We start from the raw sequence: 72,089 nt of genomic DNA, 5'->3' as shown, positions 1-72,089 counted from the left end.
AGGTTTAAGTCTTTAGAACAGGTAATTCTGGTACTGTTCATTTTGTGGATATGCAGGAGGTCCATTAGGGCTGGGTCTGACAATGCTTTTTATGCCAGGCATAGGTCTCCCCTCATTGACCTGTAGGAGACAAAATACAAGGATAAGGCCTTGAGGTAGTCTGCATAGGGCATGTTACTTATGCACAGTATTATTTTAGTGAGGTACCTTTATACACATTCCACTGACTGGATGTGCCTGGTTAGGTGCATACTAAAAAGGCATTGTACTCAATGCATAGGTCTGGTGAATGATAGAAGTAATGGAACAATGACTTCCTTGGACCTTGATACCATACGTGTGTTTATAAGTTGCACAACATAGAATGATTTCCTCAATAATGTATACATGTGATGGTCAAAGGCTAAATTCCTGTGTGTCCCAAGTTCCAGACTACTGTGTCAACTCTTAGGGTATGTTGTCAATATGATAGTTGCCAGGGGTGGATGATTTCCCAAAGGAAACTATTATGCACTTCTTGGCATTTAGTTTTAGACCTTGACTCTGACACCAGTTATTTGCCTGGGTCAGACCTTTCTGGAGGACATTTTTGTCAGTGGGAGATTCTAAGATTACTCCTAATTTGTAAATATGTGTAAATTTAGTCAGCCAGAGGCCACAGACAATGGCCTTGACTTCAGAGAAGTAAGTGCCAAACAAAAGCTATCTCAGGACTGATCCCTGAGGGACTCAGCTTGCGACTGGCCTCTAAGTATAGGTGGACTCCCCAGTTCTAACTTTCATGGTCCTGTCTGTTAGCCAGCTGGCTATCCATTGGGTGACATAAGTGTTTAAACCTAACCTCTTGAGTCTGTCAACAATGCTCATGTGAGGTATTGTGTCAAATACCTTGGTGAGGACAAGGTAGGCAGTGTGAACAGTTTTGCCCTCATCCATTGCTTTGATAACCTTCTCACATAAGTCCACCAGGTTGAATAGGCATGGCCTGCCCTTGACAAAAACAAATTGCATTGGGCCAGTGTCTGGGGTTTTTCTTTGGCATTATTAACCATTTCCATGATAATTTTTTCCATGGTTTTCCATATGAGATGAGTGAGATTTATGGGTCTCTAGTTTCCAGGGTCTATAGATGGCCCAACTTTGTGCACAGGGATAATGGTTGCTGTTCTCAATTTTTGAGGCATGAAGCTTGTTTGGAGGTTGCAGTTAAATAGCAGTCATGTTTCATAGTATTTAGAAAGCATTCTGGGATATTGTCTGAGCCCACTGATGCAGTGTTCTTGGCCTTAGAGATAACATTAAGGACCTGCTCCCTAATGATAGTAGGGGAAATTTTATTTGTTGCTATTTCCTGAGGAAAGGCTGAGGAGGATACAGGGGTAAAGTTGGAGCTGAATTTGTCGGCCAGTAAATTTGCTATATCTTATATCTCACTATAGGTGGCTCCACTTACAATGAGTTCTGCACAAATTGTGCATTGCCTTCTAATGTATGCCTTGTGATTATCCTTGGCCTGTGAGCCCAAATCTACTTCAAATTTAGTATTGGTAGACTTTATTTGTTCTCAGGGCTGTTTGTTTATTTTGATGAGCGTGTTTTTATCTGCTGGGTGCTACATCTCCTAAGTTTCACCATAATTTTCATCCATCTGTAATGCAGTCTATTGATGAGATTGCATCATGGTTGCTATTTGAGTTAGCTCTATTCTTCTTCTTCCTGGTGGGTACAGATGCCTCTATGTAGCTATTAATATGCTTGCATAAGGTTTCTATGAACAGTTCCTTGTAGGCAACAGTATTATCAGGGTTTATGGGGGCTTGACATTTTTCCTGGTTAGCCTCAGAGTAGTTCTTGAATATCCCAGGGTTAGCTGTGGTTCTAGTTTTCATTTTTGCTTCAAAGAAGACCATTTTGTGGCCTGCCCTTACCAGAGTAGACATTAGACTAGTGGGAATGCAGCACTCTCCCATACTGGTGAGGATCAGATCCAGTATGTTTAAACTACTGGTCAGTGTGTTGACAATCTGGTCTAGGGAGTTTGTGTTTACAAAATGCAGAAATCTCTACCTGTACATTTGGTATTATACATCATTCACAGTTAATATTGGGGTAATTAAAGTCACCATGAGCCAAGTATTTCCAGATATGGCAGAGGTAGCCAGCACCATGATACAAGTCATCAACGAAGGCACTCTATACTACCTAAGAGTAAAACAGTTTATCCAATGTGAGTCCTGTTGTGTTATTTTGACCCTGTGGCAATGATGACCTCTCTACTTACCACTGCCTACTATATCTGTAAGGGGTTTCTCAAATTTTTGATGCCACAGGCTGTTTTTGATCATTTATCACACTTATCTGAATTAAATGACTGCCTTCCAATTGTTTTATGTTGGTTATATTTGTCATTATTATATGTTAGGATATTGATAACCACAATTATTTATGTAGCAATCTCCCTGCTTCTATGTTTGCATCACTTGATATTCGATATATGGCAAACATTTCTCATGCTCATCAGCATGTTACCTTATTCTTTTATTGATTGATGCATTACGTGTTTCATTGTTGTCTGCCATACCTACATGCACATGTATGCCTCTGTATGCATACCATTGTTTCATGTAGCATTTTTAATAAGGTAATGCACTTGCCTCCCCCTTAGCACTACTTGCACTTGTGTTTGCATATTTCCCTTTGTTATCCCCTTGCTGACATGCACTTCCCATGTATGTCTTCCCATATCTACCCACTTACACACATATATACACCTATGGTGCTGTATTTGAACAATGATACATGTTCCATAGCTGATGTGTACTGCCTGTCATAGATGCTCTGCATGATTGAACATATTCTTACAAATAAATGACTCATGTTGCAGCAATTACCTGTGCATTCTAGTGTTGCCTTATGTGTGACATTTCATGTCAGGCACGTAACTTGGAAATTGTTTGTGACATAGGTATATTTCATTTGGCTGGTCATTCACGTGTCAATATTTATGCATAAGCTAAGGCTCTAGTGGATAACTACAATCACCTGCAGCTTTGTATCCTGAATTATGGGTTGTATGGTATTGTTACAAATCACTAAACTATGTATGATGCATCAGAGTTATTGTATCACCCCTGCAATTAAGTTATGTTTCTGCTGACACATTACCGTACACTGCATGGACCTAGATTTATTGTGGTACTGGCTGTTGTATTCTTGACTTCACATGCTACTTTTCCTTAAGATGACATCCTACTCAGACAACACCTTTTGTTGTGTGCACATCATGTGTGCCACACATATGCCAATGTGGTCTTCTCTGGTGCTGTACCTTACAGAGAGTATTACTGTGGTGATTTTCCTTTGCAGATATCCAGTTATGTTCCTTGTTCTGTCATGTATATGTGTATATGGTATTATTTGCTTATGTTTTGACACCCCTGTACTGGCCCAGTAATCAAGGAGCCTCAATTCTTACCAGTCACAACAGTGGGGAACATACACACTGGGAGGATGACAAGTGCATGCCCAGTAAAGTGCAATTTCCCTTTAGAGCATGCAGAGATCCCAGTCAGTCTGGAGCTGGTTTCTCCCTCTTTCTCCAGAACCTCAATATGACTCCCAACTGCCACAGTTATAGGGTTGAGATCTCAGCTCAGTGGCCAAATCAAAATCCCCAGTACCCTCTCTGTCCAACCAGTGCTTCGTGTTCCTGCCCATGTAGCTGATACACACACTCTTTGAGATTAGTTTTATATACAAACACACACACACACACACACACACACACACACACACACACACACACACACACCTGGAAAAGGCTGGCACAGGTTTAATGAATATGCCCTCTTCTGCCCAGACTATAAGGTAGTTTTCACAGCCACCAGCCAACTCTTATCAGCTACTTTAAGGCCCTTAACAAAGGGTGTCCAATCTTACTGTGTATTGTTACTATTAATCCAAATGGTAGTTTGACCAAGAACAAGTCTATATAGGAATGGCATGCACAGTGTCACCAAATAGATATGCAAGTACTTTAAGAGCTTAAATATCTCTAAACAGACCAGTCACAATTAAAAGGTTTAAATATATTTAATAATAAATAATAAGAGAACAAGACAAGAACAAGACAATACTCAGTACATAGTCAGTAACTTCAGAGTTCAAAATCACAGGACATATTTAAAACAACTTACAGGGCAGTCAAAAATAAATAAATAAACATTAAAGCTATACTTTACTATATTCCTATCTAAATCTAAAAAAGTTGCTATGCCCTAAAAACTTACTTACAGCAAGGCAAGTGCAGATGTGGTGATGAGTGGATGTTTCCAGATCAAAGACAAAATACAAAATGCAGTCTTTCTCTGAGAGAGTTCTTAAATTAATATCAACTATTACTGTTGGGTTAGCTTGGATGGCATCACTTTTTGTCACCTGACTTTCAGTTCCCAAGCTAAACAGAATTTAGCATCTCTCTTTGAACAAAATACATATATTTCAATATTTACAGATCCTGAAAGTCATAAAACAGTAAAACACTTCCACATCTCAAACCTAGTAATTACTTCTCTTTCAAGAAAAAAAAAAAAAAATCCCTGCTCTAGATATTATGTCTCATGTTGCACTGAAACTAACTTTTATAACACAATCATAAAACAATTTAATTTCAACTAGTTTCTTGAAGCTTTGCAAGTTAGCTCTGCATTAGTTTCTATTGTTAAAACATACATTTCCACAGATACTGTATATAGTTTATATACATTTCTGTTCTAAGCAAGGAGGGTACACTGTGGACTCATCATTGAAGCTCAGTACTGTACAAACCCTGTTCAACACACACTGATGTACCAATAGTTTAATATACAGATAACATAAAGTTCTAGTACATTTGTAAGACAAACATATGAATCATGTTGATATTCCCAAATGACATGATTATTTACAAAATTCCAGATAGCTGGGCTGGCAGTGTGACACCCCCCCCCCATGAAAACTCAAGCTGGATTTTCAAGTAACCCTTGAGAAATGTTGGTTGAGAAGGTTGGACCAATCTGGGAATACCTTACACCACTCCCCTTCTTGAGAGTCCAGCTGCCTTTGCATTGCTGACCCCAGTACAGTACTGCAATGTCCTGTCATATTCTTGCAATCTTAGGCTCCACCATAGTAATTTGGGATTTGGCTGACTGGCTCCCTGTAGCCAAAGATCTCCCTTAGATTCCTTCTGCCTCCTATTGCCAGTATTTAGAACAAGGGACTCCCTGTCATGGCAAGGTTTCATCACGTTAATATTTGTGCCCCTGCCCACTGCCTAGAAGTTCTACCATGTAGTTAACATCACTGACCTTCTTTTCCACCTTGTAAGGACCCTCCCAAGCTGCGTGCAACGTCTTGTGTCTTACAAGAATAAGAACCATTACATGCTGCTCCACAGCATACTCTCTAGTTTGAGCATTCCTGTCATACAAGACTTTTTTCTGCTGTTGGGCTTCTGCCAGATTCTCCTAGGCCAAGCCCATGAGTTCCCTGAGCCTTGTCCTGAGGTTAAGGACATATGCCACAACAGATTCCTTGTAGGATTCACACTCAACCTCCCCCTCATCTCGAATCAAATGTAGAGGTCCCCTCACCCTATGCCCATACTGCAAATCAAAGAGTGAAAAAGCTGTGGATTCCTGGGGAAACTCTCTGTAAGCAAACAGATGATGCAAATATTTGTCCCACTCCCTCTTAAACTGGTCTGCAAATGCCCATACCATCATCTTTGGTGTAGCATCTAACCTCTCAATAAGAACATTAGACTGGGGATGGTAGGGGGTGGTTATTAGGTGTTTCACCCCATAGTGCTTCCACAGGCAAGCCAGCAGGTCTGACATTAAAGTGGCACCTCTTTCAGTCAGGATTTACTTTGGGAAATCTACCCTGCTGAAAATCTCTAACAAGGCATTTGTCCCCTTTTCTGCCTCATTGGAGGACAGAGCCACTGCCTCATAGTATCTGGAAGCATAATCTGCTACAACTAAGATATACTTTTTTTCCCTGTGGAACTTGGGGTACACAAAGGCTCCACAATATCCATAGCTACCCTCTGAAATGGCTCCTCAATCACAGGCAAAGCCTTCAACGGAGATTTCATTTTTCCACCTTTTGGCATTACTCACAGGTCCTGAAGTACCCTGTTACATCTCTGGAGATCCCAGGCTAATAAAAGTTCTGCATAATAGTATGCTTGATGCCCATAATCCTGCAAAGGAAATATCATGGGCTATGGCTAGAAGTGCCAGATGGTAGGTTCTGGGCACTACCAACTGCTGTATTCTCTGACCCTCTAGCCCTCCCTCAGTGGTCCACTCTCTCTACAGTAACTCTTTGTCTCAGTATACAGATTCTGACTTCCCTTTAAAATCAGGTGTCTCACTAGCTACCTCTCTCAGGCCTTGTAAAGTAGGGTCTGAGAGATGAGCCTATCTAAACACTCTCACTTGGTAACCCATCCCAGATCCCCTTCCACAGGAAGTCTAGTATTCTCTGATAGCAGTGCCTCACTGTCAGCCTGGATACTACTACTCACCTCTGCCCTTGCAGTCACTCTGTCTAAGGGAACATCAGTACCCACAAGCAGCTGTAGCTCAAGTTCAGTCTCACTGCTACAGGGTAGCTCCCTCCCTGAACTAACCACCTCACCAGTCCTGGCTGAAAGTGTGTGGTCTGTCTGGGTCTGCCCTAGGCTACCAGACCCACATGCTTGTCTCCAGGCCTGAGTGTGTGCAACTGCATACACACAAGGTACTGCATTATCAACATCATTTCCTATCAGGAAATCTGCAGGGATATCCTCAAACACACCTACTTGCTGACTTCCTTTTCCACCCTCCCAGTCAAGGTGAACCCTAGCCAAAGGTATTTGGAATGGGGTCTCTCCTAAAGCTCTGACTGGACTAGACTGCCCAAGCATGTACTGCTCATCTTTAACCATTGCAGGCTTCACACTGGTTAGATTAGAAGCTGTGTCTCTCTTAGTAGTGGCCTCTTTCCCATCCACTAAGATAGGATATAACTGCCTGTGGTAGTTTGGTACCATTGTTGTCTTAAGACAACTTACTCCTGGCATTTTGTAATTCCCACTTACACCCTCTCCTACCTTTTGTTCCTCACCTTGCCTCCATGGACATCTATATGCTACATGGCCCACTGACTGCATTTAAAAAATCTAACACTCGGTCTTGGATGCGTGCCTGGAGTAGTGGCTTCCCTTGCTACTGGTGACTCTGTTGCGGCAGTCTGGACTGCCCATCATGGGTTCCCTTACACCCATGGGCAGCACTGGGTGTCCCTTTCCTGTGAAGTGATGCCCTGCTTGCTAGGTATAGGTTCCCATCTCCCCAAATCATCTGCAGTATTACATTGTCTATCAGCTAACCAGATTCTCATCCTCAGGCAAAGTGTCAAGGAGTTGTTCCCTCATCAAAAGGTCTGACAGTCCTTCAAAAGTGGTGACCTGACATCCACTCACCCACCTATGAAAATAAGTGCTTATTTCAGAAAGTTATTCGCACACACTTTCATCTGCCTTGCATCTGTGTTCATGAAACTTTTTCCTATAAGCTTCAGATGTTAATTTAAAGCATCCTAAAAGACATTTTTTACAGTATTATAATTTAAGCAATAAGTATCAAACAATCTAGAAATAGCAGTTGCAACTTTACCATGGAGTAAGGGGGTCAGGAACCATACCCAGAGCACTTGGTCAGCATTATACTGTTTACATATGCTTTCATACATATGAATGAAACTATCAAAATTATCCCTCCCTGTAAATTGTGGAAGAACTTTAAAGATCTTTGGTGCTTCTGGGGTTTGGTTACTCCTATCCCCATTACCTCCATCACCCTGGTGAAGCGTCAGCATCTCCTTTTCATGTTGCTTCTGCCTCTCATTCTCCTCAGCATTCAAAAAAATCATAGTTTCTGTGCTGCTTCTATTTCCAAATTCCTGGCCTCCAGTTCAAGTCTCTTTAACTTCAGATAGATTTTTCAGTCTTCTTTGGAAAGGTTGAACTGTCCATTTCCTGAGAGTGGTACATCTCCAAGGCCAGCCTGGATGTCGTCCTGATTGCTAGTCTGTGATGCAGCTGTGCCCAAGGTTGTAATCATTTCTGCTTTAGTCAGGTTAGCATGCACCAGTCCTTTAGCCTGGCACATCTCAGCCAACTGGCTTCTTGTCAGCTTGCCATAATCCTCTGCTGACATGCTTGCCTGCTTTTGACTAACTAAGCTAACAAAAAAAATCCCATCAAACAATTGTGATATGAATCTCTGAATGTTCAATATGTGGCTGAATGAGAGTACAAACACCATACTTAGTGACCACTGTTTACAGGCTACAGGAATTCAGTATCCACATCACTGAATCCTAATATGTAGATCGCCACTACAAGCCAATTAATATGTGATGTGGAAATGCCACCACTGCCAACCAATTAATATGTGACACCCCTGCACTGGTCCAGTAATCAAGGAGCCTCAATTCTCACCACTGGCAACAGTGTGGGGTGTACACAATAGGAGGATGAAAAATACACACACAGTAAAGTGCACTATCACTTAGGAGCACACATAGATCACAGTCAGTCTGGGGCTGGTTTTTCCCTCTCTCTCCAGATCCCCAATAAGACTCCCCACTGGCCAGCTATAGGGTTGAGATCTCAACTGAGTAGCCAGAGCAAGATCCCCAGTACCCTCTCTGGCCAACCAGTACTTCATGTCCCTGCCCAAATAGCTGAGACACATGCTCTTTGACATTAGTTTTATACACAAACACAGGCACACATCTTGGAAAGGCTGGCACAGGTTTACTGGCTTTGCCCCCTTCTGCATAGACTATAAGGCAGTTTTCACTATAACCAGCCAGCTCTTATCAGCTCCTTTAAGGCTCTTAGCAAAGGCTGTCCAATCTTACTGTGTAATCTTAGCATTAATCAAAATTGTAGTCTGACCAAGAGCAAGGCTATTTAGGAGTGGCTTGTACAGTGTCACAAAATAGATATGTAAGCTAAGAGCTTAAATAATTCTAAACAGTCCAGCCACAATTAAAAGGTTTAAATATATTTAATAATAAATAAAAAAAAGAACAAGACAATACTGTATAAGTAATCAGTTACATCAGAGTTCAAAATCACAGGAAATATTTAAAATAACATTGTAGGGCAGTCTCAGATAAATAAAGAAAGCATCTAAGTTATACTTCACTAACTTTACTATATTCCTGTCTGAATCTAAAAGAGTTACTATGCCCTAAACACGTACTTACAGCAAGGTAAGTGCAGATGTGGTGATGAGTGGATGTTTCCAGGTAAAAGACAAAATACAAAATGTACAGTCTTTCTCTGAGAGAGTTCTTAATTAAATATCAAATATTACTGCTGGGTTAGCTTGGATGACATCACTTTTTGTCACCTGTCTTTTAGTTCCCAAGCTAAACCCGCATTGTCAGAAACTAAAAAAATTTAGCATCTCTCTGTGAAAAAATAAATATCTCTCAGATGTTTTCAGATCCTGAAAGTCATAAAACAATAAAACACATCTCAAACCTAGTAATTGCTTCTCTTTCAAGAAAATACAAAAAAACTTCCAGCTCTAAACATTATGTCTCCTGTTGCACTGAAACTAACTTTTATAGCACAATCATAAAACAATTTAATTTCAGTTATTCTTTTGAAACTTTGCAAGTTAGCTCTGTATTAGTTTCTTGTTACAACATATACATTTGCACAGGTATATAGTTTATATACATTTTTATTCTAAGCCAGCAGGGTACACTGTGGACACATCCTTGAAGATCAGCACTATACAAACCCTGTTCAACACACACTTCTGTGCCACTAGTTTAATATATAGACAACATATAGTTCCAATACATTTGTAACACAAGCATATGAATCATGTTGATATTCTCAAATGACATATGATTATTTACAAAATTCCAGATAGCTGTGCTGGCAGTGTGACATTTCATCCCCTCCCCCCGAAAACTCAAGATAGGTTTTCAAGTGATGCTTGAGAAACATTGCTTGAGAGGGTTGGGCCTATCTGGGAATACCTTACCCAATTTCCTGTCGTGAGATTCCAGCTGCTTTGGCACTGCTGTCCCCAGTACAGTGATGTACTGTCCTATCATATGACTGCAACCTTAGGCTCCACCATAGTAATTTGGTATTTGGCTGGCTGGGTCCCTGTAACCAAACATCTCCCTCAGACTACTCCTCCTGTCTCCTATTGCCAATACTTAGCACAAGGCCTCCCTGTTATAGGAAGATTTCATCATGTTAACATGGTACACTTTGCACCCCTGCCTGCTGCCTAACAGTTCTACCATGTAGTTAACATCACTGACCTTTTTTACCACCTTGTAAGGTCTCTACTAAGCTGCCTGCATTTGTTGTGTTTAACAGGAATGAGAACCATTACCTGCTGCTCCACAGCATTCTCTGTAGCTTGAGCATTCCTGTCATACCATACCTTTTTCTGCTGTTGGACTACTGCCAGGTTCTCCTGCGCCAAGCCCATGATTTCCCTGAGCCTTGTCCTGAGGTTTGGACATATGCCACAACAGACTCCTTGTGGGATTCACACTCCCCCTTCCCTCATCACGAACCAAATGTAGAGGTCCCCTCACCATATGCTCATACAGCAACCCAAAGGGTGAAAAACCAGTGGATTCCTGGGGAACCTCTCTGTAAGCAAACAACAGATGGGGCAAATATTTGTCCTACTCCCTCTTGAACTGGTCTGCAAATGCCTGTAACATCATCTTGAGTGTAGAGTTTAACTGCTCAACAAGACCATTATTCGGGGGATGCTAGGGGGTTGTCATTAGGAGCTTCACTCCATAGTGCTTCCACAGACAAACCAGCAGGTCTGACACAAAACTGGCACCTTTGTCAGTCAATATTTATTTTGGAAAATCTACCCTGCTGAAAATCTTTAACAGGGCATTTGCCACCTTTTCTGCCTTGATGGAGGACAGAGACACACTTCAGAGTATCTGGTAGTATAATCTACTACCACTAGGATATACATTTTCCCAGTGGAAGTCGGGGTACTCAGAGGCCCCACAATATCCATAGCTACCCTCTGAATTGGCTCCTCAATCACAGGCAAAGGCATTAAAGGAGATTTCCCCATGTCTACCTTTTGGCACTGCTCACAGGTCCTGCAGTGCCCTGTTATATCCCTGGAGATCCAAAGCCAATAAAAGTTCTGCATAATATGTCTCTTGTATGCTTTATGCCCATATGTCCTGCAAAGAATATCAAAGGCTATGGCTAGAAGTGCCAGATGTTAGGCTCTGGGCACTACCAACTGCTGTATTATCTGACCCTTTAGCCATCCTTCAGAGGTCCACTCTGTATACAGAAACCCTTTGTCCCAGTATACAGATTTCCCCCTCCCTTTAAAATCAGGTGCCTCATTAGCTACCTCTCTCAGGCCTTGTAATGTAGGGTCTGAGAGCTCAGCCTGTCTCACGTCCCTCTTGGTAACCCTTCCCAGCTCCCTTTCCACAGAAAGTCTGGTATTGTCTGACAGTAGTGCCTCACTGTCAGCCTGCCCTTGCAGTCACTCTTTCCAAGGGAACATCTGTACCCAAAAGCAGCTGTGACTCACCTTCAGTCTCACTGTTACAGGGTATCTCCCTCCCTGAACTAACCACCTCACCAGTCCTGGATGAAAGTCTGTGGTCTGTCTGGATCTCCCCCAGGCTACCAGACCCACGTGCTTGTCTCCAAGCCTGACTGCATGTAACTGCATACACATAAGGTAGTGCATTATCAACATCATTCCTTATTGGGACATATACAGGGATATCCTCAAACACACCTACTTGCTGGCTTCCTTTTCAACCTTCACAGTCAAGGTGAACCATAGCTAAAGGTATTTGGAATGAGGTCCCCCTAATACTCTGACTGGAGTAGACTGCCTAAGCAAGTATTGTTCCTCATTGACCATGGCAGGCTTCACAATGATTAGGTCAGAGGCTATGTCTCTCTTAGCAGTGGCCTCTTTCCCATTCGCTAAGATAGGATATAACCTCTTGTGGTAGTTTGGTACAATTGTTGTCTTAAGACAACTTACTCCTGGCATTTTGTAATTCATACTTAAACCCTCTCCTACCTTCTGTACCCCATCTTGCCTCTGTGGGCATCTATATGGTACATGGCCGCACTAGTTGCATTTAAAACTTTTAACCCTTGATCCTGAATGTGTATCTGGAATAGTGGCTTCCCCTGCTACTGGTGGACTCTGATGGGCAGTCTGAGCTGCCCACCATGGGTTCCCTTAGACCCATGAGCAGCATGGGTGTCCCTTTCCTGTGCAGTGATGCTCTGCTTGCTAGTCTATCAGGTAACCAGATTCTCATGTCCTCAGGCAAAGTGCTAAAGGGTTATTCCCTCACCAAAAGGTCTGCCAGCCCTTCAAAAGTGGTGACCTGACATCCACTCCCCCACCTATGAAAATAAGTGCTTAGTTCAGCAAGATATTCACACACACTTTCATCTGCCTTGTGTCTGTGCTCATGAAAGTTTTTCCCTATAAGCTTCAGATGTTAACGTAAAACATTCTAAAAGACAGTTATTTACAGTATTATAATTTAAGCAATCAGTATCAGTCAATTTAAAAATAACAGTTACAGCTTTACCATGGAGTAAGAGGGACAGGACCTGTACCTAGAGCCCTTGGTCAACATTATACTGTTTACATACCCTTTCATACATATGAATGAAACTATCAAAATGACCCCCCTCTTTAAATTGTGGAAGAAGTTTACTGACCTTTGTTGCTTCTCGGGTTCAGTTACTCCCATCCCCATTACCTCCATCACCCTGGTGAAGAGTCAGCATCTCCTTTTCATGTTGCCTCTGCCTCTCATTCTCCTCAGCTTCTGGACATCATAGTTTCTCTGCTGCTTCTATTTCTATGTGTCTGGCCTCCAGTTCAAGTCTATTTAACCCTTTATGGATTTTAAGTCCTCTGTGGAAAGGTTGAACTTTCCATTTTCTGAGAGTGGTTAATTTCCTAGGCAAGCCTAGTTGTCCTCCTGATTGTTAGTCTGTGATGTAGCTATACCCAAGGCTGCAATCATTTCTGCTTTAGTCAGGTTAGCATGCACCAGTCCTTTAGCCTGGCAAATCTCAGCCAACTGGCTCCTTGTCAGCTTGGCATACTCCTCTGCTAACATGCTTGCCTGCTCTCCTAACTAAGTTAAAAAAAAATTAAAATAGTTGTGATATGAAACTCTGAATGTCCATTGTGTGGCTGATTGAGAGTGCAAACACTTTACTTAGTGACCACTATTTGCTGGGTATAGGAATTTGATATCCACACCACTGAATCCTAATATGTAGATCACCACTACAAGCCAATTAATATGTGATGCAGAAATGCCACCACTGCCAACCAATTAATATGTGACACCCCTGAACTGCCCAGGAATCAAGGATCCTCAGTCCTCATCACTGGAAACAGAGGTGTACGTACATAATTGGAGGATGACAAGTACACACAGTAAAGTGCAATTTCCCTCAAGAGCACACAGAGATCATAGTCAGTCTGGGGCTGGATTCTCCATCTTTATGCAGATCCCAATAAGACTCCCCACTGGTGCAGCTGTAGGTTGAGATCTTAGCTGAGTGGCCAAACCAAGAACCCCGGTACCCTCTCTGTTCATCCAGTGCTTCATGTCCTTGCCCAAGTAGCTGAGACACATACCCTTTGAGATTAGTTTTATATACAAATACACATACACACACACACACACACACACACACACACACACACACACACACACACACACACACCTGGGAAAGGCTGGCACAAGTTTACTGGCTATGCCCCCTTCTTCCCATACTATAAGGTAGTTTTCACTGCCAGTAGCCAACTCTTATCAGCTACTTTGTGGCCCTTAGCAAAGGCTGTCCGATCTTACTGTCTAATCTTACTATTAATCCAAATGGTAGTCTGACCAAGATCAGTGGTATTTAGGAGTGGCCTGTACAGTGTCACCAAATAGATATGCAAGTACTCTAAGAGCTTAAGAATCTCTAGACAGACCAGCCACAATTAAAAGATTTAACTATATTCAATAACATTAAAAGAAGAAGGCAATACTCAGAAAGTAATCAGTTACATCAGCAATCAAAATCACAGGAAATATTTAAAATAACATTGCAGGACAGTCTCAAATAAATAAAGAAAACTTCTAACCTATACTTTAGTATATTTATATCTGAATCTAAAGGAGTTACTCTGCCCTAAAAACTTACATACAGCAAGGCAAGTGCAGATGTGATGATGAGTTTCAAGTTCAAAGACAAAATACAAAATGCACAGTCTGTTTGTCTCTGTGAGAGAGAGTTCTTAAATTAATATCAACTATTACTGATGGGTTAGCTTGGATGACATCACTTTTTGTCACCTGACTTTCAGTTCCCAAGCTAAACCTCCATTGTCAGAAACTAACAGAATTTAGCATTTATCTGTGAAAAATACATATCTCTCAGGTGTTTGCAGATCCTGTAAATCATAAAACAATAAAACACTTCTACATCTCAAACCTAATAATTACTTCTCTTTTAAGACAACACAAAAAGACTTCCAGCTCTAGACATTATATCTCATGTTGCACTGAAACTAACTATGATAGCACAATCATAAAACAATTTAATTTCAACTATTTTCTTGAAGTTTTGCAAGTTAACTCTGTGTGTTCTAGTTTCTACTGTTAAAACATATACATTGCACAGGTATATAGCTTATATACATTTTTGTTCTAAGCCAGCAGGGAACACTGTGGACACATCATTGAAGGTCAGTACTGTACAAACCATGTTCAACACACACTTCTGTACCAGTAGTTTAAAATACACATAACATGTAATTCTAATACATCTGTAAGACAAGTATATGAATCATTTTGATATTCAGAAATGACATATGATTATTTGCAAAATTCCAGAAAACTGCTGACAGTATCTCTTTTTGTCACACTTCTATATAAGTCATATTAATATTCACAAATGACATATAATTATTTACAAAATTACAGTAGCTGGGCTGGCAGTGTGACAATGTTATGTAAGATTTTCAATGGGGACAGCCAATGGTCTGTTTCCATTAGCAGATGCTGTCGGGATGCCACACTGTGTGAACAAACTGTTTTGTCTGTGCACTTCTGTATGTGTATCTTGATATGTCTCAAAGGTGTGAGTCAGATGCTGCCATGTTACCTGAGCTAGAACATATAGCCACAGCCTACACTGCCTGTGCATATTTCTTCTCACCCCTTTGTCATCTAAATTATAATTATACTGTGACAGCTATGATAGCTCCATATTTGACATCTGTTGTTCTTGGGGTCCTTTTCCCACATTTCTGTGATTTGGTGTTATCATGTTGTGCAGCATGGCATACACAGTGACCATCTGTGATGCATTTTCTGGTGTGTGTTGCAGAGTGCCACTTAATATGTTCAGAGATCTGAATCTTGCTTTCAGCATGCCAAACCCATGCTCAGTGGTGTGCCATGTCACAGTGTGTGCTCAGCTGTATGCCTCCTCAGGAGGTGTTGATGAGGCTCTGTATGGCATCATAAACCAAGGCTCCAGTGTATAACCACAGTCACCTGTTTTTAGGGGAATGAAAATACTTATTCATCATGCTTACTATTCACATGTGTGGCTACTGCTTACAGTATAGTAGTGTTCATCTGTTTTCATGTAGGAGCTCCTCCAGTATTTCACCATGTTGGAAAGCAGCACTCAGATTACTTTCCCTCTAAATATGATTTACACTGCCAAGGTGGGATGCCATGATATTTTTAGTGAGATCATCTGCAGAGCACAACACCCAACAAATGATCGATGGCCACCCCTTTCTATTGATATATTGTTTGGCATGGACTACTGCTGGGAGGTTTATTGGGACCTGAGTGCAGTCAGTTGCACCAAGGACTCTTGGGAAGTTGGCAATGGCATATAACTGTTGCCTGACAGTACTGCACTCCATGTTGTTGGGGGTATGAATGTATATATGCACGTTCAATCACATTACTGCTAGGATGTGTGCAGGATGCAACTGTTGATTGTCTGGGACACTCCTACAGCATTACCCATATGCTGCTAAAATATCCTATAGGCTAGTATACCCCAAGTCAGACATGCTTGTTTCTACCAGAACTGGGTTACCCACAAACTGCAAGTGTACATGTGGGGGTGCACATATCCTGCATTCTGATTGCACCAGCTGTCTACTTAATCTGTATCTATCTTTTCCTGTTCAGAGAGCTGGCTTAACTGTAGCCTGGCTTGGAAACTTAATGAGTGTCTTCTAGGGCATATTTGCAGACCATCCTCTGTTATGGCTTTTAGTACCCCAGCCATCTTTAGTCCATTAAATTCAGCTTGTTTTTTTTTTTTTTTTTTTTTTTTTTTTGAGTTATATTTTGCTGAATCCACAGGATTGCATAGGAATTTGTAGACAATGACAGTGCTAAGGGTAAGCACAAATGGCATCTGCCAAGTGCTTTTACGAAATTGTTGGTGCACTAATATGTTACATTTTTTTTGCATTGGATGCATCCATCGTCTTTTGGAATCCAGTGGGAGTGTGTGTGGAGTCTGCAATTATCCTATACTGAATAAATTATTACTTGGTCCTGTTTTACCATCCATTATGGAATCATGTCCACTGCTAATGTGCTATGTATTTCATATGTTGCCGTGCTGTCTGTAAATTTATTTTCTTTTGGAACATAGCCCATTATATTTAATTTATCCACCTGACCTGGGACTGTTATCCCTCCAAAACTTTATTTTCATGAGTGAAGAGTGTGAATATGTTGTGGCTGTTTTCTTTTGTCTGCCCTGTTTAGGTCACCATGGGACTGTAAACTGCAGAGCTCATCAATACTCTGCAAGCTGCAGATAAGCAAGACAGCATGTGTTCAACGTGCAATAAAGAAGAGACTGGGCTTGGAAAAAGTGTGACTTTCAAAGTATGCAAAAAAGCTGAAGTAAAGATTTGTGCATATCATTTGAAGACTAAGTGAAATATGATTTGAATAGACAGGAAACGTAAAGAAATCAGAAGTGCTAAATGTGACAAACTGTGGGAATCTAAATATTGTATGAGAAATGCAATGTTTTATGACATGTTTCAATTGAATTCTGGAAGACTAAGTAAGAGAAAACAAACTGCTTAAATTGACATTTGCTCTATGAGGAAAGGGTGAAGAAAAAACAAGTTTGTATGCAAGACAGTGATTTGAACTGTAAATATAGAAGAACTCCCATCTCACTGCTACAGATGTCTGAAGCCTGTATTGTAACCTAGTTAACTTGTATTTAATTAGCAGCATGGCCTCTGGAGGGGATGGGTCAGGAAGGATGGGAGTGAACAGCTCCTGGCAGTATGCCCATCTTTTGGAGAGGAAAGTAGCTGTGGCTTATTGTTTGTGTGATACCAAGAGAAAAGCACTAGATGCATGAGCTTATAGATGGCATATTGTCAGTTGGTACTTACATAGAGCACCAAGGTGCTGAGTATATGTGGAGCCATGCAGTCTACTCAGAGTTATGCAGCATTTGTGAAGCTCAAAGGAGATGCTACTGGGGGCTAGGAGCTCAAGGACTGGTGACAGGGTCCATATGGTCTACAAGTCCATCCCATTCCCTACAACCTGACTCACTCACCTCTTTGAGGAACAAAGGGGCTGCTGAATTCCTCCACCAAAGATATTAATGGATGTCAGGGCTTTGCTAAAGCTGATACATGGCTGTCTCTTGCTTAGGGAAAGGAACAGGTGGGTAAGTGGGAAGTAGGAAAGTGAGCCACTGGCCAAGGCCAAATGGATGGAGGAGGGGAAAATACAGCCATAAAACAATGTGTTGGGGTTGATATGTGTTGAAAAGATAAAATAAATGTGAATGGGGACTGTATGCGAAGGAAATTTTAAATGCAAATGTGCAAACTGCCTAAAACATTACATATAAAAAGGTGTCTTACAGAGTGAAGTATTGATTGAATATTTGGAAAAGAGGCTAAGATCTGAAAAGTAAATACCAAAAAAGAGAGGTTCCCTCAATTAGTTGGAGTGTCAGTAATGGCTCATTTCATTTCATCTGATGTGAGACCTGCAGCAGGCAATGTATTGGTTTTGTCTTTCAGCTAGTTTTGTATTCATCTTTCCACATATCGATCCATTCTTAAAATATTTACCTTTTTATTGATGCCATCATGAGGAATGGAGTCAAAGACCTTGGTCATTTCAAAATATGGCATGTGCTTTACATGTCCACCATCAGCAGCCTCATTTAAAGACATTTACTACATTATATTGACATAATTTACTATTCATAAAAGCAAACTGTTGTGGCTGAAATCTAATAAGACTTGATATCACACTTATGAGGTCAGTTTTAACACATTCCATAGTAATTAGGATAAGGCTTGTAAAACAGGTTGGTAATCACCCAGGTCTTAGTAAGGCCACCCTTATGGAGGGGCATCACCACTGCCATGCACCATACACCAAGGGCAAAACCAGTTGGTAAATTTAGGATAAACAGTGCTTTACTATGTAATTTTATCCCTGAGTTTTTAATGAACATTCTCACTGTGCATCCAATGGCTATAGTTCTTAATTTTCCCAATGATGCATCTCTTTTAACCTATATACCTGGAAATTGTCAGACATCTGAATTACAAAATTTCAGCTGGTAAAATGAAATTTATTCCTACCTAAAACAAATCAATGACCATCCTACTCAACAAAAAAGGTTAATTTTACCATTTCAACAGAAAATACATCTGCTGTAATATGCTCTTAACATAGTTTTCTCCAACACACCAATGTGAGAATGCATCTTGTGAGAGACCTGGTTTGCTACAGCTGATGTCAGCATACGAGTGCTTGTGTTTTCCATGGATAGGATCAGCATGTTTGTAAACCTACACACACACACACACACACACACACACACACACACACACACACACAAACACACACACACACACAGACACACACACACACACACACACACACACACACACACACACACACACACACACACACACACACACACACACATACACATGCACACACTTGACAAGTCATTATCATTCAGAATTAACATGTAACATGCATCAGAACAGCCAAATCCTCAGAGCTTCTGGAAGTCTTGCAGCCACAATGAACTGTATAAGTCGGTTTTGACACGAGCATATTATTCGCCCGCTGCCCTGCACATCATCTAGTATAAAACCAACTCTGTTCAGAAGTATGAGCAGAAGGTTGCTGTAGCTTGTGTGTGTGTGGCAGTTAATAAACCAAAAAAAAATGTAAAAAAGCGACAAGGCAGGTAGTATATGAACCACAGGAAATTCTTTACTAAAATAACTAAAAATACACTTTAAGCGCTTTTCGTCAAGCAAATGCCCGACTTCTTCAGAAACCAGTCACGTGTTAACAATAAAAACACACATTTATATATACATATAATCATTTGGACGCTGCATCAACTCATTAATAAATTGAGCATTTAAAGTAGCAGTAACAACCACTCCATGTGCTAAACCATTTCATACTGTTTTAAATGGACATAAATATTACAATAGTGGGAAAAGTAGTGGAAAAAAGTATTTGTTGGTATATATAATAGCCACATTACTAATCATCTCCTAAGGCTTTTCAGTTTTAAGAGACTAGAAATTGAACAAACATCATTTATACCAGGGTGACAGTACGCGTGTAATCTAACCTGCCAAGATAACTCAGTTTCCTCTAATTGTAAGGGTCTAGGTCCACCCCTGTGGTTAGTCTCAATGTTGTCAATTGCAACAAATCTAAAACTGTGGTTATGATTAGTTGCAATATGTTTAGCCAGTGCATTTTCCATCTTCAGATTTTTAATAGCATATATGTGCTCATAGATACGGTCTCTTAGCCTTCTTTTGGTTTTCCCGATATAGAAGGCTGGGCACAGTTTACACCTAGCTAAGTAAACCACAAAAGTTGAGTTACAATTGAGTTTAAAACCTATTTTATATGTGTGATTGTTAATGTGGAAGTGTGTGCTTTCCTCAACATATTTGCAATAATTACAGTTCTGACATTTAAACATTCCTACGTTCAGAACTGGAAGTGATGTTCTAGACTCTAAAATACTCTTGATGTTTCTTCCCTTTTTGTAAACCACCTTAGGTTTAAAGTCTAGTTTGTTGTAGATGCTAGGATATAACTTGAACAATTCCCAGTTCTTAAAAATAATATCTATACATATTCCACTATCCATACTAAATGTTGTAATAAATTACACCCTGCTATTGAGCTTTTTGAAAGATGTTGTGAACAAGATGTTAGACACTTGGGTAAGACTAAATCTTATAAGTATGGGGGTTGCAATATTTCCAGGTTGGAAGAAGAGTCTCTCCTATTTCTTAAAACCCAAAACTTACGATTTTGTAAACCCAATAAGGGTGGTGGGTTGGTGGTTTTTACCATCTTGGATTATGAGAATCGTATGCATGCAGTGTTAAACTCTGGTAAATACACGTGTAGTTCAAGATCTGAGGTCAACAGTGCTTATAAGATAATAAGAGACAGCATTGAAGACCTCTTTATTGAGTGTAGAATACATTTGGAAATGCACGCCTATTTGACTATTTCTTTTTCAAAATACGCTTGTGTCTTCGGTATCCCTAAAATCCATAAGAGCATTTACAACCCACCACTTAGATTGTTGGTGGATAGTAGAGGATCTCCTATGTATTCCTGTGCCAAGGTAGTGGATGCTATACTTCAAAAATATGTTCTCATGGAAAACCAGATATGTAAAGACTCATGGTCATTTTTAGATATGATTAAAAATACTGAATTCAACAAAGACAGTAACCCTCTATCAATTGATGTCAAGGACTTATATATCAGTATACCCCAAGACATTGCTCTTGAATGGGTTAGCTACATGATGAGGAAACACAATGCACTGGACAGAGAAATCTACTTGGTGACTTTGTTGGGTGACCTCATATTATCTTACAATTTCTTTATTTTTTCAGAAGAATTTTACTTACAAAAAGTGGGTGTTGCAATGGGATCCCCATGTGGTGGTAGTATAGCCAACTTGGTTATGGCATATTGGGAATCCCATTATGTATTTTCTCAGCAGAACACCCACTATAAACATTTTTTTATTATACACGAGGTTTCTTGACGATATATTCATCCTTTTAAATGTAGATGAGCAAGAAGTTGATAAAATGTTACAGTACTTTAACAACAGTACTGATTTTTTAGAGTTTACACATACATTTTCAACTGAGAACGTTGCTTATTTGGATGTCTGGTTAAGTAAGGACTTGACGCTCAACTGTTATACTGCTAAAATCCACCGAAAGAAGACATACTCTAACACCTTCTTGCATTTCACCAGCTGTCACCCGTTCTCCCAAAAGAAGTCTGTAGTAAAGGGCCAGCTTATTCGTGCTGCAAGAATGGTTACTTTGGATACGGATTTTCATAATGAATGTCTAACACTTAAGAACATGTTCCTGTCACGTGGTTACCCCGAAGAGTTTTTGGACAAACTTATACAAGAAATAACTGACAAAAGGTGTCAGGAATTTTATTCACCTTTGTTACCAGTTATTAAGAATAACTGCACTTTTACACCAACTGATGACTGTGCAAGCATTTTGACATATGAATTGGAAGGTTCTATATCTCACAATGACCATGGTCAACAACGTAGGGGAGGGGGAGACAACCATCAAAGCTCTGAGGGACCAGAAGTTATCAACATAACTAACATGGTTCTCACGAGTGAGACCACAAAACCATAATTTATTACAACATTTAGTATGGATAGTGGAATATGTATAGATATTATTTTTAAGAACTGGGAATTGTTCAAGTTATATCCTAGCATCTACAACAAACTAGACTTTAAACCTAAGGTGGTTTACAAAAAGGGAAGAAACATCAAGAGTATTTTAGAGTCTAGAACATCACTTCCAGTTTTGAACGTAGGAATGTTTAAATGTCAGAACTGTAATTATTGCAAATATGTTGAGGAAAGCACACACTTCCACATTAACTATCACACATATAAAATAGGTTTTAAACTCAATTGTAACTCAACTTTTGTGGTTTACTTAGCTAGGTGTAAACTGTGCCCAGCCTTCTATATCAGGAAAACCGAAAGAAGGCTAAGAGACCGTATCTATGAGCACATATATGCTATTAAAAATCTGAAGATGGAAAATGCACTAGCTAAACATATTGCAACTAATCATAACCACAGTTTTAGATTTGTTGCAACTGACCACATTGAGACTAACCACAGGGGTGGACCTAGACCCTTACAATTAGAGGAAACTGAGTTATCTTGGCAGGTTAGATTACACGCGTACTGTCACCCTGGTATAAATTATGTTTGTTCAATTTCTAGTCTCTTAAAACTGAAAAGCCTTAGGAGATGATTAGTAATGTGGCTATTATGTATACCAACAAATACTTTTTTCCACTACTTTTTCCACTATTGTAATATTTATGTCCATTTAAAACAGTATGAAATGGTTTAACACATGGAGTGGTTGTTACTGCTACTTTAAATGCTCAATTGATTAATGAGTTGATGCAGCGTCCAAATGATTATATGTATATATAAATGTGTGTTTTTATTGTTAACACGTGACTGGTTTCTGAAGAAGTCAGGCATTTGCTTGACGAAAAGCGCTTAAAGTGTATTTTTAGTTATTTTAGTAAAGAATTTCCTGTAGTTCATATGCTACCTGCCTTGTCGCTTTTTTACGTTTTTTTGGTTTATTAGTGGTTTGCCGTTTGTTTTTTGTGTGGCAGTTAAGCTTTATACATGTTCGCATAATGCTGTTACAGCTAGTACTGGATGTACATACAAGTAGTTATTAGAGGGGTAAGGAGGCACACTGTTATGTATGTCTGACAATAGCAGGTTGAAATGTTACTGAATAAGGATGTCCCAATCTGACAGAATGGTATACAGAAGGTGACTGTCTTTTTTGAGTAGAGATGAGGAAGCATCCCGTATATGTTTATCAGCACCTACTTAAAATATAAGATTGTGACCACTTGTGTTTTCATCCCAGTCTAATACCAGATGGATAGAGAGAAGGTGATGTTTTTCCCTTAGTCAATTTTTTTTCAGGGCATTATTCATCAAAAGCATGGAAAATAACTCCAAAATACACCTTGGAACAGCTAGAAAGAAACATGACTTTGTTAATTCATGTATTTCTTCCATCTGCTCCAGTCAAAGAGTGTTGAAAGGATGCAAGAAGAAGCAAAGCTGAACAGTAAGACTGACTTCCTTTCCTTAGTAATGATTTTCTTTCAATACATCACTGAATCAAAAGTGTGGGTGGAGGGCTTCTAAAATGCAACTATGAACATCTAGACTCCCTGTGGTGTCTGAGGATAGTGGCCATCAGAACATGGTTTAATTCAGTTTTTGCCACGGTTATTGCAATTCAGTCTGATTCATTTGGGGCGTTTTGAAAGAATGCAACAAAAACCTGAAGAGCAAGGCAAAATTGTGAAAATGTAGAGAAATGTTAAGTCATATGATGTGGGGAGGCCAAGATGGGGAGTCTGGTGAGACACTGAATGATGGGGGAAGAGGCAGACAGCAAGGATTGGGGTGCCACGGAGCTTTTCATCTATGTTGCCACTTCACCTAAGGCTTCACCTGCCTAGAAACGTATTTGCAGGCAGATGATATCCATGTATGTGTTAGACTTGGTGCTGGAATTTTTTTCTAAGATCTTTAAATTAGTATTAATTAAAAGAAAAGGCCTTATTTATAGAGGTCAGAAGGGATTCCCCTACCCTTGGGTCTAACTGCTTACATTCATTACAAAGTTAGAAACAATGTTTGAATGAGACCTTTGATTGAATTCTTGCTGTTACACATTTTGTGGGATGCTTCCTCCCATTTATATTACTGTACAGGGAATCTGCCTCACTCCAGATTTACTTATGTTTATTCATGTTTAACAAAATTAAAGAACCTATGGCATTACTGAAACACAAGAGGAACCTTTTTCATTGTGTCTTCCTCATCCACTTGCTTCCATTTAACTTTTCTTTTTGATAAACAAAACCTTGGGAAAATATGAAAACCAAAGCCAAAAATTAGTTATTTCTTTTGTTGAATATTTACTGATAAAAAAAAAGTGGTTGTGTTTCTATATAGTTATCTATCTATCCATCTATCTATATATTTTTATACAAACACACGTCTATCTTACTCTCTCGCTATATATATATATATATATATATATATATATATATATATATATAGAAAGATAGATATATATATATATATATATATATATATATATATATACACACACACACACACACACACAGAGACACACACACACACACACACACACACACACACACACACACACACACACACACACACACACACACACACACACACACACACACACACACACACACACACACATGTACAGTTCTCTTTCTATATTTGTGTGTGTGTGTGTGTGTGTGTGTGTATGTGTATGTATATATATATATATATATATATATATATATATATATATCTATGGGTCTACCTCAACCCATCGAAATTATGTTTCTATGAAATGTAATTAGGCGACCCCTTTTTTGCGAAAGTGCATTTTTTTGAAAATGCACTTTCACGAAAATGCAACTAAGCAAACAGCAACGGCACAGTGAGGTAAGGAAATATTCCATTTTCCCCACTGTAGTGGGATCTTGGAGTGAGAATATATAAGGAGCAGTAGTGCAGGGGCCTGCATAAATGTGGTTAGTGTTTTTTTTTTTGTTTGTGTGTTTTTTTGTTTTTGCTCAATTTCTTTTTCATGAAAGTGCATGTTCAGACAAATGCACTTTCATGAAAAAGGGGTGGCAAGATATGTAATTTTGTTCATTGAAATAAGACATATATATATATATATATATATATATATAATGTCTATATGCATAGATAGATAGACACACAAACACACACATTAGACACACAAACACAGACACACACATAACATAATAAACAAATAGTTAAAATGATGATATTTCAGCTGCCATAACTCACCAGGTAAATATTCTGAGACATGTCTTCCACACACATATCCAGGATGGGCAAACAGCTTTGCCAGTGTATTCTTGAGTTTGCTGGAAGTCAAGCCATACCATCAGGTACTCAGTATACTCTATGGAAAATGTTCCATTTATTTGGATTACTTGTAAAATATAGAAATTATACCTTTACATCACTGCCAAATATTTAGCATTAAAGTACAATCTAACTATATAGACTTCTTTGAATTCAAACCACAAATAATTTATCTAAATATTTTACTCAATGAAATTATAACCCATCAGAAATTTTAACCAAGCTTTTCGTGACAGTTTAATTTGTATAAAATATTCTATGTTAAGTAACAAAATAATTGTGAAAGAAATGTAACCCTGTCGCTAACAGTAACACAATTAGGTAAATATGAATTTGTACTGCATATAGGTTCATAGGTTCATAGGTTCATACTAGGCTATCTGTCCTAGGGCATTTATAAGCCTAGCCAGAGTTGTGTGGCTTTCACCACCCCTTAGGTTGAAGAATACTATACCCATTAGTTTGCCGTGCCTCTGTCCAGCAGTGATACAGAGATGAACCCCGGGGTAAACCTACAATCTCCCATCCACTGGTCAAGATTCCTCTTGAACAGAGCCAGTGAGGTGCTCTGTCTCTCATGGACCGGGATTCTGTTCCACCGCATAGGGAGTCTCTGGGTGATGAATCTGTCCCTCCAGCACGTCCTATTTATATCCGTGTTGAGGTTTAAGTCTCTTGCTCTTGTGTCTCTGGTGGATTTGGATTTTTTGAGGTGGAGCATGTCCATTAATTCTGGGTTGGACATGGCCTTGTATGTCAGGCACAGGTCACCTCTGAGCAGATGGTATGCGACTGAATAGAGCTGGAGTTTCTTCAGTCGGGCAGAATATGGCATATTTTTGAGCCCCTTTATCCTTTTGGTGAGGAACTTTTGGGGTCTTTCCAATTTCTGCAGGTGTCGGGTAAGATACATTCCGAATGGGGCATTGTACTCAATCATTGGTCTGATAAGTGAAGAGTACAGGGGAACAATGACCTCCCTTGATCTGGATGTGAATCCCTTCATAATCAGGTGGGCAATGTAGCAGGTCCTCCTAACCACTTTGCAATGTGAGCGTCAAAAGAAAGGTTACTGTCAACTTGGGTCCCCAGGTCCCTGATAACCTCTTCTGTGCTTAATGGATTGCCACCTATGTGGTAACTTGGGGTTACCTTGTTTTTACCAAAGGGTATGACTATACATTTTTTGGCGTTTAGCTTAAGGCCATGGCTCTGGCACCAGTTATCCGTTTCTATGAGACCTCTCTGAAGGATATTTGTGTCTGATGGATTTTCAACTATGGCGCCCAGTTTGCAGTCATCTGCAAACTTTGTCAGCCACAATCCTCCTATGTTTGCCTGCACTTCTGAAAAGTAGATGCCGAACAAGAGGGGGCCCAGGACTGAGCCCTGTGGGACACCGCTTGTGACCGGCTTGGAGTCTGACATGACACCAGCAACTCTAACCGTGTGGGTTCGGTCCTTGAGCCAGTTTGCAACCCATCTTGTGACATATGGGTTTACATTTAAGCTGGTGAGCTTTTCTATGATACCCGAGTGGGGTATTGTGTCGAAAGCTTTTGCAAGGTCAAGGTAGGCTGTGTGAACTGCCTTACCCTCATCAATGGCCTTGGTGAGTGTTTCAAAAAAGTCGACCAAGTTCAAGAGGCATGATATGCCCTTGACAAAGCCGAATTGGGTAGGATCCAATGTCTGTAGGTCCCCTATGTCTTTATTTATGAGTTCCATTATGATCCTCTCCGTAGCTTTGCAGACCAGGCTTGTTAAGCTTATGGGGTGGTAATTACCAGGGTCCGTAGAAGCACTGCCTTTGTGGAGTGGGACCACAGTTGCCGTACGCCACTGTTTGGGTACGTATCCTGTGGTAAGGCTAAGATTAAACAGCAGCCTTATGTGTGGGTTTAGTTCCTCATTGAGTTCGTGTAGCACACAGCCGGGGACACCATCCGGTCCCATTGATGCTGTGTTTTCAGCTTTAGAGAGCAGCTCTCACCTGGGCATTTGAGATGATTGGGAGGCTACACTCTGCTGGGATAGATATTTCTCCTTTTGGGGGGGGGGGGAGAAATTTTCACTGAACCTGTCTGCCAGTATGTTTGCAATGTTTGTGGGTTCAGTGATTTTTGTATCATTTTGGATTAATTCTGAGCATATCTGGGAGTTTCCACCCAGATTTCTAACATAGCTAAAGAAGGCCTTATGATTGTCTTTTGAGTCCTTGGCGATTTTTCTCTCAAAGTTGGCCTTGGATGATTTTATGAGTGATCGTAGTTTTTTACTAGTATTGATCAGAGATGTCTTCCCTTTTAGGGATTTTGCTCTATCTTGTAGTAGCTTTCTCCTCTTGTTGTAAAGTTTGTTTATGGCTGGGGTCCACCAGATCGGGCGCTTGCCTTTGGTGGAAAGGGTCTTGATTTTATTTGGGATTGCTTGATCCATGCAATCCTGGAGGTGCTCGTAGAAAGCATTTGTAAGGGATTCAGCAGCATGGGTTGTGGTTTCCAATGGCTCAGGGGCCTTGAAGGATACCACACCAGTCATAAGAAGTGTGAAGTTGGCTTTTGAGAAGTTTTTCATTGTGGTCTTTTTTGTTGGGGGTGGGGGCGGGATGTGGATCTCCATTGAGATTAGTTTATGGTCTGATCTCACCAATGAGGGATATACTTCCGGTGTGGAGCATTTTGTCCCCATGTTTGTGATGATCAGGTCTACTATATTTTCACCTCTTGTGGGAATGGTGACAAGTTGTTCCATAGCATTTGAGTTTATGAACTCCAGGAACCTTTGGGCTAGGTATTGGGGCTTGAGTAATGTTCCCAGTCTATGTTTGGGTAGTTGAAGTCACCCAATATGATGGTGTTTGGAGAGACATTTATACTCTCCAGTGTCTTCAGGAAGGCTGTGTGGGGTTCCTGAGTTTGAGAGGGTGGCCTGTAACATGCTACAAACTGTAGAGCAGTTTTGCCTATGGTTAATTGCACCTGAATGGTCTCTGATGCTTTGTGAGTTGCCACCAGCCTGGAGGTGTGGGTATCCTTGATGAATATGGATACACCCCCTCCTTTTGTGGTACGGTCTGGGTTTTGGGGCCGGAACGCATGATATGAGGTAAAACCTGATAGTGCCGGGATGCTCTCAGGAGCCTTGAACCAGGTTTCAGTCACAGCACAGACATTGATGTTCTCCATACTGAGGGGGACTTCGAGGGCATGCATCTTGAGATTTAGACTTCTGGCATTGAGCAGCATTACCCTTAGTTTTTTTCCATTATTGTTTTCTAGTGCGGTGGGTTTAGAATTTGAGCCTTGTCTAAAAAAGGCACTATGGGGGTGGCAAGAGCCTTTGCCAATATCCAGAAACCCAGGAGTGACAGGTGCAAGCCGTCCCTTGCGAAGCAGCATGGCTTGTCAAGCATGTCATTCCAGGCAGACAGACATTGGATCCCCTTAGAATGACACCAGAAATTAAGCCAATTATTAAAACTGATCATTTTATCTCTGTACTGTGGCATCATTCTTGGTGAAGGTAGGATACTGCTCAGGGTCAGGGTCATACCAGCCTGGGCTACATAATCTGAGAGCTCCTTTATGTCTCTTTTCATGTAGTCCAGGGAGGTACGTCTCAGGTCATTTGCACCAGCATGGACAATGACTGAGTCATACTTGTACTTGCTGTGGAGTGACCTGAGTGCTTGTGTTATGTGACGGATTCTAGCGCCCGACAGGCAGCTTACTGTGACCCTCTTCTTGTTCAGTCTGGTGAGTGGGACATCAGTGTGTCTGACTATGGAGTCACCTATGACAAGTGTGTCTGGCATTGTGTTTGGCCTTAAGGGCTGTGACTGATTTGCACACTGAATTTGTGATCTATATGTTGCTTGTGTTATGTCATGAGGTGGCAGTTGTTTGGGTGTCTGCTTTGGAGGCCTCTGCTGTTATGGTAGATTTTTGATCAGTGCCTCCGAGTATGTCTTTGTGTATTTATGTGTTTGATTTGTAGTTGTGATAGTTTTATGTGAGACTGGGTTTATGGTGTGTGTGGTTACCTTCTCCTCCTGTCTGGTTTTGCCAGTCCTGAGTTGAGAGAGCTCAGCCTCCAGTTTGGCTATATAGTTGCATCTCTCGCATGTATTTGTGTTTTGTGGGAGGAGGAGAGGGTTGTCTGTGTACATGAGGCAATTGTAACATTGCCTCAATATTCCCAGATTCACCAGCTGAGCAGGAGAGGACACTAGCAACTGACCCTTTGACATGTTAGAAGAAATGAAAAAGTTTGCTGTGTAACTGAGTCAGAAAGGACCTATAGGGAAGTGGGTACTCAAGGGGGTTTTAAGCTAGTGAAGTACTTTGTATAATATAGAAGTGCTTTACCTGACTAAAAAATGCTTTAGGTACAAGTGCTGAGCTTTACAGATAGAGAATAGACTGTTTAGATTACAAGTAGAGCAGTTCTAAGGGAAAAAATGAAGAGCACACTTTACGGAGCCAAAAATAGTTTAACCTTGTTTAACCGGCGCTGCCTGATGGTGCTCTAGTGGCAACTCCGTGCTAAATGCAGAAAAGGCAGTAAGTCAGTAGTACAGGCTAGCACACTTTAGTGGGCAGCCAAACAATTAAATTAAACAGCAAACAAACACTTTTCGACTTGAATTAGACTAATTTCGACTAAAATGTACTTTTAAGTGCAGATAATAAAAAATGCAGTAAATAACTATGAAAACAGTTAAAACTTGCTCTAGGTAAGCAGTAGAAGGTAAAACAAATATAAAAAACAGCAGGATATGTGACCAAATATTGTTGTAACATAAATGTACCAGGTTAATAAAATGTCAAAAAGATTTTTTTTTCTCTTGCCATACTACTGCCAAAGGTAATCAAGAAGATCATGAGGTCCTGAGTCATGGAAATGGAGTACTGAATTTTTTTAACAGTGTATGATAATTTCTTAATAGAACATCTGTAGAATTCTCAGAGATAAATAATTTGTACAGAGTAGTGAAACTCAAATGCTAGGTATATTCTGTTAAAATTAGTTATTTGCCATTATATAATATTTTCCATTTTAAGTAGCTTAACCAAATATGGCAGAAAATTAAGACCTCAGGATCAGCCACTTTGAATGATCCATTTTCCACAGAAGCTAATAATGGTACTCATGAGATCATGCGAACCACAATGCAATTCAATTACATCATCTTCACACCCTAGATATCTTTACACACCAATATAGAATAGGAGGACAAAGTGAGTTCTTAAAAATGAAAATGCAATAGGAATACATTTTAATTAAAAAAGAAAAAAACATCCATTCTCGTTTTAAAATAGAACTGGAGTGTTTACTATGCATTTATGAATTGTTCCATTATCTGATCTACACAAGAACAGTGATCATGTCTTGTATTTTATATAGTGACAGAATAATGCACTCCTAACCATTTAAAAACTGAGCCATCTGCTGCTTTGTCAGTAGCAAAAAGTAATACTGTGGATATTTTTCATTAATCATCTATCTAATAAATGTACATATATTTGTGCCAGTTTAAAAATGGTTTCAAAGAAAATAGCACATGGTCCACAGTGACCACAAATCATCTGCATGAGATAAACCTTTTATACTTAAATTCTTTCTTTTATAGGCAGAGTCTCATGAACCATTCGAATCAATGATAAAGAAGTGTTTATGACAATAATAAAGGAGAAGGGGAGATAGGTCAGCCCTGGTGCACTTATTGCTATTAAACCTAAGTCTGCGAACAAAATCCAGTTAGTGCATAAGTAATACTAAGTATTGAGGAATAACACTCTAATGATACTGAGTGCATTACAATGCCCTTCAAGAAACTGTCAACCCAAGTGCTCCATCGATAAAACACCCATAAGAGTTGACACAGTAGTAAGGGATCTGGGAACATATGCAGATAGCAATCTGACCTTTGACTAACATGTAGCAAAGATAATAAACAAATCATTCTATGTCACCCAACTTATAGGTAAGGGTATGGCATCCAGTTCCAAGGAAGTTATTGCACCACTCTACTTGGCCCTTATCAGACCTATCATTGAATACAATGCCCCCCATAATAGGACACGTGCTGCACTTGAAACAACCACAAAGGTTTCTCACCAGGGGAATTCAGGGAATGAATGCCTTGTACTACACTGAACTCCTAATGGCACTTCCTCTGTATTTAGTTTAATATGGCCTGCTAAAAGGGAATCTTTCCCTGGCTTACAGTGCTTCCTCAGATACAGCCCTGATGGATCTGTTGCACATGTGCAAAACAATCAACATCAGAAACACTAGATCCAGGGATCTGAGCATTGCTTGTGACATAAACAGAACATGCTTTAAGAGACAGATGTGTGTGTCAAAGGATCCCCGCACTATGGAATAAGCTCCCCATCCATGTAAAATAGAAGTCATCCCTGACCCTTTTTAAGCAAAACTTTGACAATTTAATGGGAAATCATAAATTTTCCCAAAGTCTGGCCCCCATGTCCTTTATAGACAGAGGCCATTAATAAGAAAAAACTTATCCTAACACCCATCCCCTACAAATCCTTACCTGTCTGACTACTAACATGCTGCCCCCATATGATACTAAGGACCCAAATGGTTTGGGGTGTGCAGCTAGGCTTGTAAGGCCCTAGCCTAGTAGCAACCTATGAAACTATGAATACTGTTTTAACTAGCACTCTGGGAGTTAGCTCACATAAATAACATAATGAACTGCTAATGAGCTGCTTCTGGTAGCCTGGGATTTGATCTGTCAGTCTCAATTTTCTACTGTGAGCTTCTAAATAAGTCTCATAACCATACAGTGTTCTTAGATTGAGTTTAGAAAAGATCCATGTGGAGCAGTACTTTACCCCCACTCAAGACATATAAATAAATAGCTTTAATGATTCCAATAAGAGAAGTAGAAAAGTAGAAAGGAATTGTGCAAAAGTCTGTATGGACATCTATGGAATAAAATGCAACCCTTTATTTAGTGAGCTACTCAAAATGTGAAACAGTTGAGTTTTTAAGAAAGGATTTGAGGCAAGCATTCTATTACTTTACTAGGTAAAACCCCCAAATGATTATGGTAAAGTGTAATAATGAATAATAATTCAAATATTTAGCAAATATTTTATAATTAGTATTAAATAATGTTATATGATGATAGCTATCAATATGTATCCGATATTTACCTGGTCCTGGAATCAGAGAAAGCTTAGCCGAACAACAGAAAAAGTCCACTGCAAAAAGTTCCGATGTTAATGGTAAAATTCATGAGTATATCTAAAATAGGGAATTTTGAACTGAGGAGAGTAGACATAATCAATTTGAATATATTTATAGTTAAAAAGGGTAAACACAAGTTATGCTGCACATTACCAACTGAGATATAAAGTCTAATTGTTCTTAAACTTATTTAAAGTCTTATTAAAAGGTTGGCTGGAACACTTAAAAAGACTGAATTATCTATCTATCTATCTATCTATCTATCTATCTATCTATCTATCTATCTATCTATCTATCATCTCAATTTTCTTGAGAGGGACAGACCCGCTCATAGCCTCTTTTCATGGAGTACTAATGTGGTATTCAAACTGACTAAGCAAAGTCTGGCCAGTCCACTAATGGATTTTTCCTACTTTTTCATAGATGGTGTCAGAAGTTATAGAGAAAAATATAAAGATAGCACTGGAGGGCTGATATGAGGGTCACAAATTATGGAGTATGAACTGAAGAAGGATAATTGCTTAGTTCTGTTTAAACATGTAATCTTATCCAGTCAGTGAAAATGATGATGAGGTATGCAAGACAAAATTCTTGCACAAATGTTGAATTAGAATGAGCTGAATGATTCGTCATCTGGTTTCCATGGGTCTGACATGGAAAATAATTGAATCCAGCTATGAGTAGTGATACTGCAAGTAATCCAACAAGAGGAGGTAGTAGTGTACCTACAGAGAAAGGTAAAATAGGATGTTATTATTGTATTTGTGAATGATAAAGGCATTATAAATGAAGCCAGGTGACTTACTTCACAAACATTGTAAAGTATACTTGTGGAAGTAATACAATTTGTTGGCTATAAGGCTTTAGAATGAAACTCAAATTGACAATAAAACTTTGAGAGGGTTAAGATAGTTTGTAGACTTGGGAAAGGAGTAAGTTCAGTCTTTGTAATTAGGTGTAAAAATGAAAAAGGAGAACATACTAGATTTTACAACTTTGTTTTCAGAAGGGCTTTGATATGTGATATTGGAGAATCAATGTATTGTAGACTAATAAAGTCTACCAAAGCCAAAACATAGGGAAATTTGACCTCCCAGGACATGACAACCACAACACATTCTTTTGATATGTCCACAACCTCAAAGGCAATACACAAATGAGTGTGGAGCTCATTGTTAATGGTGCAACCTATACTGCTCCAGAAGATTTAGCAAACTGGCTGGCAGATAAATTCAACTTTAACTTTACCCCTGTCTCCCCCTCAACCTCCCCTCGGGAAATACCAACAAATATAACTCCCCTTACTATCAATAGTTAGCAGGTCCTCAATGCTCTCTCAAAGGCCAATAACACTGCATCAATGAGTCCAGACAATGTCCTAGCATGCCTTCTAAATAGTATGAAACATGACCTATTAGGCCCTATGTAATTGTTATTTAGCTGTAATCTTCAAAAAGGCATCATGCCTCATGAATGTAGAACAGCAAATGTCATCCCTATGTACAAAGGTGGGCCATCTACAGACCTTGCAAACTGCAGACCCATAAGTCTCACTAGTCTCATATGTAAAGCCATGGAAAAAATTATAATGGAAATGATCAATAATGATATAGGAAACTTCCAAACACTTGACACAACCTAATTTGGTTTCATCAAGGGCATGTCATGCCCAGTCAACCTGGTGGATGTTTTAGAAGGTTACCAATGCAATAGATGAAGGCAAAATGATTCACCCTACCTACTTTGACCTAGCCAAGGCATTTGACCCAATACCGCACTTGAGCATTGTTGACAAATTAAAGAGGTTAGGTATAAACCCTTCTGTCACCTGGTGGATAGTCAGTTTGCTCACAGACAAAACCTAGATAGCTAAAATTGGGAAGTTCACCTCTACAAAGGTACAAGCCAGAAGAAAAATCACAAATTGGTCCTGGGATTTCTCCTTGTTGGCATTTACATCTCTGAAGTCAAAGCAAATGTCAACGGCCACTGGTTTACTAAATTTGCAGATGATTGCAAATTAGGAGGAATCATATAATCCCCCACCAACACAAATGTTCTCAAGGAAAGGCTGAGACAGACAAATAACTTGTGTCAGAGCCATGGTAACTATCATATTTACAACACACCTTTAAGAGTTGGCCCAGTAGTCAGGGACTTGATGGCACATATGGACAGTAGTCTATTCTGTGACCATCATTTGTCTGCAGTAATTAGGAAATCATTCTATGCTGTTTGTTAAAAACAAACATATGGCATTTAGGTCCAATGAGGTCATTGTTCCAGTGTTTTCATCTGAACTATCATTGAGAAAAATTCCCCCTTTGGTATGTACCTAACCTAGCCCATCCATCAATTGAAAAGTCCATAAATATTTCTCACTAAAAGAATACAAGACAAAAGTAACATGTCCTATGCAGACAATGTTAAGGATCTATCATTGTATTCTGTCTCCTATTCCTTGTATTCTGTCTCCTACAGGCTGTTGAGGGGAGAACTATACATGGTATACAAGGCATTGTCAGGCCACACTTTGGTGGACCTCCTGCATATCTGCTAAACAAATAGCCTCTGAATTACCTGTTCTAAAGATTTAAACCTTGCCTGTGATATAAATAGGATCTGCTGGAGAGACTGGTATGTATCCCAGAGTTTGCTCCTTCACTGGAACAGGCTCCCTATCCATGTGAAGCAGAGGTGCTTCTTAACCCAATTCAACTGTAACTTGGGCAAATGGATGGGGAACAGGAAATTCACCCCTGGTTTGGCACCTGTATCTCTAATGGTCACAGGCACCTGCAAATGGCTCATCCCTCAGCCCCTGCTTCTAAATGTCCCATCTCCTCTGCTAACACTTATCAAGGGTGCCAGAACTTGCCAGAGATTTGGGATGATGGTTAGGCTGAAAAGGGCCTCTGTGGTCATTAGCCTAGTACATACCTATGAACCTATATTGGACTGTATGCTTATAAATTGATATGTTACAAGTGAAATTGTTTGAAAAAAATGTTTACAATTGTAAATATGAACATGGGGCAAATTCAGAAAGGTTGCAGTGAAGTGTAAGCTTATTGTACACCTTATGGTAACCATTTCTGACTCAGAGGTAGCACAACTACATGTGTATCATGATGTTCATGAAGTGGTGCAGCACTTTGGTAATCTGTTTCTGCTGCTTTCCACAAAAGCTAATGAACTGCCCTCCAGAAATGCCTGTTGTAAGGCATTTATGCAACAGAGAAGTTCACAGAATGGCTTGCCTGCATAAGTTATCTTGTCTGGCTGTGTTAATGAACTGCCAGAAGCACACATTCACCCATTGTTTCCAATGGATGAGATCCCATTAGCATTAAGTGCTGGAAAGTTTAATGGAAAGGTAGTGGCGGGGAGTGTATGCATGTGTTTATGTATCTGGCTGTCCTCATGTGTGTCTGTGTGTGTTTGTGTGTATATGTATGTGTGTCTTGAGCATGCACACAGACACACACGTGTGTGTGCATGTGTGTGTCTGAGCGTGTGTGTGTGTTTTGTGTGTATATGTGTGTGTGTCTTGAGCATGCACACACACACACGTGTGTGTGTGCATGTGTGTGTCTGAGTGCACACACGTGTGTGCATGTGTGTATGTGTGTCTGCCTAGGTGTTTGCAGTAGTGTGGTTATTAAAGGACTAGGTAGAGAAATTGTGTGTGTGTGTGTGTGTGTGTGTGTGTGTGCGCATCTTTCTATGTGTGCATGTGTTTGTATGTAGTATATGCATGAATGTGTAAATATGTTTCTGTATGTGGAGTGAGCTATCATACCTTCACACTATCTTAGATCACAAGCAAATTATGTAATACTGGGGGGACATTAAATACCAAAGCTCCTCTTTGGATCATGCAATAAAGCCAATGAAAAAGATTCAAGTGCTGTACCATCAATATTCACAAATAGCCCTTTCAAAAGCCTTAGCCCTCAACGCTATCACTATGCACTAGGGATCCTCTTACACACTACGTGAAGTCTTGGGAAAAAAATGTAAGTAAAAGGGACTGGTGTTTCTACCACTGTACCCTAAGTATACACCCAACTCCTTAGTGGATTGGTAGTCTTATGTACCACCACTAGAAACCAGGGATATCCTTAACATATATGTCATTAAAAAAAGTTAAACTAGAAGGAAGTTTCAAACCTTGCACCCGTGGCACAGAAACTGGGTTGACAAGCCAGATCCTTAACCATCTACAGTAAATAAAGAGGGATTGTGTGGAAGAATATTTTTTTACTCCATAATAAGTATGAAACTCTAATGTTTGGCATTATTCACTGACTGCAACAGTCCCTGAGTTACAAGAGACAGGGCACTGGACAAAGCAAACTTGGGAATGTTCTATGAAATTTGTGACAATTTTAAACTATTAATTTTACTTATTTGAAAAATTAATAGAACAACAAGTCTATCACAAATGAAATTGTAATAATTGGCATTAATTATTGACTGTCAGGATCCATAATTTACAAGGGAAAGGTCAAAATTAAGAAGAAATTTCAGGAATTTTCTGTTACTTTAGAGACAGGTAAGAGATATGTTTGTGTGTGTTGGGGGTGGAAGAATGAATGTGGTTTGCCTATGGCAATGAGATGCAAGGGCCACCTGTGTTGACTACCACGAGAAAGTGTTAATTGAAACTTGTAGTAGTTCTGGACAATTTATAGACATGTAAATTAGCTAACAACGTATTTCTTTGTTGTGGTTAATAAGAAGTCCCCAAAATATTGGTTATAAGAAACAATAATTCAAACTTAAGAAAGTGTACTGGACAATATTCTCAATGTGTAATGACATGCAAAGATAGGATGTGATAGAATGTAGTGGATCACAATTGAGAAAATAGTTTGCATAGATTAATGGAAAATTAAAGACAAAAAATGACTATATTCATTATCTAAAAATTTATGAGAGATTGTGAGAAGAAAAAAAAAGTCGGGTTTGCACATCATGAGACCATTTGGTCTAGAGCAAAAGGGTCAAGAGAATTTATAAAAGATAATAAAAGCTTAAAGAGGTTACCAGTTAATATCACAAAACTGGAAATATTTAAAAAAGAGGAAATCCGTGTTTTTTTGTTTGTTTCTTCATAAAGCCAGTGATAACACTTTATAGAAAATGGATAGATTGGTGCATAGTATTTAAGGAAAATACAAGAAAATGTATGCAATGATAAAAAAGTGTGGTTAGACAACAGTACAGTAAAAGGAAAATATGAAACAGGGAAGAAGGAAGGAAAGGAAATACTGAATAAAAAAGAAAGAGAAGTATATATTTTTATTTATTTATTTAGCATTTGTTTACCAGGAAAGTCTGACTTGAAACAAGCCAATTTTCAGTGGAAGCCCAGGGAGAAACACTCCAGATGCATATTTTTATAACATGTGTGAAAACTGGAGCAGCCAGAGGAAACCCATATGCATGCAGGGAGGACATGCAGACTCCACATATAAGGAACCCCAGCCGAGAATATCTTCTGTGCTGTTGCTGTGAGGTGACAATGCAAACCACTGCACCATCCCATCATATAAAGTAGAAGTGAAATAAATATATGGATATATGTTACAGGGAACTATATTTGTTGAGAGGAGAGGGAAAAGGTAAAGGTTTCAACTTTCTTGGGAAGGTTATAAAGAAAGATGAAGAACAAGCACATATGAAATAAGAAAAATGGACTGGCATTTTGTAAAACAATATAATGAGGATAGCAAAAGATGTATTGCTGATAGTAAAATATTATTTTAAAGTGGTATATGTAAGGAAATAGGGAAATAATAAAATGCTTTGGAAGAAAAATGCAAGAAAAAATGTTCAGAGTTTTGAAGGAAATATAAGTCAAGAAAAGGAGTGTTCTGGGTTAAGATGTATCATGACGTGATTTTTATAAGAGTTTGAATGATAAAGGAAGGGAATGCTGCCAGATAAAATAAATGAGTGGATAAAAGGAGGCCAAGACAGTAAATTGTATTTGCAGGAGTAATCACAGTTGCATATTAGAAGAGTGAAACAGAAGAGATACATTTGAGAAAAGTACTGTTGCATTAGGCAGATTACAAAATATTTATGAGAATTCTACAAAACAGATTTGATAACATAAAAGGAAAAGTTTATGAAGATGGAATATATGGAGTAAAAGATAAGCAAATAGAAAAAATAAAATTAGAGACTGTAGATAAGATAATAAAGAAAGAAGAAAAATGTAATAATCTAACTTGTGATGTAGCTAAGGCTTTTGAAAGTATCAATGATTGGCAGTGTGCAGGATATTTTAACATGCTGAGAAGACTATTGATGTAATTTTAGGTGTGAATATATGAAACAGGGTTTGATCAATGGATTGGAAAAAGAGGAGGTGGAGGCTCAAAAGACAGTAAAATGAAACTTTCAGATGAGTAGTATTTTATTTATGTCAGTAATAAATTATTTAGTATGAACTGACATAAAGCTAAGCTGGTAAATAATAAAGAACAATAATCCCTGTTGTTATGATTTATGCAAATGATTTAGTCATTCCAATAAAACAGAATTTAGATGAAGGGGGAACTAATAAGAGCAGATGAATGTTAAAAAGAATAAGAGTATCATTAAATAATGAAAATAGGAAAGAATTTTAGATACATTAAGAATTGAATGTGCTTGTATCTTAGTTTAAGAAAAACATATCAAGAATTAGATTTAGGGTGTCGCCAGCATGCTGAGCAGATAACAGCACAAATTTTTTGCTCTACCTTTAAATGCTTTTTCTGACAGGATTTTTTCAATTTAAAATCAAGAACTTCAAACAAACTGTTTCCTAAAAATCTTCAGATTGCCCTGTGTCAAAGGAAAATATACTTTAAAAATGATCAAAACATGGTAGGTTCAGGTTAAGGCACTTTAATCTTGCAGCAAGGAGACAAAAACGTGCTAATACAGAGTTTGTCTAACTAGAAACAGGAAATGCTAACATTTTTATAAACTTTTGAATAAGACATTGCCTACCAAGCTGACGTAGTGAATCACAAGTTTTGTCATCATCATTTAGTAATAATTGTTTTTACAATATTCTGCTGATTTATCGATTTTTGTGAGAACCTTCCTAAGAAAAACAATGTGGCCTTGGCTACCACTGGTTAGATATATGCAATGTTACCATTCAAGGTACTATGGCTAATTCAAGCACAAAGCAAGTATAGATTGCAGTTCATTTCTCTAACAGTCCTTTGTCTATGTTATCTCTAAACTTCTGCAGCTGCACATGTTCTCATACTTTGAACAGAGCTGATTGCTTAAAATCATTACATTTACAGAATATATCATTGTTCATTCATTCTTCCTGACCTAGCAGATAATCACCTGTTTCTCAAGTACATTTCCAAAAACCATGAACATGAATATTGCTGTGCTAGCAATTACTAGGTCAGAGGGCATCTTGCAAGTTTCAGAAAGCACACTGCAGTTTCAAAAAGCATCTTTCTAGTCTCATATGAAACTCAACTGTATATAAAAACAGTGCATATAAAATAGAATGAAAAACGTGTTAACTTATTTAGTTTCTAATTAGCATTAAGCATAGACACATTAATACATATTTTTCTGACATAACAGGGGGGGTGTTAATACTTTTTAATTCTATTTTCAAAAGAATAAACAGTTTGCTTCTTTTCCTAACCTCTTCCATTCAGGATTTGCAGTTAAGAAAGTCATTCAGTTTAAACTTATGAAAGTGTTTCACATTCTAACAATTCTTCAAATTCAGTACTTTGATACATAGTCTCAGAAACTGATATATCTATAAATTCTTTGATTAACTTTTTCATGCAGGGGATACCACAACAGATACAAGCTCCTATTAGGAGTAATCCCACACAAATGGCAATCAAGATGTTCATTAGGATGGAACCCCACCCCCCAAACAAATTCTGGAAAAAGTCTGTCAGAGAGTTTGGGCCTGGTTTGGTCATGGCCGACACTTGCTGTATCAGCTCAAGGTGGTCGTTTATCTCGTGTTGATGATCTGGTATATATGCACAGCACTCTTCTTTGATTAAAGCGCACGTACCACCTCTCGGTGCTAGGGTGAAGTCAAGAGCCATTCGGTTCTGGAGCACTACAGTTCTCATAGCATTCAGTTCATCAGTTATCAATTCAAGAGCAGAAAAAGTTGCATTACTCATTACTTCGAGAAGCTTAGACAGTTTTCGCAGCTCCCAAATCAATTTCACTGTGCCATATGCAGGTAATATGCCTGCCCACGATATAACAGCATCACTCAAGTCCATGTGCATCAGTTTGGTATCTACAGTATGATGGTCTTTCCAGCCCGCCTCGATCTGTCCCACTGGATTTTCAGGCTTTTTGACAGCTTTCTTGGCCACATCTTGGGTATTTCGAATATTTCCGTGAGGCAAAACTGCAGTGTGTCGTATGGCCAGGACCAGGTACCCCAAAAAACAACTGCCGGACCAATTCTCAGGTAACCATTTATATGCTTTTTTACCACACACAAAATAACAATCCTCTACTTTAGTAGTTACTTTGTTATGAAATGGCTGCCCTGCATGAAACATTTTCCTATCTATTACAGATAGTTGTTCAAAAAGTACAGGATTATGTTGCACTTGGTCAATAGTCTTATGCATGGACTCAAGAAATGAGTCATAATTTGAACTACAAGTGCCACCCATTTTGTTTGCTTTAGTATAACATTTGTAATGTACAGTCACATTGCACTTGCTCCAACCCACTTGGATTGTGTCATTTTTATAAAAACATACAATTCCCTTTTGTGTCACAGGCAAATACAGTGCTACCTTATCATATGCTTTAATAGCTACTGTGTCATAAACCAAATTTTCCCAGGTCTCATTGGCCCCTAGGGGGACTGCAGTCATTAATAACCCCTCGTATGCTGTTGGTATGGCTGTGCAAATCCAGCAGTTCAAAACATTGAAAGTCTCAGCATACACACGTGTAATTGCCTGACAAGTGTTAAAGTTTGGGTGCCAGTCTATGTTCGGCTCATCATGTTTAATCAGTTCAACTTTTGTGGCAGGAAAAAGGAAAGGCCAAAACAAAAAGAACAATGTTATCAGTATAGCTACCAGAATAATCATGCAAGTTTTCTGAGGTTGTTCTGTATCTCTGTTTTCTCTATACCTGGTCATTTTGTTCTCGTTGTACAACAGTAACAAGGTTTTTGTCCAGTTCAAAGTTCTTAACCAGTTTACAGTGTGTCAAATGAATCCAGGACGCTCGCTCCACGATCTTGACTGCAGTGGGTGTCGACAGTAGTACCTGGTACGGCCCTTCCCACTTCGGAGAACTCCAGTTTGTTCTCTTCACTATCTTCACTCAGACCCATGCGCCTGGGGCTACTGCTGCTTCCGATGGTTTCGTTTGCTCTTTATCTGAAACAGAATTTAACTGCAAAAGTTTGTTATTCAAAAATTGCCTCATATACCCTGCAAGTGAACTGTCAGCCTCCTGCTCTGCAGGCATGAGAGGTTTCCATTGAGGTGTATAATATGCCCTCCCAAACAGAACTTCAAAAGGAGTTAACCCTTTTGCATTTGGGACAGTTCTCATGCTCAACAGTGCCAGAGGTAAACAGTGCACCCAGTTCTTCTGTGTCTCACTAATCAATTTTCTAAGCTTATTTTTTCAAAACCCCATTATGCCTCTCTACTAATCCTGTGGATTGGGGGTGGTATGCACAATGGTTTTTCAAAGATATCCCGAAATAACGACTAAGTTGTTGTATAGTTTGATTTACAAAGTGTGTGCCATTGTCACTATAAATCTTTTCCAGTATGCCAAATCTAGGAATAATTTCTTTAACAAGGACTTTTGCAACAGCAGCTGCATCTGGATTTTTAGTTGGAAAAGCTTCCACCCATTTGGAAAACATATCTATAATGACAAGGCAGTACTTCTTATTTTCGCATTTGTTCAGTTCTATAAAATCCATACAAATAATATGGAATGGATACGGTGGTATAGGGAAACTCCCTTGCTTAGGTTTCAATGCCCCTTGTGCATGATGCTTGTTACAAACATGGCATGCTGCACAAAAATTTTTTGTATAGTTTGTAAATCCATACGTCATAAACACTCGATTCACTAACTGTACCATCCCCCCTGTTGAGACATGGCACTGCCCATGGCTCAACAAAGCTGCATATCTAAACAAGTTAGATGGTAAGATCGGTTTCTTTTCTTTGGAGATGTACAGTCCCTTCTCAAGGATTGCTCCTCGTTTTATCCACTTCTGTTTTTCTACATTTGTAGTAAGTGTCTGCATTGTTTTTAACATTTCTAAATCTAAAATCTCAGATGGTTGTAATTCCTCACTCAAAAGAAAAACTTCTGAAGCTGAAGCTGCTTGTTTTGCAGCTGTATCAGCCCTCGCATTACCTTTTGAAATTCTATCCTATTGCTTGGAATGAGCTACACATTTACAAATAGCTACTTTCTGAGGTAACTGAATAGAGTCTAACAAATATAAAATAAATTGCGCATGGTTAATTGATTTACCAGTAGATTATCATCCCTCTATTTTTCCACTGCTGCACAAAAACATGTACAGTAGAAAAAGCATACTGACTGTCAGTAAAAATGTTTACTTTCTTACCTTTTGCTAAGGTACATGCCCTTGTCGAGGCAATCAATTCTGCTGCTTGTGCAGATAAGTTGTGTGGTAAAGACTTTGCTTCTAAAATCTCGGTATCAGAAACTACTGCATACCCCACTAGATTCTGTCCTGTAGGACCCCTCCTGCACAAGCCGTCCACATAGTATGTCACCTTGGCATCATCCAAGGGAACATCTGTAAGGTCTTTTCTAGGTAGCGTCTTTTGCTCAATCTCCTGCAGGCAGCAGTGCAGTTTGCCATCTGGAGGGGTTGGGAGCAAGGTTGACGGATTCAAAGTAGTGCATCGTTCAATTGTCATATGAGGTTGGCTCAACAGTATAGTCATACAGGAAAGATGTCTAGCAGGAGAAAGATATGCTACTTTTTCTTGCAGTAAAATAATCATGACTGCATGAGGCACTCTCAATGTGAGAGGGTGAAACAATACTACTGAGGCTGAAGCCTGCACTGCCATTGCAACTGTGACTATTGCTTGTACACAGTGGGGCAAGGATTGTGCCACTGGGTCTAGCTGTGATGAATAATAAGCTATGGGGTGTTGTTTGTCCCCATGCTGTTGTGTTAACACTGATGTCATATAACCTTGCTTACAATTTACAGTTTGGAAAAATCGCTTATGATAGTTTGGTAATCCTAAAACTAAGGAAGAAGCTATCAGTTGTTTCAGTTTGCAGAAAGCTGATTCTGCTTCTGGTGTCCACTGTAATAAATCCTGTGCTGCCATTGGCTTTTTGAATATCAAATTAGTCAGCGGAGCAGACTCCAAAGCATAGTTTGGTATCCAACTCCGACAAAAGTTAGTAGTACCCAGGAAGGATATCATTTCCTTCTTGGTAGTTGGTTTAGGTGCTTGCAATATTGCTGTTTTTCTGTCTTCATCTAATATTCTGCCTTTTTTGGATATTACATATCCCAGGTATTGGACCTGTTTTTTTCCAAAGTTGCAGTTTGTTTTTGTTTACCTTGTGTCCTTCAGTGGCTAAAAATTGTAATAATGCTATGGTATCCTCTCTGCATTCTTGCTGGGTGGGGGCTGCCAGCAGAATGTCATCTACATAAAGTAAAATCTGACTACCTTTCGGTGGGATAAATCCCACCAGGTTACTTGCCATTTCTTGTGCGAATATTGTTGGACTTTCACAATACCCCTGTGGTAGTCTCGTATATGTTACCATTTCCCTTGAAATGTAAATGCAAACCAATGTTGGCTGTCTGGGTGTATCGGTATTGAGAAAAATGCATTGCTAATATCTACCACAGAAAAATACTTTTGTTGAGGTTTCAAATCATTCAATAAAGTGTGTGGATCTGGCACCGTAGGTGCCCTGGGTATAACTGTGTCATTTACAGCTTGTAAATCTTGGACCATATGCCATTCCCAGTTTGCTTTCCTAACAGGAAATAAGGGTGTATTACAAGGTGAATCAGGAGATTCTATTAAGACTCCTTCCTTAAGTAAGGCTGCTATTATAGGTTTGATTCCTATTTCTGCATCCTTTCTTAAGGGATACTGTCTCTTTTGAGGTCTAAATGCTGATTTTGGTGTAATAGTAACTGGTCCTGCTGTACGAATAAGTCCTACATCTGATTTCCCTGTTGACCAGAGAGTCTCTGATATGTCTCACAAGGCTTTTTCCTCTTCTTCTAGTAAGAGTGCTACTCAGCTATCCTCACTTGTCTGTGAGTGCACAGCTGGGTGTGTCTGTGTTACCCAATTTAATTTCTGCTTCTGTACTCCTTGTTCAGAGAGTTCTAACTCTGTCTGTTTTTCCCACTTTGTGACTTTTTCTCCTAGGTCTGCCCACTTCAAATTTATATCTTTAGTTAAGCTTAGATGTGGTAATCAATTAGATTTGTAAAGTGCTAGGAATTCCTGGGGCAATGAACAGCTTGCTACACTGTTTCCTTCTGTGTCCCAGTACAAAGTTCGCAATACTAACCTATTAGCATGGTTTCTAAACAGTTCTTGCTCATATTCTTTATCAGGTCCTGGTCTGCTACAGTAATATAGAGTGCAATACAACAAATGCTGTTTATCAGTGTCAAGGGAGGGGGATTTACTGATGGCTACCTTCATCAGTTCTTCAGTTACTGCCCCTGGACCAGTCGTAACTAAGTCCTGGCTGTACCAATAAAATGTTTCACCCTCCGGTCACACTACAAAAGTATCCATTTGTCACTGTGCTTCCATACCCTGCATAGTTGGAACTACGGCTATGCCAAATATCTGCATTAAGTCTCTGCCCAAGAGATTCACTGGGCATTTTGCAGAAACAACAATTTTGCTTTTCTGGGTCATCCCTGAAACAGGGTCAGTTATCGCTACGTTATGGGAGAGTGGCTCCCGATATAGCTGTCCATTAGCTGCTTTCACTAATATGTAGTCCAGAGATTCTGAATTCTCTGGTAGTTTGGAAGGATGTATCAGGGTCCGTGAAGCCCCTGAGTCATACAGGAATTTGACTTCCCTCCCCTCTACCAGAAGTGTAACTTCCGGTTTTGTGTCTGCTAAGTAGAGCTCTAAGCTCAATAATGCTAAGTCCAAACTTTAATTTTCTTCATTATCTATGAATTCATGTACATCCTCTACTCTTTCTACCACATCGGCATTTGTTTTTTTTTGTTTATTCCTATCCAGTGATTCCTGACTATCATATAGTCATTCCTCACCCTCCTAATCTTCCGTGGTTACCTTTTTATTTAGCCTGCAATCCTTTGCCAAATGTCCCTTTTTCCCGCATTTGAAACATTCACCCCTTTTCTTTCTCTCTTCAAAGTCTTCTGATCGTTTATCAGATTGTTTGTTTCCCTGGGTATTTTTCTTACCCTTCTTCCCAGTTTGTACTACAAAGACTTTTGATCCGTCTTCTACTGCAAATACTTGAGTTTTTTTTTTCTTTTTGCTATTAAAATGCCTTTCGGCATGTCTTGCATATTCAAGTAATGACTGTAATCTACTTGTTCGATGATCTCCCATGTGCTTTGTAATAAAGCTGCTAATGGGCGCAATACTGACTTTTAAGAATGCATTCTTTAGCTGTTGCTCATATGGGGAATCATGTGTTTGATCTTCAGGTACCTGCATTCTACAATGGTTATTAAAACATTCTAATAAGCTGGCATAATATCTATCAACAGTTTCACCTTCTTGTTGTATGCATTGATTAATGCAAGTCCAATCAGCCCTATGCTTCCATTTCTTAGAGATTCGGTCTGTCAGACCTTTCACTCTGTTGTCCAGTTCTGCGTTACTATGTGGGAGTGGTCTAAGCTCTGCGTCAAGGGATTCCACTTGCCACTGATCATGTGCCAATCTGGACCTACAATTTGTCTAACTACTTTTTCTACTTCTTCTCCATTCAAATGGTAACTTAACCTCATGCCCTGTAAGTCTTCTAAAAATTTTCTAAAATTAACATTTGGATGGGGAATTCCCTCTGTGGCTTTCCGGATGTCTTCCGGTGTCCACTGTCTATATACTAGAAGAGTCGGATCCTGTCCTGCCTGTCCTGTCTGTGGATTTGGTACTTCTATGAGTGGACATATCTCTTCCTCACTCATAGCTTGTGAATTTCTATTTATTTCATATAATTCAATATCCCCTCTCAAGTTGCGTGTTTGAGACCTGGTCTCGATAGGATCCCTGACAAACGGTTTTGATTTTGCAGGAACAGCTGGATATAGCCGAGGTGGATCAGCTTGTCCACTCGCTTCATATTCCGGTAAGGGAAGTGCAGGGGGTGGAGGAGGGGCTGTTGCTATTACAAAGCTATTATCTTCTTTATCTAAGAACATTGCTTTTGAATTTTTAATCTTTTGTTCCCTACGGTTTGCTTTCTCAAGCCACCTGTGTGCCTGAGGGACTCCTAATTGTCGTTGCTTTTTTAGCTGACCTTTCGCATCTGTTTTAAGTTGTCTAACAAGTTTAATAAGTGAAGATTTATCTAAATTACCATCAAATTTGTATTTATCAACCCATTTTGTATAATACTTAACATTATCGGCACGCTGTAATTGCATATATTTTGCGTCTTCGGTTAGGGGCGGGTCTCAGGAACTTTTCATGCACTGATTTCCCATGTTGCCTTAGCTAAGTTAGAAATTGTTACGTAACCCTTCTTATCACGTGGTACCACGATTTTACACCTTTTCACAGTTTATCTAGAATAACTGCCTACCTATTCTGTTTCCCTGATCTATGACAAGACAGCAATCTTTTTGTCCCTGATCTGCACATGCAAATCTCCCTGACAAAACAGTACTGTAACAAGTCCCTGATCTAAAACAGAAAAAAGGTAAATTCCTCCTTACCTGACCCTCTGTGAGTTGATCAACCGGAACATTGACTCGTCCTCCAATCCCAGATCAGAAACAGTGGCTGGCCTCTTTCGAATGACAATTTAGTCGGAGGTCTTTCAAGACAGAAGAGCCAATGTAGCCACTTCTCTGTACGGGTACATGCCACCGGGCCCAATTCTGACCTGGGCCTAGAGTGAGAGGTACTTTCCGGTCTGAAGGACCAAACTGTCAAAGGAAAAATATACTTTAAAAATGATCAAAACACGGTAGGTTCAGGTTAAGGCACTTTAATCTTGCAGCAAGGAGACAAAAACGTGCTAATACAGAGTTTGTCTAACTAGAAACAGGAAATGCTAACATTTTTATACACTTTCTAATAAGACATTGCCTACCAAGCTGACGTAGTGAATCACAAGTTTTGTCATCATCATTTAGTAATAATTGTTTTTACAATATTCTGCTGATTTATCAATTTTTGTGAGAACCTTCCTAAGATAAACAACGTGGCCTTGGCTACCACCGGTTAGATATATGCAATGTTACCATTCAAGGTACTATGGCTAATTTGAACACAAAGCAAGTATAGATTGCAGTTCATTTCTCCAACAGTCCTTTGTCTATGTTAGCTCTACACTTCTGCAGCTGCACATGTTCTCATACTTCGAACAGGGCTGATTGTTCAAAATCATTACATTTACAGAATATATCATTGTTCATTCATTCTTCCTGACCTAGCAGATAATCACCTGTTTCTCAAGTGCATTTCCAAAAGCCATGAAAATGAATATTGCTGTGATAGCAATTACTAGGTCAGAGGGCATCTTGCAAGTTTCAGAAAGCACACTGCAGTTTCAAAAAGCATCTTTCTAGTCTCATATGAAACTCAACTGTATATAAAAACAGTGCATATAAAATAGAATGAAAAACGTGTTAACTTATTTAGTTTCTAATTAGCATTAAGCATACACACATTAATACATATTTTTCTGACACCCTGATATAGGAGATTTGAAGAAATTTTGTTTAGAAATTTATTTTTAGAAATGTTTCTGTCAAAAGTCATATAAGTTGTTTGAACTATGAGTCACTTAAAGACTTCTCTTCAAGACATCACTATGAAGAAGGAATTACAAATTATTATTTCCAGTATTCAAGACCTTTCCACAAAAATGGATAATTTGGAACATATGATGGACAATATGAAGAAAGACAGTAAAAAACAAATGGAACTTTTGAAGGAAATTATCACAAAGCATTCAGATCAAATTACAACTATAGAAGAATATGTTAATAAACTGGATGGAAGACAAAGAAAAAATTAGAACCAGATTGAATTTCTTCTAAAACAAAATAATGTGCTACTAGAGAAAGTAGAAGATCTGGAGAGCCAATCAAAAATAAATAATATAAGGATTTATAGTATCCCAGGAAAAAAATGGAAGATGACAACTTGATTTAATTTTTAAAATACTGGTTTCCCAGAGCTCTGAATTTGCCTGAATCCTTATCTTTTGGCATAGAAAGAGCCCACAGATCCCTCTCAGATATCCCTATATTAGAAAATCCTTTGGCTTCAAGATCCTCAGAGCTGCTTGGTTGTGAACCCCAATTCAGATAAATGGGAAAAATGACAGTGATGACAAAAAGAAAAACGTGTTCCTCTTATTAAGAACTTGAGGAAAGTTGGAATTAAGGCACAAATTATTTTCCCAGATAGAATTAAAATTACACTTTCAGAGGGACAAAGAATCTTTAACTCTTTTGAAGAAACTATGGACTTTGTAAAAAAAAAACAAACAAAAAAAATTCTAGATAAAGTCAAAGACATTGAGATATCCCTACCCAGTCTTAAAAGACAAGCTATTGGAAATGCCTCAAATACCAAAGAAAAAGGCAATAAAAAACCCATAAACAGATAATATATTTGAAGCTCTGACCTATGATGTGCTGTCAAGATGATACATTGAAACATTGTACATAATCATTCCTAAAAGGTAAGCTGTTTCTCCCTTTTTCCCCTCTCTTATATATATAAAATTTAACTGTAAACTGCTTTGGGGGGTTAAACACAGAACCTTTAAATGCCCTGTAACTCTCTCTTTAATTAAAAGTTACATATATGACTAAAAGGATATCCTAAACCTGATTTTTCACTACCCTTTATTTAATTCTTTCATATATAGTATAGTAAAAGTTTTTCATATGTCATATTATGTGCATATTGATGTCTTTAGATATATTTGGGAAAATGTTTCTGCAGTTGTAGTTCAATGTGAGGGATATTTTATGATTTTGACTGCCTCACTGGATAATATAGTGCAGCAGGAAGCTCTGTGTGGGGGATATGTAACTAAAACCTAATTTGGGATACAGAGAGGTAATGCAGGGCTGCCGTACATCTTAGAGCCATATTCCTTATTGAATAATGTTTGGGGTACTAGGTAAATTGGGCTATTAATTAAGAAGGGTGTTCACTTTATCTGTGTTTGGGTAGTTGGCCCAGTTTCCCTGGTGGGAGTGGGTAATGAGGAGTGATTAATGAAATGCAATTTTATTTTAAAGTTGTCATATATCATAACAAGCATTAACTTGTTTTCTGTTCCTTTCCCATTGCTCTGCATGCTGCTGAGAAAACCATTTGCTCATTTACACAAGACATTCTTCAGTATGCAATTATGCCTCTTAAATTTCCCATTGGAACTGTTTAACCTGCTTTCCTTATCTGCAAGCACTACCTTATCACAGATAAAGAAAAAAAAAGGATATTCACCATGAAAATGCAGAATTATGGCTATGGAAGTCATGACCTTTGACCTTGCTCACTTCCTGCTCTACACTGTTCACACAGAGAGATAAGATACAGTAAGGAAATGAATGAAAAAAATGAAATAATAGCAAAGAAACATTATTTAACTCTGAACCTTAATTCCTTATTTATAATCTATCTTTGGTGATTTAAGGGCTGCAATACAATGCATTTATAGGTTCATAGGTTAGTACTAGGCTATCGGCCCCAGGGCCTATATAAGCATAGCCATAACAATTCCCTGGCTATTTCTTCCCACAATATGTACTTCCCTGGACCCCTGTCCAGCAGGGTGACTGACGTGATCCTGGGGGTGAATTTCCTATCTCTCATCTAATCATCAGGGTTCCTTTTGAAGAGGGCCAAAGAGGGGCTCTGCTTGACATGTATGGGCAGTCTATTCCAGAGTCTGGGAATCTCTGGATCAGGAACCTATCTCTCCAACATGTTTTGTTCATTGTGATAACAAGGTTTAGATCCCTGGAGCTTGCGGCTCTGAGGGATTGGGATTTCTTTAAGTGTAGCGTGTCCAACAGCTCTGGGTTTGACATGGCCTTGTATGTTAAGCAGAGATTGTCTCTGAGTAGATGATATGCGACAGAGTATAGCTGGAATATTTTTAGATGGTCAGCATAGGGCATCTGCTTTAGGCCTGTGATATTTTTAGTGAGGTATTTCTGCAGTCTTTCCAGTTGTTGCAGATGTCTTGAGAGGTACATACCAAACAGGGTATTGTATTCTATAATGGGTCTAATGAGGGATGAGTACAGTTGGACAATGACCTCCTTTTTTCTGGATGAAAAGCCCTTAGTGATGAGGTGTGCCACATAGAAGGATTTCCTGACTGTTGTGGCAATGTGGTTATCAAAGGTGAGACCACTGTCAACTGGTGTCCCTAAGTCTAGTATCACACTTTCGGTGTATAGTGTACTGCCACCTATCCACATCATTTGGGGATTCAATAATGGCTCCCAGTCTGCAGTCATCTGTGAACTCTGTTAGCCAGAGTCCCTTAATGTCAGCCTGTACTTCAAAGAAGTAAATGCCAAACAAGAGCGGTCCCAGGACTGAACTCTGAGGTACTCCACTTGTCACTTGTCTGGAGCTGGATTTAGAGATGACAACGTTTACAGTATGGGTTCTGCCAGTAAGCCAGTTGGCAACCCGTTGAGTGACATAGGGATTAATGCCCAGCTTAGCAAGTTTATCTAAGATTCCAGAGTGGGGAATGGTGTTGAAGGCTTTGGTGAGGTCCAGATAGGTTGTGTGGACTGCCTTACCCCCAGCCACATCTCTGGAGACTGATTCAAAGAAGTCAATCAGGTTCAGGAGACAAGATCAGTCCTTCATGAACCCAAACTGGGTGAGGTCCAGTGTTTGAAGGTTGCCAATGTCTTTGTTTATAAGTTCCATGATAATATGTTCCATGGCCTTACAGATCAGGCTCGTCAGACTGATGGGGCAGTAGTTCCCAGGATTGAAGTTGGATCCCCCCTTGTGGAGTGGGATAACTGTAGCTCTGTGCCACTCAGTGGGCACAAAGCCTGAGTGAAGCTGTGATTAAACATGACAATTAGGTGAGGTGCCAGTTCATTTTGTAGTTCATGTATTACACAGCCTGGGATGTCATCTGGTCCCATGGATGCTGTATTCTTAGCTTTGGAGAGTGTGTTTTTTACCTGTGTGGCCATTATTACCAGAATTTGGCAATCTTTTGGTATTGAGATGGGCCCTTTAGGGGGTGAGAGGGGAAGTGAAGATGGCACTGAATCGATCTGCCAGGATATTGGCAATATCCTTGGGATAAGTATATTTAATGCCGTTCTGTTGTAGGTCAAAACAGATCTGAGCATTGCCATTTAGATTCTTGACATAGCTATAGAATTCCTTGTGGTTGTCTTTGGAATCTTTGGCAATTTTATTTTTGTAACTAGCTTTGGAAGATTTTATGAGGGATCTCAGCTTCTTACTGAGGCTGGTAAGGGAGTTTTTTGCATCCTGGGATTTTACTCTTTTTTGCAACAGTTTCTTCCTTTTGTTGTAAAGTTTGTTTATGTCAGGTGACCACCAGATTGGCTTCCTTTTTTTGGAGGAGAGCATCTTGGTTCTATTTGGGATGGCACGATTCATACACAAGTGGATGTGCTCGTACAATGCCTTAGTGTAGGATTCAGCAGTCGAACTTTCAGTTCCTGTCTGCATGGGTGTCATGAAGTTTTTCACTTCTGACTTGAGTAGCATGAAGTTGGCTTTGGAGAAGTTATTTTATGGAGGTTTCCTTATTGGGGGGTGGGGGTGGGATGTGGATGTCAAGGGTGATTAGCTTACCATCAGACATGGCCAACAAGGGGGTGACCATAGATGTGGAGCATCCATTTCCCATATTGGTAATGACCAGGTCTAGGATATTGGAGCCCCTAGTGGAATGATGGATTAGTTGATCCAGGGCATTGGAAATTATGAATTATAAGAACCGTTGGGCAAAGGTGCTGGTACACGAGTAGTTTTCCCAGTTAATGACAGGGTAGTTGAAATCATCCAGTATTAGGGTGTTTGGTTGTATCTTAATATTTTCCAGAATGTTTAGAAAGGTGTAGTGAGAATCTTGGTTCATGGTGAGGGATCTGTAGCAAGCTGCAATTTGGATTGCCGTCTTACCTTGTGTTAGTTGCACCTGGAGAATTTTATGAGGGATCTCAGCTTCTTACTAAGGCTGGTAAGGGAGTTTTTTGCATCCTGGGATTTTACTCTTTTTTGCAACAGTTTCTTCCTTTTGTTGTAAAGTTTGTTTATGTCAGGTGACCACCAGATTGGCTTCCTTTTTTTAGAGGAGAGCATCTTGGTTCTACTTGGGATGGCATGATTCATGCACGAGTAGATGTGCTCGTACAGAGCCTTAGTGTAGGATTCAGCAGTCGAACTTTCAGTTCCTGTCTGCATGGGTGTCATGAAGTTTTTCACTTCTGACTTGAGTAGCATGAAGTTGGCTTTGGAGAAGTTTTTTTATGGAGGTTTCCTTACTGGGGGGTGGGGGTAGGATGTGGATGTCAAGGGTGATCAGCTTACCATCAGACCTGACCAACAAGGTGGTGACCATAGATGTGGAGCATCAATTTCTCATGTTGGTAATGACCAGGTCTAGGATACTGGAGCCCCTAGTGGAACGATGGATTAATTGATCCAGGGCATTGGAATTTATGAATTATAAGAACCGTTGGGCAAAGGTGCTGGCACACGAGTAGTTTTCCCAGTTAATGACAGGGTAGTTGAAATCATTCAGTATTAGGGTGTTTGGTTGTAGCTTAATATTTTCCAGAATGTTTAGAAAGGTGTAGTGAGAATCTTGGTTTATGGTGGGGCATCTGTAGCAAGCTGCAATTTGGATTGCAGTCTAACCTTGTGTTAGTTGCACCTGGAGAATTTCAGACACATTGTGTTGGGCAACTAACCAGGTGGTGTGAATATTCTTGGTGAATATGGACACTCCTCCACCTTTAGTGTTTTGGTCCTAGTTTGGTGGCTGAAAAGTGTGGTAAGAGTTGTAGCCTGGTATTGCAGTGGTGCTCTCTGGAGCCCTGAACCCAGTCTCAGTTACTGCACAGGTATCAATGTTCTCCATTTTTAGGAGTGCCTCGAGAGAGTGCATTTTGAGGTTTAGACTTCTAGCATTGAGTAGCATGACCTTCAGATTTTGCATGCTTGTACCTGTTACGGTGGTGGTTTTGTCCTTTGAACTTTGCCTAAAAAAGGCACTATAGGGGTGACAAGAGCCTTAGCCAGTAACCTGAATCCCAGGGGTGACAGGTGCAGACCATCTTTGGCAGAGCATCGTGTTCTGTCAATCATGTCATCCCAGGCAGACAGATACTGGATCCCCTTTGAATGTCACCAGAAGCTTAGCCAATTGTTGAAGTCAATAATTTTGTCCTTATACTGTGGTATCATTCTGGGTGAAGGCAGGATGCTATTCTGGGCTAGGGTCATACCTGCCTGGGCCACATGATCCGAGAGCTCTTCCATGTCTCTTTTCATGTAGTCTGGGGAGGTATGTCTCAAGTCATACACTCCAACATGGACAATGACAGAGTCGTTCTTGTACTTGTTGTGGAGTGACTTGAGTGCATGCATTATGTGGCAGATCCTGGCACCCGACAGGCAGCCGACTGTAATTTTCTCCTCGTTCAGCCTGGTGAGTGGGACATCAGTGTGCCTGACTATAGAGTCACCTATGACTAAAATGCTGGGTACATTGTCTTGTCTTAGGGGCTGTTGTTGGGTGGCAAACTAGTGTTGTGAGCTATGTGACACATTGGTTGTGATTGGTGCTTTTTTGCATTTCAGCTTTGGTGGTCCTTGCTGCTTGGGCAGGCCTCTGCATATGAGGCTTTAGTGTTGCTATGTGAGGGTGTTGGTGGTATAGGTTTAGAAGGGCTACATGTTGCTTGAGGTGTAGTGTGGGTGTTAACCTTCTCCTCTTGACTGCCCAGCATAATCTTGGGTGGAAAGAGTTTTGCTTCCAGTTTGGCTATGTAAGTGCATCTCTCGCAGGTTGTAGTGTTGGGTGGTAGGAGTTGAGGGTTATCTGTGTACATGAGGCAAATTGCCCCAGTATGCCCAGATTCACCAGGTGGACAAGAGAAATTACAAGAAGCTGACCCTTTGACATGCCTGGTTTGGTACTTTTTTTTGTAAAGTACAAGAGCTGTTACTAAACATACTACATACTAAAATGTTGTAATAAAGAAACACAGGAAAAGAAAGACAATAAAAAGAGGGGAGAGCTATTTCTAATGCTGAAAACAAGAAGCTCAACAAAATAAGAGAATTTAAAAGTCACGAATAGTGAGTATGAACTTCTGATAGTCAATATATTATAGTAAAACACTTTCCCCGAGATTCAGTAAGGTTCCCTGCTGGAATAGCTTATTGTTGCACAGAAACAACCACTTAAGAGCAGCACAGCAGCACACCATGCATAGTTATGAAGGCGCACTGCCTCTGCTCCTTAACGGACATGGAGCATGGACAAGTGCAGGGGGTGTGTCTGAGAGCAGAACTCTCACAATATACACCCCCCACCACAGTCAAGAATTGCCGTTCAGCAATTACAATGAGCGAGAATGCTCATAGGGGATTGCATACCTCTCAACTGTGCAGATCTTCACAGAATGTCCAGAGTTTTGGCTCATACTTTTATCCTGTTCCTCATTTTTTCTGACAAATCACTGGGATGATCTCAGGATTGAAGTCGGTAAATAATGGCATACATTTGAGTTTCAGACTTCAAATCTGTCAGAAAATTTATATTAAAACAAACCTTGTTACTCTAGCAACTTTCTTAAGTTTATAAGAGCAATATTTAAAATATATCCCTAGTTGTACCTCATTTTGTCAAGCTTTGTTCAGATATTTTTCATGAAGAGGATGAGAGGTATGGGGGGGTTACCACCTCTTCAAATGCCAAGAGTGGGACTGTTAGTGTAGAAACATGACATGTTGCAGGAGAAAACACACCCATAGCCATTGCAAGGGTCAAAGCCCCACTTCCCATGAAAACCCTATGCTCATAGCAACTGAAACATGCTAGGATGTCTATAAAGCAAACACAATACTGGCTTATGGAATAAAGAAAGAGTGTATCTAATGTTAAGCACTTTTCGTTTACTGCTTTAGTAAACTTCATCAGACAAAATCAGTATAACAAATTCACAACAGTTAAATAGTTTAAAATTTGGCGCCCTTTTTCTAAAACAGGAAATGACATCACAAACCTAAAGATTATGCTACTTCCCCATTGCATGTACCATTATTCATGAGTAAATGAATATTCATGTATATTACTAAACATTCCAAATACACCAAATACAAACAATATATACAACTGTATAAATTAAAAATTATTATAAAGTGCCTAAGATATTAAATTAAGTGTGTATACATTTATATAAATAAAATATTCATTTTAAATTAAACTTATTCCCCCGGATTTATTAATATTCCATGCAGGACTAGCTTAGTCCTGCATGGAAGCAGACGTTTAGGAGCATGACGGCAGTGCACTATGCATATTAATGAAGGTGCACTGCCTGAGCTCCAAATTCTACATGGAGCATGTAAAAGTGCAGGGGGTGTGTCTGAGGGCAGAGCTTCCAGAATATACACATCCCCACAATGAAGAACAACAGAAAGGCCAAAGGAATGATTGAGACCTCTCATAAGTGTCCGCATAACCCCAGCAACATCCCCACACATGTACAACAGCAATAGTAAATACAAAGAAAATAAACATACCATTTTTCTTTTTATGAATCCGATTAAAGCTAACTGTAGGTGCACGGGTTTGCCCATTGCTTAGCTATGGTTAATGCAGCTTAAATGGCTGAAGAGGATAACAAGGAAGATATATGCAACTGAAGCAATATAGCAATAGTGTAGTGGGCAGAGCATTTGCCTTACAAGCAGGCATTTGTGGTTAAAGTCCAACTATAGCGCTTTTTATGTCAAATCACATTATGACCAATATTTTAGTTGCATAACCTATTAATAACATGTATTTGTGAACTGGAGTATTGCATTAAATGCAGATGTGAGTTGTCAGTGTCATAATGTTGCAAAGTCCATAGATAATCACATGTTCCCCATACAGTATACGTACACAGGAATCATGGATATAAATGGAAGGTAAAATGTGTAATGAATGATAACTCCATACAGCTTCCAAATCCCCCACTTTCCCAAGAACCATTAGACATTACTGTCTAAATCAGTGCAGTTGTAAGTGGGAGTAAGCACTAGTAAGCAAGTCTAAGCACTATTAAGCAGTAGTAAACAAATGTAAGCACCAGTAAGTGGGTTTAAGCCCGTTTGCATGGGGGTAAGCAATGCGCACACAGGTTAAAAAGTATTGAAGCTAACTCTCTGTAAGTATATTTATCCGGAGGTTAGCATTGCTTACCTTCACGCAAACCCATGCACACTCACATACAACTGCTTAAAAGTGCCTTAATCACTCTGTATCCAATGGCCCTTGTTCTGCCCATCAACAAAATAAACAGCCTTGCAGGTCTTGAATCCAGGACCATATACACTATAGTCACAGTAGTTAACCACCAAGCCATTACAGCAAGACATAAGAATGAGGATTCACCAAACAAATCCTCACTATAGTAAAATCAAACTGAACACGTGAAAGGAATCAGTATACAGTCAAATGTTCTATAACCCACTACATAACAGAAATATGTGAAATGGAGTACTGATGTATGCCCAGATGTGAGTTGTAAATGTAATAGAGTGTTGAAGTCCCCTACTAAACACAAGGACCCCATACAGTCTACGTACACATGAATCATGGATACCAGACATATATATAACATGTAATGAATAATAAATCAATGCCAAAAAGCAAATATAATGCAAAGTCAAATTTAAGCAGTGCTAAGCATTGCACAGGCCAGATTAGGAGGTGTAAGCAATGTTTAAGCCAGCTAACTCAATGTGCCCAGTGGTATACCCCTTTAAACAATGCCAACCTTAGGTAAGCAGGTTTGGCCATAGCTTAGCATTTTCAAATCCAGCCAATCATGGCAAAGTGTGGGAATTCAGCCCTACTTAGACCAAACAGGAGGGAATACATCTCATAACTGGTTGTAGCTTCCCCTTGCTGACACCATGGCAGAAAGGTGAGAGGGAATGCACTTCTGGGCACAAACTGGAGGCATCCAGGAGTCCAGAGTCATGGCAGGCCTCCTTGTCAAAGACCATGAGAAGAGACTGCTGCAGGGCCAGTATCAGAGTTCCCAATAAAAGGTGGAAGCCTGGGACTGTCTCGCCCGTGACCTCAACAGTGCCACTGGCATACCCTGAACTGGTGAGCAGGTCAGGCATCACTATGCCAACCTGAAGCGGTGTAAGGGGGACCTCTTGTTGCAGTGCATCCAAGAGACTAGGACGGCAGGGGCTGCCCCAACTGTGTGTAAGTATCACTCCACTACATCTACGATAATTGCCAGTTCATGTATATTATGGCTAAATATTCCACTTATGTCCTTCACAGTGGCAAGTGAGTGGGCCGCGGACCAGGAAGCCCATAGCTGTCGCCTGGAGAGTTTGCAACACGAGGCGGGTCAGTAATACTCTTGCATGTACTGTCTTAGGAAATAAATCTAAAAGCATTAGTGAAGTAATTGCCAGTATAAAACCTGTATTGTTTAAGGCAAGTACCGCATACAGTGAGGAATAGGCCAGGAAGAGTCTTATATAGCTTATATGTAAATAAAAGCATAATAGCCTGACAGTAAAGGTTTAACTGCTGGACTACATGTGTATACTCTGGTATCATATGGTAATGTAGATTTGCAATCACTTAATAGTACTGTTGTATTAAGCACTGTTACTCACACTGTGCAACATAAATACAATATGTACAAATGCATGTATATGACTGGTGTAATCCCCAGAGGTCATTTACTACAACTGAGAGATACATAGACAGAAAAAATGAAAAAGCTAATGACAAAATCCAAATAGCACACACAACTGAGACATAAACTGTTGTATTGTTTGCACACACAGCCATGGTTTGGATCCAGGCAGTTGTAGTAGTCTGCATACAGAATCATACCCCACAACTTTCCAGAATGTCCAATAAAGTGGTCCATATCTGCTGCCTGTCCCCCTGGGAAATCAGTGGGATAATCCCAGATGTATGGACAGCAAACAGAAAATGCAACTGACTGACACACAACTATGAGAACAAAGCTGGCACACTAGCAACTCCCCAAAATCTTATGAGAGTAATAAGACATGTATGTCCCATTTAGACCCCCATGTTGTCAAGCTATGACCAGAGTGTGTACAGTAACAGAGTGAGATGTATGTGCATAATAGTAATGTGGAATCTGGTACTGTGTGTGGCAACATTCAGGTAGTGCTAACAAGCATTGCTCCCACAGGTCTGTCAGATATGAACACTGTGCCCAGAAATGAAAGAATGATACCCTGTACTGGTACTGTTTACTTTGGTATTGTATGGCATTGTGACTGATGCAGTTGCTCTGAATAATAAGGTATTACTCATCACTGTCACCCACACTGTCCTACAAAATATAACTGTCTGGGAAATCCTATATAAGGGTGTTGTAATTCAAGGTCAGAATGTAAAACCACAGGAGAATTGTAAGAGAGAAAGCAGATAGGAGATATACAGCAATATCTATATAGCACACACAACTGTGAAGGACAATATTTCAGTTTTGGCAGACACAGCCATGGTCTGAATCCTGGGAGTGGAAGTAGGCTGCATACAGAATCATAGCCCACAACTGTACAGATGAAACCAGAATGTCCAGTATATGGGCCCATATCTGCTGCCTTTTCCTCTGGGAAGTCAATGGGATGATCCCAGATGTTTAGGCAGCAAACAGGGAATACAACTGATTGTCACACATCTATGAGAACAAACCAGTCCCTCTAGCAACTCCCAAAACTGTTATGAAAGTAATATGCCAAGTATGTTCTATCTACACCCCCTTGTTATCAAGCTGTGACCAGAGTGTGTACAGTAACAGAGTGAGATGTATGTGCATAATACTAATGTGTTATCTGGTACTTTGTGTGGCAACATTCAGGTAGTGCTAACAAACATTGTTCCCACAGGTACGTCAGATACAAACACTGTGCCGAGAAATAAAAAGCTTGATACCCTGTACTAGTACTGTTTACTCTGGAATTTTATGGAATTGTGAGTGTTGCAGTTGCTCTGAATAATAAGGTACCACTGATCACTGTCATCCACACTCTGCTACATAATATAACTGTGTAGGAAAGCCTGTATAAGTGTGTTGTAAGTCATTAAATTTTGAAGAAGGCAATAGTCTAGATATGTCCCAGTTCACCTGCATGTCATCAAGAAATGGCCAGAGTCTGTGCAGAAAGAGATGGAGAGGTATGTGCACAACATTAACCTGGAATCTGGGAATATGTGTAGAAAAAGTTAGGGTTAAAAAACATTTCTTTGACAGGTATACCAGGTAAGAGGTGTATACTGCAGGTAAAACCAGTTCATGTATAAAGATGACGACAGCCATATCACTGTCCAAACTAAGGCAATAGGGTAGTGTAGTAATACTTGTAACATACAGATAACAGCACTGACTAGGAAAGTAATGCGAACTACAGGAATATACTAGTTGTTAATTGACATATTTTTCTCCTCCACCATATCTCCAACAATAAACTAAATACCCACCTCAACCAGTATGTGATGAATTCACTGTTCTGTTGGTACATATGTCCTATTGGTTGATAATTATTTAAATCTGTTTCCATGCATGTGCTATGTTGAATTAATCCAACATTGGTGGGATGGTGCCATCAATGTACCTGCATGCTGTTGTCATTACCACTGTGGTCCCATATATGCATGTGTTCCATTTGCTATGCAACTGTTCCGTATCTGGTGTCTGGGTTAATGGGAATATCTATGCATGCTGTTATACCTAACCCTGGAATGTGTTGACTATTACTAACCCACATATGTTGATACACCATAAACACCATAGCACGTATGGGAATGCGGGTCCCAGCAGACCCACCTGTCCCACCTCAGCTGGCTGTGGCACTGGGCTCCAGCACGTCTGGGGCCCAACCCAGGACCACCTCATCCATTGGTCCTGCACCCCTTTGGTTCGAACCACCTCAGGGGATGGGGCTTGCCCCCCCAGGAGCTGGCGCAGACACGAAACTGTCAGCTGTCGCCAGGTCCAGTTTGTGGTGTGTAGAGAGCTCGATCAGCAGTTTGGAGATCTTTTCCACCAGCTTGAGGGCCACGTGTCTCAACTAGAGGGTTGGCCTGGCTCTCTGACTCAGCCCCCAGCAGAGCCAACTTTGGTACCATGAAGGTGCAGTGGTGACTGCCCATGGGTGGGAATCTCAGTCCCACTGTTTCAACTAGGGGGCTCATGGGGTTCTGATTTCCCAACACCCCTCCCCACCCAAGGTATTTACCTCCCACATGTGTCATATAGCACCCCTGTATGCATCTTGTTTCTCTTGTCTCTTAACCTACCCAAACTACCTCCCCAAATATACCTACTTTCCCTCCCCAACATCCCACTCTCACTTGAAAAAAAAAGGGCAATCTGTTCCGAAAAAAAATCTCGCCCCATACATAGCTGACAAGTTCACATATGTTTCCACTAGACACATGCAATCTGGTCTAATTGGCATCAGAACATATTATTGTTATCCTCAGCACTCTCTCAGGGGTTTGAGTGTCCCAGTCTACCTCTAAATTTAGTGTATATGCACAACTGTTGCTGTAGAAAAAATGGGTGGCTATGGACCTTCCCTACACCCTTCCTGCACATCCCTAGCTATTTTCCCTACTGTCTTTCCCTCTTTGTGCCCCTTTATCACCACTTTCCTATCAACCCTTTTTTTCTTTTCGTTTCTTTTATAGAAATGTGCGCTGGGGTAAGTGGGATTAAGCACTTTTAAGTAGCAGTAAGCAGGTTTAAGCCTGTTTGCACGTGGGTAAGCAATGCCTAAACAGGTTAAGCAATTTAGAAGCTAACTGAGTTTAAGAAACTGTAACCGGAAGTTAGCAGTGCTTACCTCCATGCAAACCTGCTTGCAACTGCTTAAAAGTGCCATAGTCACTCTGTATCCAACAGCCCTTGATCTGTCCAGCAACAAAATAAACAGCCTCTGCAAGTCTCAAACTCAGAATCCCACATACCATAGCCAAAGTGATGTACCACTAAGCCATCTCAGATATACATAATCCTGATGTTTTCACAAACATAACATCCAGCCCAGTCATTCAATAGTACAGGAAATGTACTTAAACATGTAGATGTATGTGTGTGTGTGTGTACATATATTAATATCTAAATAGATATATACATACATATAGATGTAGATATATATATATATATATATATATATATATATATATATATATATATATATATATATATATATATATATATATATATATATATATATATATATATATATATATATATATATATATATATATATATATATATATATATATATATATATATATATATGTATATACAGACATATATCTGTAAATAAAAATGGGAACATAAAAACATATATGTCCACATGCACTGTTAATGGGGTTGAGGGGCCCTAAACAAAATATGGCTTGCACGAATAGGTATTCCCCTCTCACAGCCAAACATGTCTGCTTTGCAATACACTACCAACTGTTACAGATCCCATAACCAGGACCTGACACAACATGGGCACAAGATGTTAACAGTACTCCATCCCACCTGTATGATGCCAGGCCGGTATCAGCAATATCTCATGCAGTACAGTAGTCTGGCTACCATAGAGAATGTACAATGTGAAAGCAATCAACATCCGTAGGATACATATACACAGAAACATATATGCAGATACAGATATACATATATATATATATATATATATATATATATATATATATATATATATATATATATATATATATATATATATATATATATATATATATATATATATATATATATATTGGGGCATATATGTAGCTGCACATACACACACACAGATATGTATAGGAAGATACATATGTAGAAGGTACACACACTACGGAACAGCCACTATGCCCACAGTTACCACCTTATCAACTGGACACTGTATGAGCCACCTATACAAATGACAATTGTTGCCTGCAACATATACCCACAGAGAGGTCAAAGGATATAACACCACACACAGGTTTGCATACATGGAAAGCTTTATTTGTGTACTATTACAGTTGTATGTGCCATGTCATATAGCTGTTTTGACACCGACATCCATATAATTAGAGTAATGCAACTGTGATGCAGTTATACTAATACAGTAGTCTGGAAAGGTTTACATATGTTGCTGTCCAGGCCAAGGCCTTCAAGTAGTGCAACAGTAAAGACAGATTGGGCCACAGAATACCAAACAATCGACAGTAAGTAATGCAGATGTATAGCCCAACTGCCTCTATCTGCACTTTGAATAAATCCCTAGGGGGTAAAGACCTCAGCTGATCCAATGGGATGTATCTGTTACTTAACAAGGCATAAGTGACACCATCAAAATCACACTGACAAACAGTACAGTCTGTATGGCAGGAAGCAGTAGGCCTGTATTTTCCCAAGGTGAATTGTATTGTAATGTACATCCAGATACCTTAAGGCAGCTTACCCCTGATACCCCCACATGTTGTAACAACCTAAGTTAGTTATGGTGCACCCCCCGACTCAATAATACAGGGCCATATACCACTGTTACATACACTGGCCTCTGGAGTGCATAAGGGCACACATGTATTGTGTAGGTGAAGCCCACACATATATAGACCCAACCCCACAGTATTTGTCGGGGACACAACAGCAGTGGACCGATGGCAGGAATGGCAGTATGACATACTAACAGCCCACTACATAACCCCTCACAGCATCGGTCATATGTACAAAGCCTGGTATGTAGGTGGAGGAAAGAGGCTGGAACACAGGCCGATATGTGTAAAACTGCTGTCATACACTAAGCAAGTTGTTGTGTTACAGGATAGTCTGCAACATACCCTTAGTCAGGAATATGAAGTTAGAAACAGAAATGGATGTAGCCATATACTGATAGCACTCAACACACACTGCCAGTGATATATCTGACACAAGATCTGTGTGGTGGACAGACAAAACATAATAGGCACACCTCTGGCCATCAAGAAGATATGCCCACAGTTGAGATCTATGCAGACAGACTGCATTCCAAGTTAAACTAATATGTACACACAAACCCTGTAACACCAGTGCTATACAATGCATACAACATTATTCACACACTATTTGTAGTTCTGGAATCTCCTAAAAATATGTAGCTGTCCTGAGTATGCAGGTTCTCCTGTAAGAGGTATAGCTACCTGCTGTCTGTAACACTGCTGCCCACACACAGGAAGGATGTCCATCATACAGGAAAGGTAAAGGGACCACACCCACAAGATGTAGGGATTTAAAGTAGTTGGTTGCCATGACAGTGGTAATTGGAAGTACTATACAGCATGATGCATGCAGGTAGCAAGTGGAAGATACTGACTGGTGCAGAGGCCATCACCTGATCATGTGGGTCACCTACAAATTTCATGCTGCAATCTATGCAAAGCAGCTCATTCCATTTACTGGAGAGAGAGAGAGAGAGAGAGAGAGAGAGAGAGAGAGAGAGAGAGAGAGAGAGAGTGCATATAAGGCACAGAAAAGAAAAAAGAAAAACATCCATAAGAGTCTGCTTTCCCAGAACAGGTATGTGAATTATACATGTATGTAATTGACCATAGTACTCGGTCCATAATAATGGGATAGATGATGTGGAATGATTTATGTGTGCCTTCAGGTGTTGTTGTTGTAATGCTGTTCAGCTGATGTACATGTAGGTTCCACAGCCCACCTCTTGCAGGATATTCAGGTTAACCTGAATTGTAGCATGCAGGAATTCCATAGGTGTGTAATAAGGTTATCTGCAATCTGGCTCTGCATATACCCCCCTAATGTCAGGTTGTATCAATATGTGACACATGTCTGGGTTGTAGCAAAGCAGAACAGTGCAGCTGTGCAGGAAGGTGTTGTGAGATTGTGGACCTGATGTCTGACTGTACCCCACATATAGGTATACATATGTGTGTATGTAGATATATATATATATATATATATATATATATATATATATATATATATATATATATATATATATTTATGTATATATATATATGTCCACAAATATATATATATATATATATATATATATATGAGCACATATATACATCATATATAACTACACATATATAGATATATACCTATATGCACGTCTACATATATACAAACACACACACACACACACACACACACACACACACACACACACACACACACACACACAAACATACATGTATGTAAATACATATCCTCTATATTACAACCACAGTGCTGCATGCTATGTGTAAGGAAACAGCACACATAGCAATACACACAGATATCTACAGCTGTCAGTGTGTGCAACATGGATGGGTATGTCACATGTGAACCACTTGTTGGGGCCACATTGCCCTTGTCTGTGAAGTATGGAATAGGAATATGGTGATTTATGGCAGGTATAGTTGTGGACGTTGTCAGGGTTGTCAGATATAGAGGACAGCCTACAAGGGTGGTATGTGACACATGTGGTGCGTAAACACCCTGGATGGTTTGTGTGGTCTGGGATGTGAATGCCCCATAGGCTCCAATATAGACACAATGGGAACAAGCCTCCCACCCACTGCTACTCACAACAGCAGTCCACGTACTGAAAGTGCCTGGCCTGGAGGCTGAACAGGAGGTGCATGTGGGCCCTGTGATTGTGTGCTGGATGCCTCAAGGTGATGTAGCACATCTCACATGTGTCTGTGGAGCCCATTATGGAACAGACCCTGGACCTGACCTCAGGGGACAGAAATATGTCTGTGTGTGCCCCTGGGGGACAACATCCCCTGGGTTGGTTCCACCTGATGATATTGCTGGACCAGTACATGAGGAGGCCTCAGGGTGGGACACATATGTGATGTGGCCTGATAACATGGGCAGATGAGTTTGGAGAGGTGGTTCTGCTAGCCAATAGTACATATACATGCTATTGTGTCACTGTTATAGAACATATGTTGGTAGTAATAGTCTACACAATCCCAGAACATGTCCAACAGCATGTATAGATAATCGCAATAACACAGTATGTCAGATGTGCAACACACACATAGCAAGCATACAACAAGCAATATGGAAGCATTGTGGCCTTGACATGGCATGCAGATGAATAGTCTGTAACAGTGCAGCAATGATAGTGTCCACACAGGGAACATGGCTACAAACACATTGCACAAAGTGTGGTAAAGTACAATATCTGCCCCACTGGTATATATGCTGTAGCCATACCTATTGAGTTGTGTGTACAGTTTGTTGTTGCTGATATGGTGGGGGTGACAGTGATGTGTATTAAGAACTGTGGTTACCTTGCTGCATGACTTGCTCATACCTGTGTCCATCTTTATGTCTTTCAGGCACGATGTCTCATGGAAGGCTTCCAGCCTACACAGCAGAGGAAAATGAAATCTTGCTGAATGGACTCATACAGCACTATGCAGCCTTGTTTGGCCAGGCTGCCCATGATCAGCAGGAGCGGACTGCCCTGTGGAACAACCTAGTCCACAGGGCCAATGATGTCAGACTGCACAACCGCAGTTATGAGCAGATCAGGCATCATTGTTCTGACCTGCTTCGCAATGCCCATTGGCATGCTGCTGCAGTCTGTGGTGATCACCTCTCCACAGGGGGGCCATGCCATCAATCCTCTCTGACATGTGTGGAGGAGCTCCTAGGCAGCCTTGTGGCACCTGCCCGTCCAGCCAGCCTCCAACCACTGGACACCTTTGTGGAGGTGGGTGCCACCCACACACTGGCCGAGGAGCATTCAGGTAAGGTCACAGGACACATCCACTGTTGTGTATACATCTGCATCAGTAAAGGTAGATCATGCATATCTGACGTGTCATATATATATTTTGCTGCTGCATAGTAGTGATAAACAGATGTCCATATGTGGTAGTATTGTGGAAATGTACTGTTTATGTATTGTAATACTGCACCCACCCTGTAGCAATGCCACAGTAGTGGCCACTGACTTTGCATCTCTCACCCTCTTATGTAGACCCCTCCATGATACAACCAAGGCAGCAGCCTGTAGCTGGTGAGTATGGTTTATGTAGATGCTTGCCAATACACCAGGCATGGAATGGTGATGGTATATTCCATGCACACATCTAACACACCTACCCAGAATACATGCTGTACATGTGCACGTATTGCTGCTGTGAAATGCACAGCATCACAGGGGTGACCATGATGGGGTATTGGAAGGGTATGTCAGACACCTGCATAATAACTAACATCCTGTAATTGTGGAATGTGTCCACAGGGAGTAACATAATGGCGGGAGACATGGCCTACAGTAGGGACATGTTTGGAACAACACTCATATACAGTGCAACACCAGTGTATATACATGTAGAACAATGGCAACTGCTGCAGAGATACACTATGGCATAAGGCATTTCAGTGGTCCACATTATCAGGTGGGACTAGGCTGTAACATGTGGTGTTCGGTGTATGGGATACTGCAAAGTGGTACACATGTAGGACTTACTTGTCATGCATCTGCAAAAAGCTGAAGGAGGGGGAGATGTGTCAGCATGACACACCAGTGCACTGCAGCAGAGATCTTAAGAATGCTAAGAATGGCTGTATCTGCACATAGTCAGGTTCAGGACCTGTGGCAGCTGTAACCCCACCCCCACAGCAATAGTGACGGCAGTGTGTGAACATCAAGTGATGTGCACATGAGTATACCTAGCAATCATGCAGATTAGGGGACATGTGCGGGGGCAGACTGAACATACACTGGCAAATGCAAATGGCCCACCCTGGTATACCCCTGACAGGAGTAGTGACTGCTGTACTACACACAAGGGATGCGACAAACCGTCATGATAAAGGTGTACAAACATATGCCCACATGGTGTGTATGCATCACAGTCAACATCTGCACACCTAACAAATTCCATAGACACTGCATGTGAAAGTACAGGACATATGTCACATATCGAGCTCATGTACTGTAAAGATATGCGGTGATGTGGTCCCATGGCAGATCAAGGATGGATGCATCATATCAGTAAGGGTGTGTACACCTCCCATAGCCATGGTATGCTCTAATGGTTTTCAGTGTAAGAGTATTGCATTGATCATACATGGTCCGCTGATGTTGAGAGCTGTAAATCAGACATCAGGCATTCACAAATGACATCTGTCCACATATCATCCCAGGTATGTGTTTCTGGAAAACATAGGGGCTGTGAGCATTAAAGCTGACATATCCAACAAAGTAGTACACATTCAGCAATGGGCTATACACCTTTGAGGTGTGGTGCACAGTACATGGCAGAGTGCAGAACAGGTGCACAGCAATACTGTGTACATGGGTGCAGTGGTATCCAGGGGAAGGGTCTTCACCTAGTGACACAGCACATGCATCACACACATGCATACTGTTGCTAGCATGGATTGACTATAGCTGCACTGCATGCTGTTGGGTACCATATGTTATGACAGTGGGGTAATAGGAGGACTGTGTGTACTATCATTGTGCAACCTCACCTGTATGTGTGTGTGCATCCTGTTGGGTAGTTAGTTTGTCTGTAGGGACACTCTGGTGAAGTGGAGGGAGGTTGATGCATGTAGGATGCATGTGTGCATGTGTGTGTGTGTGTGTGTGTGTGTGTGTGTGTGTGTGTGTGTGTGTGTGTGTGTGTGTGTGTGTGTGTGTACTGTTAGGCAATGCTGTACAGGCTTTAAAGTGCATTTATTGTTTTCCCCCACTGGTGGCGAGGTGGGTCAGGGTCCCTCCTGCATGCAATCTGATGTTGGTGTCCATGCAGAGACTGGAGATAATGATAGTACTGTTGAGGCACAGGTGGGGTTGTCAAGGGCCAACACTGCACCATCATTTGACACCCCCCTTTTAGCCACCCCAACCCCACACACTGTTTCAGTCTATACATATCCCATCACCAGTGGCCATAGCAGAGGGACAGCTGGCATTTGGTGGCAGTACATAGGAAAGCGTGGTAAACATGCCTAATGTGTCTGGTCGCAGCAGGCATAGCCAGATGTCTGGTAGGGCACCACATAGGTTCATAGGTTCATACTAGGCTATCTGCCCTAGGGCATTTATAAGCCTAGCCAGAGTATATTTGGCTTTCACCACCCATTTTAAATTAATTTTGCTATGCCCTTTTTCGAGGTTAGTATACTGTGCCTCTGTCTAACAGTGACACAGAAATGATACCCGGGGTAAACCTATGATCTCCCATCCACTCATCAAGATTCCTCTTGAAGAGAGTCAATGAGGGACTCTGCCTAACCTGGACTGGGATTTTATTCCAGAGTGAAGGGAGCCTCTGGGCTATGAATCTGTCCCTCCAGCATGTCCTATTTATTTCAGTGCTGAGGTTCAAGTCTCTCGAGGGTGTAGCTCGATGGGATTTGGATTTTTTGAGGTGCAGCATGTCCCTTAATTCTGGGTTGGACATGACCTTATACGTCAGGCACAGGTCACCTCTGAGCAGGCGGTATGCCACTGAGTAGAGCTGGAGTTTCTTTAACCGGGCAGCATATGGCATCTGTTTGAGCCCTTTGATCCTCTTGGTGAGGTACTTTTGGGGTCTTTCCAGTTGCTGCAGGTGTTTGGTAAGGTACATCCCAAAGGGCATTGTACTCGATTATGGGCCTGATGAGGGATGAGTAAAGAGGCACAATGACCTCCCTAATCTAGATGTGAATCCCTTCATGATTAGGTGGGCTATATAAAATGTTTTTCTAACCACTTTGGCCACGTGGTTGTCAAATGAGAGATTGCTATCAACTTGGGTCCCCAGGTTCCTAATTACTTCTTCTGTACTTAATGGATTACCACCTATGTGGTAATTTGTGGCACTGTTTTTGCCAAAGGGGATGACTATACACTTTTTGGCATTTAGCTTGAGGCCATGGCTCTGGCACCAGTTGTCTGTTTCTATGAGGTCCTTTTAGAGGATGCTTGTGTCAGCTGGAGAGTCGATTATGGCGCCCAGTTTGCAGTCATCTGTGAACTTGGTCAGCCTCAGTCCTTCCATGTTGGCCTGTACCTCCGAGAAATATATACCAAACAAGAGAGGTCCCAGGACTGAGCCTTGTGGGATGCCACTTGTAACTGATTTGGAGTCTGACATGGCTCCAGCAATTCTAACCATGTGGGTTCTGTCCTTGAGCCAGTTTGCAACCCATCTAGTGACATAGGGGTTTATATTTAAGCTGGTGAGCTTATCTATAATGCCCGAGTGGGGTATTGCATCAAGGCTTTTTGCGAGGTCCAGATAGGCTGTGTGGACCACCTTCCCTTCGTCAATGGCCTTGGTGACTGTTTCAAAGAAGTCAACCAGGTTTAAGAGGCAGGATCTGCCCTTAACAAAGCCAAACTGGGTAGGATCCAGTGTCTGTAGGTCCCCAATATCTTTATTTATGAGGTCCATGATGATCCTTTCCATAGCTTTGCAGACCAAGCTAGTCAGGCTTATGGGGCGATAGTTTCCAGGGTCCATTGAGGCACCACCTTTGTGGAGAGGGACCACTGTTGCTGTACGCCACTCTTTGGGTACATATCCTGTAGTAAGGCTGAGATTGAACAGTAGTTTTATGTTTGGGTTTAGCTCTTCTTAGAGTTCATGTAGGATGCAGCCTGGGACACCGTCTGGTCCCATTGATGCTGTGTTTTTTGCTTTGGAGAGGGCGGCTCCTACCTGAGCATCTGAGATGTCAGGGGGGAAGCACTCTGGTGGGATAGATATTTGCCCTTTTGGTGGGGAGGGGGGGAGAAGTTTGCACTGAACCTGTCAGCTAGGATGTTGGCAATGTCTGTGGGATCAGTGTATTTTTTGTCATTTTGGACTAATTCTGAGCATATCTGGGAATTCCCACCCAGGTTCCTAACATAACTAAAGAAAGCCTTGTGATTATCCTTAGTGTCCTGTGCAATTTTTCTCTCGATGCTGGCCTTTGACGATTTTATGAGTGCCCTTAGTTTTTTTGCTAATACTGATCAGAGTTGCCTTCCCTTTTTGGGATTTTGCTCTATCATGTAGTAGCTTCCTCCTTCTATTGTATAGTTTGTTTATGGCTGGGGTCCACCAGACAGGTCGTCTGCCTTTGGAGGATTGGGTCTTGGTTTTATTTGGGATTGCATGATCCATGCATTCCTGAAGGTGTTCATAGAATGCATTTATAAAGGATTCTGCGGTCTGGGCCATATTTTCCACAGGCCCAGGGGCTTTGAAGGATTCCACCTCGGTTTTGAGGAGTGTGAAATTTGCTTTAGAGAAGTTTTTCACTGTGGTTTTCTGGGCAGAGGGTGGGGTCGGGTAGGCATAGGCAGATGTCCCATGGTGCTCATGGTAGGTCCACTGGACATCATGCCCCTGGCAGAGGCGACATAGCTGGTACCAGCAGGCGCATGTTTCAGGCTGTCATAGCAGCACAGTCAAGTATGGAATGTTACACCAGATAGGGCCTGAAGATGCAGAGGGCTGCTACCACATCTGTAAGTGACAACATCAGTGAACTGTCTGGTGCCATCCGTGCTTATATCGAGCTCATGGATAGATGGCATGGTGAAATGATGGTCTTCATCACCCGTGGTATGTCTGTGTTTGAACATGTGGTGGAGGTGCGGTGACAGCCTTGTGGACATAGGCCAGCAACACCAACAGCTGGCAGTCAATGTGGACATGCTAGGACACCAAGGGGCTCCTGCACTGGCAGTACCAGCTGCAGCAGTGTGAGGGTGCTGTCCACACCACAGCAGGCCATGTACACGTGGTCCTGGCCATTCCCCAGGAGGGACTTGGTACCAGTGGACATTTGTCATCAGCAGGTGAGAGTAGCACATTGAGACTTGTACCTGGATGTGCCCATGGAGCCCCTGGCAGGCACAGTCCACGTGTCCATGGCCAGAGGTAGTGAACTGCACACCCCACCAGGTATTATCTGCAGCTGTTTATAAACACCTTTGTAGGGCAGCCACATGGCAGAACTGTGTGACTGCATACCCACACACTATACAAACACACCTAGAGCAACCCCATACCTACACACACCACATCACCATGCCCATCTCACCTCAGTACACCCCTCACCCACACACATGGTGTC

This window comes from Protopterus annectens, chromosome 6.part0 (genome assembly GCF_019279795.1).
Source record: "Protopterus annectens isolate FY-2018-M chromosome 6.part0, PAN1.0, whole genome shotgun sequence".
NCBI lineage: Eukaryota > Metazoa > Chordata > Ceratodontiformes > Protopteridae > Protopterus > Protopterus annectens.
Note: the sequence above shows the minus strand (reverse complement) of the source record.